We start from the raw sequence: 71,059 nt of genomic DNA, 5'->3' as shown, positions 1-71,059 counted from the left end.
TTGAACGATGTCAAGGGCTTTCCTTTGTGTATTGAAGTCACTGTGCTGCTCTGTCCCCCCTTCTGTTCAGTTGTGTCACGTTAATGACGCTCCATGTTCCCACGTTATGCCAAGCGCGTCTCCAGGGTGAGTCCACCCGTTCTGACTAGGCAACTCTCTGGTTTTTGTCATGATTTTGACTCCCAAGTTTTTGCTTCTTGTTCTTAGGAGTAACTTGGAATCTGTTTCTGACCTTCATGAATGTTACATGGGTAAGTGCTGAGCTTTGTTGTGTTTTTTAAAAGGAACCTTGGACTTTGTTCCCTAAGACGGTTAAAGACCTGTCTTTTCCAAGTTTGCTTCTCACACATCAGGGCCTGGCTGGGCCTCCTGCCTCCTTGCCATGGCTCGGTCCTCCTGCATTTTCTCCTGGACGACCTGGTGTTGGGTGAGGACTGTCCACTTGGCTGCTGGAGTCCAGTTTCCCAGCCTGCGGCTTCCCCCTGGGCAGTGAGCGTCCAGCCCTGGGAGTGCTTTCCTGGCAGAGTGCCCAGGCACCCACGAGTTCTCTGCTGTGGTGCTCAGCTTCGGCAGTCCTCTCAACACGCAGTCTGGGAACGTCCTCAGCCGAGGCACTGCTGGAATCGCCCTGCTGGACCCCCTCCTCGCAGTCCTGCGCTGCCCATCATCTGATACCAGAAAGCGGGTGTTTTGTGGATTTTTCTCATTTCTAGTTTTACAGAGAAGAGGCTCCATCCTGGGTCTTTTACTCTTAGCCTTCCCAGGATCTTGCTCTAAACACAGGCCCGAGCACACAGTTTCCCTCCTCTACGCCCCGCCAAACTCCAGGATCTACTGCTGGACCTGAAGACCTCTCCCCGCTCCAGAGCAGATTCTCCCTTCTTTAGCACCCTGGAGCCCGGGCATCTCACTCACTGCACGGCTCATCCTGAACGGCAGCCCTGACTTGACTGCCACCCCTCTCCAGCCACAGCAGGTGGATGTGGGCTGAGGACAGGCTGGCCAGTTAGCTCCCCGGGCTCAGCACTTCACCTGCAGAGGGTGCTCAGTGCTTGCCGCACGCACATGAACCATTACATCGACTAACAAACCACCGCCTTTGTCCTATGTTAGGTGGCATCTGGGGGCCTGTGTGTGCTGGGGACTGTCGAAAGTTGTTTTTCATGTGTAATCTCCTTAACAGCCAAATGTTCTAATGAGGCAGACACCATTACTTTACTGACAAGGTCGGGACTTGGTGGGGTCTTCACACTCCATGGGGAACAGGCTTCTGTTTGAGGCACCCACAAAGCTGCACGCCGTGGCTTACTGCCCAGGGTTCAAGGCCCTCCCCACTCCCCAGACTCAAAACTGTGCAATGAAATCTCACTTTTGTAGTTTTCTGTTAGTTCTGGTGTCAGAGGACCCACTGGTCCCAGGAGTTCTCACGGAGGACACGGATGAAGCTGCCAGAATCCCAAAGAGCCATGGCCAGGCAGCGTATCCACTTGGCTGCTCCGGGGTGAGCGTGGGCCTGGCCCCACCCTGTGCTCTCCTTAGAGCAATTATCCGGCTAATGGTTTTGATTTGGACTTGGCCGAGGTAATCGCTGCAGCTGGGGAGTGCCAGAGCCTGGACAGATGGCCGGCCAGAAGGATCCGGAAGGCCTGGGGTCCGGCTGACGGCCTCGGGAAGGGGCTGAGCTCTGTCAGCTGTGCTGCTCTGGAGGAGACGTCCTCCCGAATGCCCTCCTTCCCCTCTCTCCTCTCTGCCCGCGTCAGCACCGTCAGACGGGAGCACCGTCAGAAGGGAGCACCGTCCTGGGGTTCGCACACCTGGAGAGGAGGCTCGTGACTGTTATCTGAGGCCACCTCGCCAGTCGGGTTCCCCAGAGATGTGCAGATATGCAAAGCCATGTAAGTGACAGTGGCTTGACTGTCACCACCACGTGACATGTTGCTAATGTGCTAAGAACAGGCTGCTTCAGTCAGAAAGGGCAGGGGGCGGCTGAGGCGGCAACTGCCTCACTGGGTCCCCACACCCACTGGGAGCTCCCGAGAACACTGGAGCCTGGCCTCTCCCTGGAGCGGACGAGCCTGGGCTGAATGACCCTCACCTGGCTCTGCGGCCAGCCAGGTGAACACTGCTGCAGAGGACGGCCAGACAGTGCGTCAGAAGCAGGGCACCCGTGGGCTGGCACCATTCCTGAAGCCCCAGAAGACACAGGTGGCCCCACCACCCTGTCTCACCCTCCAGTCTCATGCACAAGACCCGGCCCGGATCCTGGGGGTGCTTCTGCCACCTTGACCAGGGCCTGTGTCCAGCAGCAGCAGAGGCTGATCTGCTGAAAGTGCCCTTGGACTCCCTGTCTGCACTGCTGTGGGTGGCCCCAGCCTGTGATTGCTGTGGATGGCCCTGGCTTGTGGTCTGTTGTGGGTGGCCCTGGCCCGCAGCCTGCTGAGGGTGGCCCTGGCCCGCGGCCTGCTGTGGGTGGCCATAGCACACGACCTGATGTGGTGGCCCTGGCTTGTGGCCTGTTCTCGTCTCAGGCCTTTTGTACCTCGGCCCCGACTTGACATGCCTGCGGGGACCTGGGCCATCTGTGTTTCCCACAGAACATGCTGGTGACCGGATGGTCCATGGTGCCATGCCAAGTTCAGCTGAAAGAGCTGTCAGTGCCAAGTGGGCTGGCAGCCCTGGGCGAGGTGGCACTGTGCCTGGGGGGCCCTGGAGGCCCAGGGTCCACCTCAGCTCTGTCCCAGGCTCTGTGGCCTCATGCCCAGATGGCCTCCAGCACGAGGGGCAGAGTCTGGCGTCCCCCAGGAGGAGGAGGCACAGTGCCTGGGGCTGCGTCCTGCCCCTGGCGTGCTCCCCGAATCCCCTTCCAGAGGTGACAGAGGGCTGCCAGCTGTGATGGGGCCTGGGGCGGCACCAGGTCCACACTGAGGTGCTCATAGTTTGCGGCCTGGGCCGGGTGACCTGAGGGCCTGTGAGGGGGCAGGGGCGTGGGTGGAGGGTGTCCTGGGAAGCCTCCCCAGGGTCCTGCCACCGAGGCACCAGCTGCAGTGGAACTCGCCATTAGCAAGGGTCTGCCTGACTTGCACTCGGGAGTCGGCCAGCGAGACCCGGGCCCCCGCCTCGAGCCCCCACCTGACTGTGCTCGTCTCTAGCTCCTGTGCGCTGGCCGACTGCTGCCGCCCGCCTCAGGCCGTGGCTCCTCAGTGTCCCTCTGCCTGGGACACGTTCTTCTGGATGGCACTTGGGGCTGCCCCTCAGAGAGGCCTGGAGAGCAGGGCCAGGGCTCCTCGCCTGCTTCTGTCGCTCTGTGCCACTGGCCTCCTGGCACACGTGTCCCCCGGGGTCCCACCCTGGCGATGGCACCATGAGAGACTCAGCACACCCCAGAGGGACAGGCGCAGCGGGGTCTTGAGGTGCAGGGTGGAGACGTGGCACGGAGGTTTCCACGCTCTGCTGTAGAACCACGTGGACGCCTCCTGGGGCACTATCCTGAGGTCCCAGCTTGGAGACTCTATGCAGTGCCTGTCTATGGGAGGGACCATCTTGGGATGTCCTCTTTGGAGGACGCTGGGGTCCCAGGGAGAGGGGAGTGCATGGTTGGGATCAAGGAGGCTGGGGTTGTTCTGGCCGAGGCTGGGCACGGTGCACAGCCCGGGCCTGGGGGTGTGGAGGAGGGGTTCCTGGGGCCCGAGGTTGGAGGGGTCAGAGGGAGGGTCGGAGGGAAGCACAGCTATTTGCCTTCTCTACCCAGAGCCCTCTTAGAAGTCAGGCCATAACAAAATGCCCGAGCACCCGGTACTTTATGGAGTGGAGAGGTTTACTTGCCTCACGATTCTGGTGGCTCAAGGGAACGAACAATCTGGACCAGCTTGCTGACGGTGACAGTGGCCTCTGAGTCCCAACATGGCAGAGAAGGAGACCAAGAGCCAGCCGTTTGGAGAAGGGGCTAGGGGTGTGGCCAGGCCTCAGTGACAACAGCCCCTCTGCCAAGAACCCACTGGAGGCCTGAGAGGACCCTCCTGTCCCTCCCAGGACCACCTCCAATGACCTTCCCACTCCCCCTGGATCCCACTTCTTCAAGGTCACGCCACCTCAGCTTCACCACACTGGGGACCAGGCTGCCAGCACATGAAACCCTGAGGACACACGCTTGTCCCCAGCACAGCAGAGGGGGAGCCGGAGTCCCCGGGGGGGTTTGCAGAGCAGGCACGGGGACTCTGGGGTTTCTCGTGGAGAACTGCATCCTGTGGGGCGACCAGGGATGGGGGCTTCCCAGTGCGGGGCCGAGACAGGGCCCTGGAGACTGCCTCCCATGAGGCTCGCCACCCCCAGGTGAAGTTCTAGCCCTGGTCACTGGGGGCCTGCGATGCCCATTTAGACTGAACATCTGGAGGAGACGCTGCTGCCCAGGCCGTGCGGTGTCTCCTGGGGACCAGTTGGTGGCAGACCTTCCTAAACTCCAGCCTTGGCGGCCAGACCGACTGCCCGTGTCTGCTGACCCTGCCTCTCCAGCTGTGCAGCTGAGGACAGCGACTGAGTGTGTTGAACCTTGGTGTCCCCTCCCAGAGTTGACATCGGAGTCGGTGACACTGTGATCTGCGTGCACAGCACAGTTAGTGTACTTCTCACCATCATCACTGAGACAGTGTCCATCAGTTCTCGTGGCCAGTGTCAGTGGAGACCACAGTGAGAGGTGACGTTGTGGCCTGGAGCTGGGTCAAGGTCCTTTCCAGAGACAAGCTTGCCGCACAACAGCTCGGCCTGGGGAGAGCGAGGGCTGGTTAGCACCTGAACGGGCTCCCGGCCCTGGAAAGGGACACGTTTGTTTTACAAAGCATCAGTCCCGCGCCCCTTGGAGCCCCAGGGCATCTTGCTGCTTCGCTGTGGCCTTCCCGGGGGACCCTCTGCCCCAGCCGTACCTGCCTGCACCTCGCTGAGCTCTCCCAGACCCACAGCCACCTCCTCTCCACCCTGGCCGTCTGCCCTGTCCGCGTCTCCTCTGGCCAACAGGACGTCTGATGGGCGCTGGTCCCCTGCAGGGCGTCCTCCCCTCTGTCTGTGTTGGTGTATCGCAGCCGTGATATAGTTAGACGTCTCGGGCCCCACCATGTCCGTGGGCTGTCCCTTCCCTTTCTCTCTGTGAGTTGCTCAGCAGCAATTTGGGAGTTTGGCTCCTTCCTCTTCTGCGACAGAGGAGCCATCGGCAGACAGACCGAGTCTCCACCTGCGGTGCTTCTGGGGCAGCACCAGCTGCCGTGGCCCAGGAGGAAGGTCAGAGCCTTTGACCCCAGGGGACAGTGTGGGAGAGGGTGACCTGGTAATTGGGGGACCGGGCTTCGGGCGCCGACATCTGGGCTGATGTGCTCCACTGTGCGTCTGTGTGCTGAAGGGGTCGGCTCCAGTGTCCCTGATTGTCCTTCATTTAACCCACTTGCTGAATTTAAATTTCCATAACTCTATTGGCTGCCTCTTGAGACAGTGCTTTATTTACTTCTACTTATTATTTCTGCAGTCCTGGGACTGGACCCCCAGCACGTCTACCACTGAGCCACGTCTTCAGCCTCCTTATTATTTAATTTTGAAACAGGGTCTCAGTAAGATGCTGAGGTGGCCTCCGGCTTGCCATCCTCCTGGCTCCGTCTCCTGGATTGTGGGCTGACAGGAGTGGGTGACCAGCCACGTGCCCCCTGCTCTGGACACCCCTGGGTCCTTACTGCTGTCGCTGGGTGTCCCCCAGGGCACGCCGATAACCACAAGGGCCACCCCTGCCTCCACTCTGCCCTCTGGACAAGGCTTATCCCCAGGGGACTCCAGGGGCCTACTGGCCTCTGTTCCTTGATATTGTAGGGATACAGCCTGTGTCCCTCTAGAGGGCAGGACTCTGGGTGCTCTCAGGACACCCCTGTTGGTCACCTCCGGCCGACGGGCCCTTCCTGGGTTTCGTGGTCACTCCTGCTCTGTTTTTGGACTCTTCCTCATGGTGGCTGTCCCGTGTCCATTCTGTGACTGTGCACCCCGAGCTCCTCTTCAGGAGGTGCGTGGAGCACAGCTGGCCCCATGGCTGCCTCTGCTGGGCTGGGTGACCTCAGGCACAACACTTGCCGCCCCTGTGCCCAGTGACTCACCTGGATCAGGAACGATGGTGGCTGCTCACTATGGCTATGTTGTCACCGTGTTCGGGAGGCTCCCGCAGTGACCCGTGACAGCCCAGATCTCTGTTCACTGTCCTGGGTTGGGTCTGGACTGTCCCTCAAAGGCTCGTGTCCTGGACTTGGTCCCCAGGGCAGCAGTGCCCCAAGGCCAGCTTTGGGGAGGTGGCTGGGTCGTGAGCTCTGCCCATTTCTCTATTTACCCGTTACAGCTGAATGGCGGGAGGTTGGTGGCGGAGACTGGCAGGTGGACAGGAGGGGGCCCTTGGGGACCAGCCCTGTCCCTGGCCATCTGCCTCCTGGCCCATGGGTGAGCTGCCCTGTCCCCAGGCCTTCTCTGCACGATGCCCCCTCACCCGAGCCCTCGTGGTGCTGGCTGGCCCTGGACGCAACCCTCAACCACGAGCCAGAGCCGAGTTTTCCTCCTCTAGGTCATTTTCCCTGGGCATTTGCCATGGTCACCTCCTACTTCTGGCTTCCCTGAGGGACCCTGTGTGGCCCTGAGGGGACGTCCCAGGGCGGTGGAACCTCTGTCCCTCAGGTCCACCTCTCTGTGCTGCTCTCAGCTAGAAAGTCTCTGGCCTGGGAGTGACGGGTGACTTGGCCGGCGTGTTGCCACTAAGGGAGACCGTGGTCAGGAGTCTGCAGAGGCACTGTCCCTGCTGGGATGGGGTGACTGCTGGCCCTTGTCAGCCTGTGTCCAGCACTGAGAGCAGACACCTTTCTACTCTTCGTGCATTTCCTGGTCCTGGGTGTCCTGTTACGGCAGCACAAAGGCTGAGCCCACAGACTCGGGCAGACCCTCCCCACAGGCCAAGAGGGGCACAGTCAGTGTCCAAGACTCAGCCCCCTTCCCTCTGGTGTCCACTGTGAAAACCACGCAGAGGGTGCCACTTGGACACCCAGGTCATCCGCTGGACAGAGCAACATGGCCATCAAAGTTCCATAGGAATGAAAACAGCTCATGCTCACGATGACACCTCGCCCTTAGCAGAGTGGCATCTTCTGGCACAAGCTCAGACGCTAGGAGTGGCCCACAGAGAGCCCAGGGCCGCTGCACTTCAATGTGAGCTCTCTGTGCGCCACTGCAGGGCTTCGCTGGACCCAAGCCATCAAGCTGGGAAGCTGGGAAGGATTAAAAACGGAACAGTTTTCGCATAATTAGACAGTCAAGGGGACACGCTTCAAAATAAGACATCGGAAACGCTGGTCGTGGGCAGCTGGAAATAGAGCGACCCACCCAGCAATTAGTGGTGAAGTTGTCCAGCTCACTGCCCAGCCTGGGGACAGTTAAATGACCTCTTCCTTTCCATTGGCCTGCGGCCCAGCTGCCCAGGGCTGGGATCTCCATGAGAAGAGTCCTGCAGGTCTCTTAGTGCTGTCCAGGGCATGACTCCCACGGGTGTCCAGGGGTCACACCTGGTGATCCTAATGCCTCTCGCCCTCTGCCTCTGGGCTCCTTGTGGGGGAGTCGGGGGCAGCTCTGCAGCTGTGGGGCAAGGAGCGAGTCCCTCAGGACTTACCTCACCTCTTGGCCTGGCCCCGGGACCCATGTTCCCCAGCTGCCCTGGTTCTTATGGGAGCTGCTTCTCCCTGCTGGACGCTCATCATGTGGGCAGGGAGGAGTTGAGGGGACTGCTTGGGTGACTCTCCACTCTGCCTCTTGGAGCCTGTGTTCTCAACTGTAACCTGAAGGACATGTAGCCCACAGTGTCCAGCAGCCAGGGGCCAGCAGGGGGCAGGGGCCAGGCCCGGAAGGGCGAGGAGCTGGAGTTCCTGCACCCTGGACAGAAGGCGTCCTGACAGGGCAGAGCGGTCAGGAGAGATGCACCCAGGCAGGGAGCGAGGGTCACAGAGGCCCTGACTCTGCCTTGGCTGCCTGCCCTGGCCTCCTGGCACCTCTAACCCACCGAGCCCAGCTGGAGGGGGCCAGCCCGTGGGGCACACAAAGGGGAAGATACATCTGTGGGCAGCTGTCAGATAACCAGCTGCACTGGTGGGATGGCTGTGTGACGCTGGGGGAGGGGCCCCAGACGGAGGAGCTCAGGGGAGGGCGCAGCACCAGTCTTTGTCCACTTAGGAACGGCACCTTCCTGCCTCCGCTGCGAAGGTGGAAGAGATGCGTTCTTGCACACTCCCTGGGACTCAGTGGCAGGGAGGCGGGGCCCAGTGGTGCCCGTGGCTGGGCAGGTGGAGGGCAGAAGCCCCATCCCTGGCACACTCCTACTTCACGACCCCAGAGGTGGACGCCACTCTTCATTTCTAACTGAAAGTCAGCAGCATATTTCAGTTAACCCTGGGGCACTGACCAGGCCAGGCTGGCTCTGTAACTGGACCCCAGGGTTTCCAGTGTGTTTTCACTCCACCCCAAAATGACCCCTGGGGACCTTGGGTGGGACATCGGGTGTGAGTCAGGTGTGGTCTTCTGGGTCAGGTATGAGCAGCAGGGGCTTCAGTGAAGGGGAGGGTGCTGACCAGCCTCCAAGAAGCGAGGTTCCATCTCTTTGCAAGCAGGGGCCAGACTGTCCCTAGACCTTGGACCAGGAGCCCTGCCAGACGGCCACAGATCAAGTACCAGGTCACTAATGGTGAGCTAATGTCTCCGTTCATCAGGCACATTTGGCACCTTGCACGCTGCTGGGGACCATGGGAGACTTTGAACCTCAGCTGCAGTGCGTGAGGGTCCTCCTTCCTGGAGCCGAGGCATGGGGACATGGCAAGTGCCCAGTGGGCAGAGCCCAGGCCTTAGGATTCTCAGCACAGGGTTAGGACCTAGTGGTCAGGCAGAGAGGTGCAGGGCAGGCATGCAGGGGGGCTGGGCTCTGGAGGGTGAGGGGCTCCTACAGGGTGACCAGGCAAACAGAGCTTCTTCAGAAGGCACGGGCAACGACCCAGCACCTCCTGTGGAGTGGCCCCATGCCTGGCCCTGTGGTGCTCGGGGACCGAGGCGGTGTGCAGAGTCGGCCCTGGGGTCCCATTCATGCTGCAAGGTGCTGTCCTCACCCTGGACCCCTGGCCCGCAGCTCCCCAGGCTCAGGCCTGAGTTTATTTTATATCCTTCTCTTTTCCTCAAGAGCAAAATTCAAAACCTAAATTAATGCAGCAAGATTCCATTACAGAAGCTTTGAAGCAGTAATTCTTCCAAATGTCCTGCTGAGAAGAGCTAGAGGAGGCTGTGTGGCCCACCGCGGGGCTAGATTACCTGGTTGATCTCGAGAGGGAAAGGGGGGTGCCCCACCTCTGCCTGGGCTCCGCCCCTCTGCCTGGGCTCTGCCCCTCCGCCCGCCTTTCACTCATCTATGAAGCCGGGTTCACAAGGTGCCAGCTGACATGCTGAGATCTGGCTTCCCATTTTAGTTCCCCTCCCTTGACTTGGGGCGGGGGAGAGGCCAGGAGGAAGACAGCCAGAGGCAGAGACAAGGGAGTAAATGGACAGGAGCCAGGACAGCAGCCCGGCCCAGCCTCCTCGCCCACCAGCAGGGCTTTCCGTGGATGAGCCCGGCCTCGCCTGCTCTGGGCCCTGGGATCTGGGTTGTCTGCTCAGTCGTGGCTGCTCCGGCTCCGGCAGGCATTTCCTTGGATTTAAAGTGCTTGTCCGGGAGAAGCGCAGCGCTGTCCATTACTCCTCCATATTGACGGTGTGGAAACTGGCTGTGGGTCCGGCCGCCTGGCGGCTGCTTCAGTGTTTCAATCGAGCAGCTCAAGAGCTGGGCTGTTAAGGTAGCAGAGTCTCTGGGGCCTTGCATAATCCAGTTGTTTCCATTACTGAGACACAATCCAAATGAACTGAACCATAAACGTCCCTGTAGTGGGCAGCTGGGGAACGGATGCGTGAGAATCTATCAAGAGTTTTATTTTCCATGGAAATGCAACGTGGTAAATGGAAAGCTCTCCATCCATGGAGGGCAGCCCACAGAATAAGGGGTGGGGGCCCATCAGGGACCCTGCCAGCCCTGCAGGGAAAGGAAAGAGGCGTTTTAGGAGGGCAATATGGGTCATGTGACAAACAAACCAGGCTGCCTGTGACCCACATGAGCTCCTGCAGGTGTTCAAGGGTGCACTTAATTCTAAGATGTGAGTCACCTAGGCCCCCTTTTTAGGGAAAGTTACAGAAATCCTAACCCAGCATCATCTGGCTTAAGGAACATTAGCAGTTCCTTACCCGGCAGAGTAGGAGAGCCTAGGCCAGGGCCAGCTTCAGGTACAGGTTGATCAGGGCTCAGGAACATAGGCAGTTCTGTGCACTTGCAAGATGACTGCCTTATCCCTGGGGCTGAATCTTTCCTCTTTTATATCCCCAAGAACAAAACAAAGCCGTTTCTTCCAGCAGCTCCTGCAGAAGCAGAAGAGGCATTTTCTTCCCCAAAGTCCTCTTTCATCAGTCAGGGATCATGTGAGACTCTCTGAACCAGTCACTGCTGTAGCCGTGGGACGGGATACAGGGCTGGCTGACCGTGGCCGCGGTGGAGTCTCTGGGTTTGAGAGGGGCCAGATCCCTTGGCAGAGAGTGGAGGGGTTTCTCCTCCAGAGACAATCAGCCCAGCTGGGGAGGGGGGAGTGGACACTCCTGTCCACTCAGCTGTCCCCTCTGCTCTGCAGGTGGCCAAGCTGCTTCCCAGAGGAGACCTGGACTTTCCTCCACATCCCTCCGGCCCTGCAGGGCCTGTTTCCAGGTTGGCCCGACCACAGCCACGTGGCGCAGCAATGTCCCGCGAGGAGATGGGTCCTGCTGTCTTCTGCCCGAGGTGAGGCCGTGGGCAGGGCATGGATGAAGTCCTGAGGCCACCTGGGGGGCTCAGGAGCTGTGGCAACCCGACGTGGCCCATGGACACTGGCGAATCCCCCTGTGAGGACCCACATCCCCAGTCCTCGCCCAGGGCCAGAGCCGCCCGTGGAGGGAAATGTGGTTGGCAGCGGGACTTTCAGTGAGGGGCAGAGATGAGCGCCATCGTGAGGTGGCCTGCATGAGCCTGCTCCTCTTGGGAGCCTCAGAGTGGGGGCCTGTCCCTTGCCACTTAGGCAGCTGAGAGGACCCCTCCAGCCCCAGAGCGAGGTCTGCGGGAGCTCCTGGGCTCCTCTCTGGCTCCGTCTAAGGTCACTGTCGGGTGGTGAGGGACCCAGTTGGCCTTGTGCTAGGCCGGCCCTGTGCTGCCAGCGTGTCTCCAACTCCGGGTTTCCCTCTGCTCTGTGGACTATTAAAAATCATCTTGTTTCATTTCCAAATATTTAGATCACCCTAGATTTCTTAATGAATCTGTGTTTAACACAAATCTTTGGTGCTCAGAGAAGAATCCTTTAAGACTTCGGTCTTTATGATTCATGGCGATTTGTTTTCTGTCCTTGTATAAAGTCCATCTCGGGACCTTCCTAGAGCGGGTGGGTGCTTTGCAGCGACTGGACGCAGTGTTTATGCCTGGGAGCTCCGTCGAGGGCTTGTCTGTCTTTTCTGTCCGTTACATCACCCTGTCAGCTGCTGAGGAAGGGCCTTATAACAGCCTGTTATTACTGTAGACTCCTCTCTTCTTCCCTGTGATTTCGTTAATTGGTGCCTGGTGAATCTTGGTGTTGGATGAATGAATATTTATGATTATAATGGCTCCTCAACGGTCAGTCTGTTGGTCATTCTGAAGTGTCCCTCTATCTTGGCAACATTCTTTATCTCGAAGTTCATCGTATGTGATGTCACACAGCCACTCCGGCTTGTGCGCCACACTCAGCGCACAGTGACGTGCCTCTAGTGTTGGTTGGAACTTCCCTTGGGGAGTGTGTGTGTGTGTGCGCGCGTGCATATGTACACACACATACACGCGTAATGCTTATATTTCTGACAACATATTGAGTCTCTTTTACCCATTCTGAAATTCTGGCTTATAAAGAGAGTAATTAATTTATGAACATGTCATGTAATTATTGATGTCATTGAATTTAGGTTTTCCGGTAATTTGTCTGTTCACGTTGGTCGCAGGCTGTCTGTGTCTCTGTCCACCTCCCTGCTCCCCTGGGAGGTTTCGATCATCCGTTAGTCTTTTGAAGATGCCTTTCCACTGTTGAGTGGCCTCCATAGTTTCTGGGGAAATCTGCAGTAATCTAAATGATTTTTCTTACCCGTGTGACTGTATTTCTTTCTTTTCACTCATTGCTTTTAAGACTTTCAGGTCAGCTCTGTTATTCAGCAGGTTGATCACTGTAGGACTGGACGTGGTTTTCTTTGTATCTCTGCTCTTTGTGGTGGCCGACATTCTTGAGGTTGTACGTTTCTCTCTCCAAGTTGGAGAGCTACTGGTCTTATTCCTCCAATGCTTTTCCTGCTCCTTCTCTTTCCGGTCTCCAGTTACTCATATCTTACAGCCACTTCCTGTGGCGCTATTCATTTTGTTTGCGATATTTTTTTCTCTATTCTTTAGCGGGGGTAATTTCTATTGACCTTTTTTCAAGTTAATTGACTTTTAAACTGTTTTTCTGAGTGCATTAGAGTCATTCGTATTCCGGGGTTCACGTTGACATATTCATTCTTGCATGTAATGTAATTGCTCTCCTTCAGTCTCCAGACTTCACTTTTCCTCCCCGCCCTCTCCTCCTCTCCCTCCCCGCCCCTCCCCTCCCCTTCTGGTTTTCAGGAACATTTATTTATTTTTGTTATTTATGTGGTACTAGGAATTGAACCCAGAGGCACTCTTCCACTGAGCCACACCCCTATCTCTTTTAATTTTTTATTTTGAGAGAGGGTCTCACTAAGTTTCTTAGGGCCTCACTAAGTTGCTGAGTTTGGCTCTCCGTCGGCCAGAGGGCTCTGCACACACCCGGGCCTGAGAGGCCCGAGTGGCCAGGTCACCTCAGACAGGCTGGTCTTAAGGAGGCTGAGGTTTCAGGGAACGCATCGGACGTGCCCCCGCTGCCTGTTATTGGGATTGGGTATCTGGAAGTGACCGGCCCTGCCCACGTCCTCCCTCCCCAGGAGGCTGGAGTGGGATTGGAGGAGGTGGAGGTGCTGGGGAGGAAGGAGACAGCACAGCGTCTGTCCAGGTCCTGATGCTCCGGCATCATCATCAAATGTGATTTCCAAGTGCCACCTTGTTGCTGTGGGTGCAAATGAGAGTCTTGGAATCTATGGGAAAGTCGTGTACTGTGCCAGGCTCCTGACTCAGGGCTTCTCCCGCCCCTTTGCAGAGGGGCCAGCCTGGCACAGCACCTGGAGGGCCGGACCTTGGCTCAGACCTTCAGGGCTGGGCAGCCCGGGCTGTCTTCACCTGGGAAGCCAGGTCAGCCTTTGTGTGGATGTAGGTGGGGCCCAGGGGGAGGGGAGGAGGGTCTGGGCTCAGCACCAAGACCCCAGCCCTGGGGGCCCAGATTGGCCCCCCAGCCCACTCCGGCCCTCGGCAGGATCAGAAGTTGTCACTTACCGGGGAGATCTCTAGGAGAGGGGGCTGCTCAGCTTCAGGGCTGAGCTACTCCAGTGCCCACATTGCCCCGGATCCTGTGCCTGGCAGGGAGTCACCCAGGCTGACGGCTTTGTTTTCTGCATCAGCAAAGCTCCCTGAGGGCACCTTCACTCCTCCATCTCCACCAAGACCAGCAAGAGTCTTTAACAGACCAGTGAGCACGCTCCTGGAGTGGAGCACCCCTCCTGCCTCCAGACAGCCATGCTTCCCCTGTGTGCACGTGTGTGCGAGTGTGTGTGAGTGTGCATGTGAGTGTGAGTGTGCATCTGAGTATGTGAGTGGTATGTGTGTGAGTGTGCATGTGTGTCAGTATGTGAGTGGCATGTGAGTGTGCATGTGAGTGTGAGTGTGCATCTGAGTATGTGAGTGGTATGTGTGTGAGTGTGCATGTGTGTCAGTATGTGAGTGGCATGTGAGTGTGCATGTGTAAGTGTATGTGAGTGCATGAGTGTGCATCTGTCTGAGAGTATGTGACTGGCATGTGTGTGGGTGTGAGTGTGCATGTGTCTGAGTGTGCATGTGTGTGAGTATGTGAGTGGCATGTGTGTGTTAGTGTGTGAGTGTGCCTGTGAATGAGTGTGCATGTGCATTTTTGTGTGTGAATATGCCTGTGTGTGAGTGTGCATGAGTATGAGTGTACATGTGTGTATGAGTGTGCATTTGTGTGAGTGCATTTTTGTGTGTATGTGTGTATGAGTGTGCATGTGAGTGTGCCTGTGTGCATGTCTGTGGGATTCTGTGCTCCTCCTTGCTGTTGTCATTAAACAATGCACGTGCTCAGCGGTCATGGGCAGGACAGGGCTGGTGTCTGCCTGGTGGACGGCCTGGGAAGAAGGAGGGTCAGCCACAGATCGGCTACTCCCAGGGGGAAGTGCTGCTGGCCTGGCAGAGGGAAAAGCAGCCGGTGGAGGTCAGGAGAGCTCTGCACCAGGCCAGCCTTGGGGCTGTGGGCCAGCAGGGAGGCTGCCGAGCTTCCGAGCACCCGGGCTCCTTGGAGGATGATGAATGAGTGAGTAAACGCAGGAAGGGGGTTTGGCAGGGTGTCGTCCTGTCTGCTTACCCCACAGGTCCTGGTCCCGGGATGGGCACGGGGAGCACTTGGCAAATGCTGATTCGATGCAGGGGTGCGTGTGGGTGCTGCCTTGCTGTTCCAGAGGCTACGCACAGGCCTTGGGCTGCAGCTTTGGCTTCTCTGTAGGCAGCTGGCTCCTGTTGCCCCCATCTGGAGCTTAAGGACCCTGCCTGGGCTGAAACTGGAAGTAGATTTTCACAGGTCCTACTGTGCACACCTGTCTGTATTCCACTTCATTCTCACAGACTTGCTGGGTAATTGAGCCAGTCTAAAGGACTCACAATGAATAACATAGGGTGGCAGAAATGCAGACGTTTATCTTCCAAAGTGTGAATACTTGGGAAGGTTTAGAATCTCCAGGAGGGATTGGGGGTTTGGGAAGATTTCAGGGCAAGTTTGGTGGCCACAAGTCACAAGCAGAGAGACCTGGCTTAGGTCTGTCCTCTGCAACAGTCCTCGTGGTCCCCAGTCTCCAACCTCTGCTCCCCGTAACGGTCTTTCAGCATCCCAGTCTCCAAACTCTGCTTTCTGTATCAGTCCTTTTGAACCTCAGTCTCAAAACTCTGCTCTCTGTATCTATCATTCTGCACTTCATCTCCAAACTGTGCTCTCTGTAATATTCCTTCTGTACCCCAGTCTCCAACCTCTGCTCTATGTAACAGTTTTTCTATACCACTGTCTCCAAATTCTGGTCTCTGTAACGGTCCTTCTGCACCCCAATTTCCAATCTCTGCTTTCTGTAACAGTTCTTCTGCACCTCAGTCTCCAAACTCTGCTCTCTGTAACAGTCCTTCTAAACCTCAGTCTCCAACCTCTGCTCTCTGTAACAGTCCTACTGAACCTCAGTCTGACACCTCTGCTCTCTTCACGATCCTTATGCACCCCAGTCTACAAACACTGCTCTTTGTAACAGTCCACCTTCACCTCAGTCTCTAACCTCTGCTCTCTGTAAGATCCTTCAGCAACCCAGTCTCCAAACTCTGCTCTCTATAACTGTCCTTCTGCACCCCAGTCTCCAACCTTTCCTCTCTGTAACAGGCCTTCTGCACGCCAGTCTCTAAACTCTTCTCTCTGTACCAGGCCTTCTGCACCCCAGTCTCCAACCTCTGTTCTCTGCAATGATCCTACTGCACCTCAGTCTCAAACCTCTAATCTCTGCAACTGTCCTTCTGCACCTCAGTCTCTAAATTCTGCTCTCTGTAAGATCCTTCTGCACCCCTGTATCCAACCTCTGCTCTCTGTAACAGAACTTCTGAATCTGAGCCTCCAACCTCTGCTCTCTGTAACAGTCCTTCTGCAACCCAGTCTCCAACCTCTGCTCTCTACAACAGTCCTTCTGCACCCAAGTTACCAAAATCTGCTCTCTGCAGCAGTCCTTCTGTGCCCCAGTCTCCAACATCTGCTTTCTAAAACAGTCCTTCAGCACCTCAGTCTCCCAACTCTGCTCTCTGTAAGATTCTTCTGCAACCCAGTCTTTAAACTCTGCACTCTGTAACAGTCCTTCTGCACTTTAGTCTCCAACCTCTGCTCTCTGTAACAGACATTCTGCAACCCAGTCTTTAACCTCTTCTCTCTGCAACAATTCTTCTCTACCCCAGTCTCCAACATCTGATCTCTGCAACACTTTTTTTGAACCCCAGTCTCCAAACTCTGCTCTCTGTAAGATCCATCTGAACGCCAGTCTCCAAACTCTACTTTCAGTAACAGTCCTTCTGCACCCCAGTCTCCAAACTCTGCTCTCTGTAACAGTCATTCTGCACCTCAGTCTCCAACCTCTGCTCTGTGTAACAGTCCTTCTGCACCACAGGTTCTAAAATCTGCTCTCTTGAACGATCCTTCTGGAACCCAGTCTCTAATGTCTGCTCTTTGCAACAGTCCTTCTGCACAACAGTCTCAAACCTCTTCTCTCTGTAAGATCTTTCTGCACTCCAGTTTCCAAACTCTGCTCTCTGTAACATCACTTCTCCTCCCCAGTCTCCAACCTCTGTCCTCTGCAACAGTTTTTATGCTCCCCAGCATCCGAGATCTGCTCTCTGTAACAGTCCTTCTGTACCGCAGTCTCCAACCTCTGCTCTTTGTAACGATCCTTCTACACCCCAGTCTCCATCTCTGCTTTCTGTATCAGTCTGTCTGACCCCAGTCTCCAACCTCTGTTCTCTGTATCTATCCTTCTGCACCTTAGTCTCCAACCTTTGCTCTATGTAAGAGTGCTTCTGCACCCCAGTCTCCAACCTCTGCTCTGGGTAACAGACCTATACCGCAGTCTCCAAACTCTGCTCTCTTTAATGGTCCTTCTGCAGACCAATTTCGAAACTCTGCTTTCTGTAACAGTCCTTCTGCACCTGAGTCTCCAAACTCTCCTCTCTGTAACAGTCCTTCTACACCTCAATCCCCAAACTCTGCTCTCTGTAACAGTCCACCTGCACCTCAGTCTCCAACCTCTGCTCTCTGTAAGATCCTTCAGCAACCCAGTCTCCAAACACTGCTCTGTATAACAGTCCTTCTGCACCCCAGTCTCCAAACTCTTCTTTCTGTAACTGGCCTTCTGCACGCCAGTCTCCAAACTCTGCTCTCTGCAACGATACTTCTGCACCCCAGTCTCTAAACTCTGCTCTCTGCAATGATCCTACTGCACCCCAGTCTCCAATCTCTGATCTCTACAATAGTCCTTCTGCACCTCAGTCTCCAAATTCTGATCTCTGTAAGATCTTTCTGCACCCCTTTCTGGTAGCTCTGCTCTATTTAACAGGACTTCTGCACCTCAGTCTTCAATCTCTGCTCTTTGCAACATTCCTTCTGCACCACAGTCTCCAAACTCTGCTCTCTGTAAGATTCTTCTGCACCTCAGTCTCCAACCTGTTCTCCAGTTTCCAAATTCTTCTCTCTGTAACATTCCTTCTTTATGCCAGTATTTAACCTCTGCATTCTGCAAGTGTTCTGCGGCACCCCAGTCTCCAAACTCTGTCCTCTGCAACAGTCCTTCTGCTGCCCAGTCTCCAACATCTGCTCTCTGTAACGGTCCTTCTTAACCGCAGTCTCAAAACTGTGCTCTCTGTATCTATCCTTCTGCACCTCAGTCTCCAACCTGTTCTCTCTGTAACATTCCTTCTGAACCCCAGTCTCCAAACTCTGCTCTCTGTAACAGTTTTTCTATACCGCAGTCACCAAACTCTGGTCTCTGTAACGGTCCTTCTGCACCCCAATTTCCAACCTCTGCTTTCTGTAACAGTCCTTCTGCACCTCAGTATCCAAACTCTGCTCTTGGTAACAGTCCTTCTACACCTCAGTCTCCAACCTCTGCTCTCTGTAACAGTCCTTCTGCACTGCAGTCTGACACCTCTGCTCTCTTCACGATCCTTCTGCACCCCAGTCTCCAAACACTGCTCTCTGTAACAGTCCACCTGAACCTCAGTCTTCAACCTCTCCTCTCGGTAACAGGCCTTATGCCAGCCAGTCTCCAAACTCTTCTCTCTGTAGCAGGCCTTCTGCACCCCAGTCTCCAAAATCTGCTCTCTGTAAGATGTTTCTGCACCCCTGTATCCAACCTCTGCTCTCTGTAACAGTCCTTCTGCACCTCAGTCTCTTACCTCTGCTCTCTCTAACAGTCCTTCTGCACCTCAGTCTCCCAACTCTGCTCTCTGTAAGATCCTTTTGCAACCAAGTCTTTAAACTCTGCATTCTGTAAAAGTCCTTCTGCACAACAGTCTCCAACCTCTTCTCTCTGCAACGATTCTTCTCCACCCCAGTCTCCAACATCTGCTCTCTGCAACAGTCCTGCCGCACAACAGTCTCCAAACTCTTCTCTCTGTAACAGTCCTTCTTTACCCCAGTCTCCAAACTCTTCTCTCTGCAACGATCCTTCTGCACCACAGTCTCCAAACTCTGCTCTCTGTAAGATCCTTCAGCAACCCAGTCTCCTAACTCTGCTCTCTGTAACATTCCTTCTCCAACCCAGTCTCCAACCTCTGTCCTCTGCACAGTCCTTCTGCTCCCCAGTCTTGAACATCTGCTCTCTGTCACAGTCCCTCTGTACCACAGTCTCCAACCTCTGCTATTCGTAACTGTCCTTCTACCACCCAGTCTCCAACCTCTGCTTTCTGTATCAGTCTGTCTGAACCCCAGTCTCTAACGTCTGTTTTCTGTATCTATCCTTTTGCACCTCAGTCTCCAACCTGTGCTCTATGTAAGAGTCCTTCTGCACCCCAGTCTCCAACATCTGTTCTGGATAACAGTCCTATACCACAGTCTCCAACATCTGCTCTCTGTAACGGTCCTTCTGCATCCCAATTTCAAAACTCTGCTTCATGTAACAGTCCTTCTGCACCTGAGTCTCCAAACTCTTCTCTCTGTAACAGTCCTTCTACACCCCAGTCTCCAAACTCTGCTTTCTGTATAATTCTTTCTGAACGCCAGTCTCCAAACTCTGTTCTCTGTATCTATCCTTCTGCACCTCAGTCTCCAACCTGTTCTCTATGCAACAGTCCTTCTATACTGCAGTCTTCAAACTCTGCTCTCTGTAAAGGTCTTTCTTCAAAGCAGACTCCAAACTCTGCTTTCTGTATCAATCGTTCTGCACCTTTGTCTCCAAATTCTGCTCTCTATAAGAGTCTTTCTGCACCTCAGTATACAACCTCTGCTCTCTGCAACAGTCCTTAAGCACCCCAGTCTCCAAACTCTGCTCTCTGCAACAGTCCTTCTGCACCCCAGTCTCCATCATCTTCTCTCTGCAACAGTACTTCTGCACCCCAGTCTGCAAACTCTGCTCTCTGTAACAATCCTTCTTCCCCTCAGTCTCCAACCTCTGCTCTATGTAACAAGAATTTTGCATGTCAGTCTCCAACCTTTGCTCTTCGCAACAGTCTTTCTGCACTCCAGTCTCCAAACTCTTCTCTCTGCAACAGTCCTTCTGCACCCCAGACTCCAACCTCTGCTCTCTGCAAAAGTCCTTCTCCATCCTAGTCTCCAACCTCTGCTCTCGTCAACAGTCCTTCTGCACCAAAGTATCCAACCTCTGCTCTCTGTAAGATCCTTCTGCACTCCAGTATCCAAACTCTGCTCTCTGTAATATTCCTACTCCACCTTATTCTTTAAACTCTGCTTTCAGCAAATGTCCTGCAACACCCCAGTCTCCAACCTCTGTCCTCTGCAACAGTCCTTCAGCTCCCGAGTCTCCAACCTCTGCTCCCTGCAACAGTCCTTCTGCACCCAGTCTCCAAACTCTGCTCTCTATAACAATCCTTCTGCACTTCAGTCTCCAAACTCTGTTCTCTGCAACTGTCCTTCTGCACCTCAGTCTCCAACCTCCACTCTCTGTAACAGTCCGTATGCACTTCACTCTCCAACCTCTGTTCTCTGCAACAGTCTTTCTGCACCCCAGTCTCCAACCTCTGCTCTCTGTAACAGTCCTTATGTACCGCAGTCTCCAACCTCTGTTCTCGGTTACGGTCTTTCTGCACCCCAGTCTCCAAACTCTGCTTTCTGTATCTGTCCTTCTGAAGCCCAGTCTCATACCTCTGCTCTCTGTATCTATCTTTCTGCACCTCAGTCTCCAACCTCTGCTATCTGATAAAGTTTTTCTAATCTGCAGTCTCCAAACTCTGGTCTTTCTTACGGTCCTTTTGCACCTTAATTTCCAACCACTTCTTTCTGTAACACTCCTTCTTCACCTCAGTCTCCAAACTCTGCTCTCTGTAACAGTCCTTCTATACCTCAGTCTCCAAACTCTGCTCTCTATACCAGTCTTTCTACACCTCAGGCTCCAACCTCTGCTCTCTGTAACAGATCATCTGCACCTCAGTCTGACACCTCTGCTCTCTGAACGATCCTTCTGCACCCCAGTTTCCAACCACTGCTCTCTGTAACAGTCCACCTGCACCTAAGTCTCAAACCTCTGCCTCTGTAAGATTCTTCAGGAACTCAGTATCCAAACTCTGCTCTCTATAACAGTCCTTCTGCACCCCAGACTCCAACCTCTCCTCTCTGTAACAGGCCTTCTGCACGAGAGTCTCAAAAGTCTGCTCCCTGTAGCAGGCCTTCTGAACCCCAGTCTCCAACCTCTGCTCTCTGCAATGATCCTACTGCACCCCAGGCTCCAACCACTGATTACTGCAATAGTCCTTCTGCGACTCAGTCTCCAAATTCTGCTCTCTGTAAAATCCTTCTGCACCCCTGTCTCCAAGCTCGGCTTATTTCAACGATCCTTCTGCACCCCAGTTTCCAACCTCTGCTCTATATAACAGGATTTTGCACCTCAGCCTCCAACCTCTGCTCTCTGCAACAGTCCTTCTCCACCCCAGTCTCCAACTTCTGCTCTCTCTAAGAGTCCTTCTGCACCTCAGTCTTTAACTTCTTCTCTCTGCAACATTCCTTCTGCAGCCCAGTCTCCATCCTCTGCTCTCTGCAACAGTCCTTCTGCACCCCGGCCTCCAAACTCTGCTCTCTATAACAATCCTTTTGCAGCTCAGTCTCCAAAGTCTGTTCTCTGCAACGGTCCTTCTGCACCTCAGTCTCCAACCTCTACTCTCTGTAATAGTCATTCTGCACTTCACTCTCCAACCTCTGCTCTCTTTAGGATTTTTCTACAATTCAGTCTCAAAACTCTGCTCTCTGTATCTATCCTTCTGCACCTCAGTCTCCAACCTCTGCTCTCTGTAACAGTCCATTTGCACCTCAGTCTGAAACCTCTGCTCTCTGCACGATACTTCTGCACCCCAGTCTCCAAGCACTGCTCTCTGTAACAGTCCACGTGTACCACAGTCTCCAACCTCTGCTCTCTGTAAGATGTTTCAGGAACTCAGTCTCGAAACTATGCTCTCTATAATAGTCCTTCTGCACCCCAGTCTCCAACCTCTCCTCTCTGTAACAGGCCTTCTGCACGCCAGTCTCCAAACTCTCCTCTCTGTAGCAGGCCTTCTGCACCCCAGTCTCCAACCTCTGCTCTCTGCAATGATCCTACTGCACCCCAGTCTCCAACCTCTGATATTTGCAACAGTCCTTTTGCACCTCTGTCTCCAACTTCTGCTCTCTGTAAGATCCTTCTGCACCCCTGTCTCCAAGCTCTGCTTATTGCAACGATCCTTCTGCACCCCAGTCTGCAACCTCTCCTCTCTGTATCAGGCCTTCTGCACGCCAGTCTCCAAATTCTCCTCTCTGTAGCAGGCCTTCTGCACCCCAGTCTTCAACCCCTGCTCTCTGCAACAATCCTTCTGCACCCCAGTCTCCAACTTCTGCTCTCTCTAAAAGTCCTTCTGGAACTCAGTCTCCAACATCTACTCTCTGCAACATTCCTTCTTCACCCCAGTCTCCAACCTCTGCTCTCTGCAACAGTCCTTCTGCACCTCAGTCTCCAACCTCTACTCTCTGTAACAGTCCTTCTGCACTTCACTCTCCAACCTCTGGTCTCCGTAAGATCCTTCTAAAACCAAGTCTCAAAACTCTGCTCTCTGTATCTATTATTCTGCACCTCAGTCTCCAAGCTCTGCTCTCTGTTACAGTTTTTCTATACCGCAGTCTCCAAACTCTGGTCTCTGTTACGGTCCTTCTGCACCCCAATTTCTAACCACTTCTTTCTGTAACAGTCCTTCTGCACCTCAGTCTCCAAACTCTGCTCTCTGTAACAGTCCTTCTGCACCTCAGTCTGACACCTCTGCTCTCTGCACGATTCTTCTGCACCCCAGTCTCCAAACACTGTTCTCTATAACAGTCCTTCTGAACACCAGTCTCAAAACTCTGCTCTCTGTGTCTATCCTTCTGCACCTCAGTCGCCAACCTGTGCTCTCTGTAAAATTCCTTCAACACCCCAGTCTCCAACCTCTGCTCTCTGTAACAGTTTTTCTATACCTCAGTCTCCAAACTCTTGTCTCTGTAACGGTCCTTCTGCACCCCAATTTCTAACCTCTGCTTTCTGTAACAGTCCTTCTGCACATCAGTCTCCAAATTCTGCTCTACCTAACAGTACTTCTTCACCTCAGTCTCCAACCTCTGCTCTCTGTAACAGTCCTTCTGCACCTCATTCTGACACCTTTTCTCTCTGCATGGTCTTTCTGCACCTCAGTCTCCAACCACTTCTCTCTGTAACAGTCCACCTGCACCTATGTCTCCAACCTCTTCTCTCCATAAGATCCTTCAGCAACCCAGTCTCAAAACTCTGCTCTCTATAACAGTCCTTCTGCACCCCAGTCTCCAACCTCTCCTCTCTGTAATAGGCCTTCTGGACGCCAGTCTCCCAACTCTGCTCTCTGTAGCAGGCCTTCTGCACCCCAGTCGCCGTAATGTGCTCTCTGCAACGATCCTTCTGCACCCCAGTCTCCAACCTCTGATCTCTGCAACAGTCCATCTGCACCTCAGTCTCCAAATTCTGCTCTCTGTAAGATGCTTCTGCACACCTGTATCTAACCTCTGCTCTCTGTAACAGTGTTTCTGCACCCGAGTCTCCAACCTCTGCTCTCTGAAACAGGACTTTTCCACCCTAGTCTAAAACCTCTGCTCTCTACAACAGTCCTTCTGCACACTAGTTACCAACATCTGCTCTCTGCAACAGTCCTTCTGCACCTCAGTCTGAAAACTCTGCTCTCTGCAACGACCCTTCTGCACCCAAGTCTCCTACCTCGGCTCTCTGTAACAGTCCTTCTGCACCTCAGTCTCCCAACTCTGCTCTCTGTAAGATCCTTCTGCAACCCAGTCTTAAAACTCTGCACTTTGTACCTGTCCTTCTGCACAACAGTCTCCTACTTCTGCTCTCTGTAACAGGACTTCTGAAACCCAGTCTCCAAACTCTGCTCTTTGTAACAGGCTTTCGGCACCCAAGTATCCAACCTCTTCTCTCTGCAACGATTCTACTCCACCCCAGTCTCCAACATCAGCTGTCTGCAACAGTCGTTTTGAACCCTAGTCTTCAAACTATGCTCTCTGTAACAGTCCTTCTACACCCAAATCTCCAAACTCTGCTTTCTGTAACAGTCTTTCTGCACCTCAGTCTCCATCCTCTGCTTTCTGCAACAGTCCTTCTGCACAGCAGTCTCCAAACTCTTCTCTCTATAACAATTTTTTTGCACCTCAGTCTCCAAACTCTTTTCTCTGCAACGATCCTTCTGGACCCCAGTTTCCAACCTCTGCTCTCAGTAACAGTCCTTCTGCACCACAGTCTCCAACCTCTGCTCTCTATAAGATCCTTCTGCACTCTAGTTTCCAAACTCTGCTCTCTATAACATTCCTTCTCCACCCCAGTCTCGAACCTCAGCTTTCTGCACCAGTCCTTCTGCTCCCCAGTCTCCGAGATCTGTTCTCTGTAACAGTCCTTCTGTTTCACAGTCTCCAACCTCTGCTCTCTGTAACCGTCTTTCTACACCCCAATTTCCAACCTCTGCTTTCTGTAACAGTCCTTCTGCATCCCAGTTTCCAAACTCTGCTTCCTGTAACAGTCCTTCTGCACCTGAGTCTCCAATCTCTGTTCTCTGTAACAGTTTTTCAACACCCCAGTCTCCAACTTCTGCTCTCTGCAACAGTCTTTCTGCACCCCAGTCTCCAACATATGCTCTCTGCAACAGTCCTTCTGTACCTCAGTCTGAAAACTCTGCTGTCTGGAACGAACCTTCTGCACCCCAGTCTCCTACCTCTGCTCTCTTTAAGAGTCCATCTACACCTCAGTCTCCAACCTCTGCTCTCTTTAACAGTCCTTCTGCACCTCAGTCTCAAAATTCTGCTCTCTGTAAGATCCTTCTGAACCACTGTCTTTAACCTCTGCTCTCTGTAATAGTCTTTTTGCACCCCAGTCTCCAACCTCTGCTCTCTGCAACAATTATTCTGCACCCCAGTCTCCAAACTCTGCTCTCTGCAACAGTTCTTCGGCACCCAGTTACCAACATCAGCTCTCTTTTACAGTCTTTCTGCACCCCAGTCTCCAACCTCTGCTCTCTCTAACAGTCCTCCTGTACTGCAGAATCCAACCTCTGCTCTCTGTATCGGTCTTTCTGCACCCCAGACTCCAATCTCTGCTTTCTGTATCAGTCCTTCTGCACCCCAGTCTCCAACCTCTGCTCTCTGTAACAGTCCTTCTGCACCCTAGTCTCAAAAATCCGCTATCTGCAACACTCCTTCTGCACCCCAGTCTCCAACCTCTGCTCTCTGTAACAATCCTTCTGCACCCCACTCTCCAACCTCTGCTCTATGTAACAGGACTTCTGCACCTCAGTCTCCAATCTCTGCTTTCTTCAAAAGTCCTTCTGCACCCCAGTCTCCAAACACTGCTCTCTGCAACAGTCCTTCTATGATTCAGTTTTCAAAATCTGCTCTCTGTAACGGTCTGTCTGCACCCCAGTCTCCAACCTCTGCTCTCTGCAACAGTCCTTCTGCACCCCAGTCTCCAAACTCTGCTCTCTGTAACAATCTTTCTGCACCTCAGTCTCCAACCTCTGATCTATGTAACAAGACTTCTGCACCTCAGTCTGACACGTCTCCTCTCTGCACGGTCCTTCTGCACCTCAGTCTCCAACCACTGCTCTCTGTAACAGTCCACCTGCACCTCAGTCTCCAACCTCTTCTCTTCGTAAGATCCTTCAGCAACCCAGTCTCCAAATTCTACTCTCTATAACAGTCTTTCTGCACACCAGTCTCCAAACTCTTCTCTCTGTAACAGGCCTTCTGCACTCCAGTGTCCAAACTCTGCTCTCTTTAGCAGACCTTCTGCACCCCAGTCTCCAAAATCTGCTCTCTACAACAATCCATCTGCACCTCAGTCTCCAAATTCTGCTCTCTGTAAGATGCTTCTGCACCCCTATCCAACCTCTGCTCTCTGAAACAGTCCTTCTGCACCCCAGTCTCCAACATCTGCTGTCTGCAACAGTTCTTCTGCACACTGGTTACAAACATCTGCTCTCTGCAAGATTCCTTCTGTACCCCAGTCTCCAACATCTGCTGTCTGCAACAGTTCTTCTGCACCTCAGTCTGAATACTCTGCTCTCTGCAACGACCCTTCTGCACCCCAGTCTCTTACCTCGGCTCTCTGTAACAGTCCTTCTGCACCTCAGTCTCCCAACTCTGCTCTTTGTAAGATTCTTCTTCAACCCAGTCTTTAAACTCTGCACTTTTTATCTGTCCCTCTGCATAACAGTCTCCGAATTCTGCTCTCTGTAACAGGACTTGTGCAACCCAGTCTCCAACTTCTGCTCTCTGTAACAGGACTTCTGCACCCCAGTCTCCAACCTCTTCTATCTGCAATGATTCTTCTCCACCCCAGTCTCCAACATATTCTCTCTGCAACACTTTTTTTAAACCCCAGTCTCCAATCTCTGCTCTCTGTAAGATACAACTGAACCCCAGTCTCCAACCTATGCTCTCTGTAACAGTCCTTCTGCACCCATGTCTCCGAACTCTGTTCTCTGTAACAGTCCTTCTGCACCTCAGTCTCCAACCTCTGCTCTATGTAACAGTCCTTCTGCACCCCAGTCTCTAAAGTCTGCTCTCTGCAAAAGTCCTTCTGCACCCCAGTCTTCAACATCTGCTCTCTGCAACAGTCCTTCTGCACCCCAGTCTCCAAACTCTCCTCTCTCCAACGATCCTTCTGGACCCCAGTCTCCAAACTCTTCTCTCTGCAACAGTCCTTCTGCACCACAGTCTCCAACATCTGCTCTCTGTATGATCCTTCTGCACTCCAGTTTCCAAACTCTGCTCTCTGTAATATTCCTTCTCCACCCAGTCTCCAACCTCTGTCTTCGTCAACAGTCCTTCTGCTCCCCAGTCTCCGAGATCAGCTCTCTGTAACAGTCCTTCTGTACCGCAGTCTCCAACCTCTATTCTTTGTTACAGTCCTTCTACACCCCAGTCTCCAACTTCTGCTTTCTGTATCAGTCTGCCTGAACCCCAGTTTCCAAAATCTGTTCTTTGTATCTATTCTTCTGCACCTCAGTCTCTAACCTATGCTCTATGTAAGAGTCCTTCTGCACCCCAGTCTCCAACTTCTGCTCTCAATAACAGTCCTATACCGCAGTCTCCAACCTCTGTTCTCTATAACAGTCTTTCTGAACCTCAGTCTGAAACCTCTGCTCTGTGCACAATTCTTTTGCACCCAGTCTTCAACCACTGCTCTCTGTAACAGTCAAGCTACACCTCAGTCTCCAACCTCTGCTCTCTGTAAGATCCTTCAGCCACCCAGTCTCAAAACACTGCTCTCTATAACAGTCCTTCTGCAGCCCAGTCTCCAAACTCTCCTCTCAGTAACAGGCCTTCTGCATGCCAGTCTTAAAAATGTACTCTATGCAAAGATCATTTTGCACCCCTGTCTCCAACCTGTGCTCTCTGCAATGATCCTACTGCACCCCAGTTTCCAACCTCTCATCTCTGAAACAGTCTTTCTGCACCTCAGTCTCCAACCTCTGTTCTCTGTAAGATCCTTCAGCAACCCAGTGTCCAAACTCTGCTCTTTGTAACAGGCCTTCTGCACGCCAGTCTCCAAACTCTGCTCTCTGTAGCAGGCATTCTGCATCCCAGTCTCCAACCGGTGCTCTCTGCAAAGATCCTTCTGCACCCCAGTCTCCAACCTCTGCTCTCTGAAATGATCCTACTGCACCCCAGTCTCCGACCTCTGATCTCTGCAACAGTTCTTCTGCACCTCAGTCCCCAAACTCTGCTCTCTGTAAGATCCTTCTGCACCCCTGTTTTAAAACTCTTCTCTCTGTAACAGTTCTTCTGCACCCGAGTCTCCAAATTCTGCTCTCTGTAACAGGACTTCCGCACCTCATTCTGCAACCTGTGCTCTCTGCAACGGTCCTTCTGCATCCCAGTCTCCAAACTCTGCTCTCTACAACAGTCCTTCTACACCCTAGTTACGAACATCTGCTCTCTGCAACAGACCTTCTGCACCCCAGTCTCCAACATCTGCTCTCTTCAACAGATCTTCTGCACCTCAGTCTGAAAACTCTGCCCTCTGCAACGAACCTTCTGCACCCCAGTCTCCTACCTCTACTCTCTGTAACAGTCCTTCTGCACCTCAGTCTCTCAACTCTGCTCTCTATATGATCCTTCTCCAACACAGTCTTTAAACTCTGCACTCTGTAACAGTGCTATCTGTAACAGGACTTTTGCAACCAAGTCTCCACACTCTGCTCTCTGTAATAGGCCTTCTGCACCCCAGTCTCCAACCTCTTCTCTCTGCAACGATTCTTCTCCACCCAAGTCTCCAAATCTGCTATCGGCAACTTTCCTTTTGCACCCAAGTCTAAAAACTCTGCTCTCTGTAAGATCAATCTGAACCCTAGTCTCCAAACTCTACTCTCTGAAACAGTCCTTCTGTACTCCAGTCTCCAAACGCTGCTCTCTGTAACAGTCCTTCCGCACGTCAGTCTCCATCCTCTGCTCTCTGTAACAGTCCTTCTGCACCCCAGTCTCTAAAATCTGCTCTCTGCAATAGTCCTTCTCCACCCCAGTCTCCAACATCTGCTCTCTGCAACAGTCCTTCTGCACCCCAGTCTCCAAACTCTTCTCTCAGCAACGAACCTTCTGGACCCCAGTCTCCAAACTCTGCTCTCTGCAACAGTCCTTGTGCACCACAGTCTCCAACATCTGTTCTCTGTAAGATACTTCTGCACTCCAGTTTCCAAACTCTGCTATCTGTAACATTTCTTCTCCACCCCAGTCTCCAACCTCTGTCCTCTGCAACATTCCTTCTGCTCCCCTGTCTCCGAGATCTGCTCTCTGTAACAGACCTTATGTACTGCAGTTTCCAACCTCTGCTCTCTGTAATGGTCCTTCAACAACCCAGTCTCCAACCTCTGCTTTTTTGAATCAGTCCTTCTGAACCCAGTCTCCAACCTCTTCTCTTTGTATCTGTCCTTCTGCACCTCAGTCTCCAAACTGTGCTTTCTGTAACAGTCCTTCTTCACCCCAGTCTCCAAACTCTGCTCTCTGTAACAGTCCTTCCATACCGCAGTCTCCAACCTCTGCTCTCTGTAAGGATCTTTCTGCACCCCAATTTCCAACCTCTGCTTTCTGTAACAGTCCTACTGCACGTCAGTCTCCAATATCTGCTCTCTGTAAGTTTCTTCAGCAAACCAGTCTCAAAACTCTGCTCTATGTAACAGTCCTTCTGCACCCCAGTCTCCAACGTCTCCTCTCTGTAACAGGCCTTCTGCACTCCAGTCACGAAACTTTGCTCTCTGCAATGATCCTACTGCACCCCAGTCTCCAACCTCTAATCTCTGCAAAAGTCCTTCTGCACCTCAGTCTCCAAATTCTGCTCTCTGTAACATCCTTCTGCACTGCTGTCTCCAACCTCTGCTCTGAGTAACAGTCCTTCTGCACCCCAGTCTCCAACCTCTGCTCTCTGCAAGAGTCATTCTGCACCCCAGTCTTCAAACTCTGTTCTCTTCAACATTTCTTCTGCACCCTAGTGACCAACATCTGCTCTCTGCTACAGTACTTCTGCACCCCAGTCTTCAACCTCTGCTCACTGTAACAGTCCTCCTGTACTGCAGTATCCAACTTCTGCTCTCTGTAACAGTCTTTCTGCACCCCAGACTCCAATATCTGCTTTCTGTATCAGTCCCTCTGTACCCCTGTCTCCAAACTCTGCTCTCTGTAAGAGTCCTTCTGTATCTCAGTCTCCAACCTCTGATCTCTGCAGAGTCCTTCTGCAACTCAGTCTCCAAATTCTGCTCTCTGTAAGATCCTTCTGCAACCCTGTATTTAACCTCTGCTCTCCTAACCTGTCCTTCTGCACCCGAGTCTCCAAACTCTGCTCTCTGTAACAGGACTGCCGCACCTCAGTCTCCAACCTCTTCTCCCTGCAACAGTCCTTCTGCACCCAAGTCTCCAACCTCTGCTTTCTACAACAGTTCTTCTGGACCCTAGTTACCAACATCTGCTCTCTGCAACAGTCCTTCTGCACTTTAGTCTCCAACATCTGCTCTCTGCCACAGTCATTCTGCACCTCAGTCTGAAAACTTTGCTCTCTGCAACGACCCTTCTGCAACCCAGTCTCCTACCTCTGCTCTCTGTAACAGTCCTTCTGCACCTCAGTCTCCCAACTCTGCCCTCTGTTTCATCTTTCTGCAACCCAGTCTTTAAACTCCACACTCTTTAACAGTCTTTCTACACAACAGTCTCCAACCTCTGCTCTATTTAATGGAACTTCTGCCATCCAGTCTCCAAACTCTGCTCTGTGTAACAGGCCTTCTGCACCCCAGTCTTCGACCTTTTCTCTCTGCAACGAATCTTCTCCACCTCAGTCTCCAACTTCTGCTCTCTGCAACAGTCCTTTTGCACCCCAGTCTCTAAACTCTGCTCTCTGTAAGATCCATCTGAACCCCAGTCTCCAACCTCTGCTCTCTGTAACAGTCCTTCTGCACCCCAGTCTCCAAACTCTGCTCTCTGTAAGAGTCCTTCTGCACCCCAGTCTCCAAACTCTGCTATCTGTAACAGTCCTTCTGCACCTAATTTTCCAACCTCTTCTCTCTGCAACAGTCTTTCTTCTCCCCAGTCTCTGAGATCTGCTCTCTGTAACAGTCCTTCTGTACCGCAGTGTCCAACCAGTGCTCTCAGTTTCGGTTCTTCTAAACCCCAGTCTCCAAACTCTGCTTTCTTTATCAGCCTGTCTGAACCCCGGTATCCAACCTCTGTTCTCTGTATCCATTTTTCTGCTCCTCAGTCTCCAACTTGTGCTCTCTGTAAGAGTTCTTCTGCATCCCAGTCGCCAACCTCTGCTCTCGGTAACACTCCTAAACCGCAGTCTCCAAACTCTGCACTCATTAACGGTACTTTTGCACCCCAGTTTCCAACCTCTGCTTCCTGTAACAGTCCTTCTGCACCTCAGTCTCCAAACTATGCTCTCTGCAACAGTCCTTCTACACCCCACTCTCCAACATCTGGCCTCTGCAACAGTTCTTATGCATTACAGTCTGAAAACTCTGCTGTCTGCAACGAATCTCCTGCACCCCAGTCTCCTACCTCAGGTGTCTGTTACAATCCTTCTGCACCTCAGTCTCCAACCTCTGCTCTCTGCAACAGTCCTTCTACATCGCAGTCTAAAACCTCTTCTCTCTGCAAGGGTATTTCTGCACCTCAGTCTCCAACTTCTACTCTCTATAACAGTGCTTCTTCACCTCAGTCTCCAATCTCTGCTCTCTGTAAGATCCTTCTGCAACCCAGTCTCCAAACTCTTCTCTCTGTAGCAGTCGTTAATAACCCCAGTCTCCAAACTCTGCTCTCTACAATGATCCTTCTGAACCCCAGTCTCTGAACTCTGTTCACTGCAACAGTCCTTGTGCAACCAAGTCTACAACATCTGCTCTCTGCAAAATTTCTTCTGTACCTCAGTCTGAAAACTCTGCTGTCTGTCACAGGCCTTTTGCACTCCAGTCTTCAACCTCTGCTCTCTGTATCAGTCCATCTGCACCCCAGTCTCTAACATCTGCTCTCTGCAACGATCCTTCTGCACCCCAGTCTCCAACCTCTGTTCGCTGCAACAGTCCGTGTGCAACCCAGTCTACAAATTCTGCTCTCTGCAACAGTTCTTCTGTACCTCAGTCTGAAAACTCTGCTGTCTGCAACGATTTTTCTGCACCCAAGTCTCAAACCTCTGCTCTCTGTAACAGTCTTTTTGCCCCTAGTCCCCGAACTCTGCTTTCAGCAGCAGTCTTTCTGCACCCCAGTCTCCAACATCTGCTCTCTGCAACATTTCTTCTTCTCCCCAGTATCAAACCTGTTCTCTCTGTAAAAGTCCGTCTGCACCCCAGTCTCCAACCACTGCTCTTTGTAACGATCCTTCTGCACCTCAGTCTCGAACCTCCACTCTCTGTAAAAGTCCTTCTGCACCTCAGTCTCCAAACGCTTTACTCTGTAAGATCCTTCTAAAACCCACTCTCTAACGTCTGCTCTCTGTAACAGTCCTTCTGCACCCCAGTCTCCAACATCTGCTTTCTCTATCAGTCATTCTGCATCTCAGTCTCCAACCTCTGCTTTCTGCAACAGTCCTTCTGCACCCAAGTCTCCAACCTCTGCTCTCTGCAAGACTCCTTCTGCACCCCAGGCTCCAAACTCTGCTCTCTGTAAAGATCCTTCTGCACACCAGTCTCGAACCTCTGCTCTCCACAACGATCCTTCTGCACCTCAGTCTCCAACCTCTGCTCTCTGCAAAGATCCTTTGGCACCCCAGTCTCAAAACTCTGCTCACTGCAACAGTCCTTGTGAACCCCAGTCTCCAAAATCTGCTCTCTGCAACAGTTCTTCTGTACCTCAGTCTGAAAACTCTGCTCTCTGCAATAGTCCATCTTCACCCCAATCTCCAACCTCCACTCTCTGCAACAGCTCTTCTGTACCTCAGTCTCCAATCTTTGCTCTATGCAACAGTCCATCTGCACCCAAGGATCCAACATCTGCTCTGTGAAACAGTCCTTAGACACCCCAGGCTCAAACCTCTGCTCTCTGCAAAAGTCCTTCTACACCCAAGTCTCCATACTCTGCTCGCCCAAAAGAATCTTCTGCACCCCGGTCTCCAACGTCTGCTCTCTGCAACAGTCCTTCTACACCCCAGTCTTCAACCTCTGCTCTCTGCAACAGTCCTTCTATACCCCAGTCTCCAACTCTGCTCGACCCAACAATCCTTCTGGACCTCAGTCTCCAACCTCTGTTCTGTACATCAGTTCTTCTGCATGCCAGTCTCCAATCTTTTCTCTCTGTTCCAGTTTTTCTGTACCACAGTCTCAAAACTCTGTTCTCCGTAAGGGTCCTTATGCACCCCAGCATCCAACCTCTGCTTTCTGTATCAGTCATTTTGCACCACAGTCTTCAAACTATGCCCTCTGTAAGAGTCCTTCTGCAACTCAGTCTGCAACCTCTGCTCTCTGTAACAGTCCTTCTGCACCCCAGTCTCCAATTTCTGTTCTCTGCAACAGTCCTTTTGCACCCCAGTCTCCAAACTCTGCTCTCCGTAACAGTCCTTCTGTATCGCAGTCTCCAACCTCTCCTCTCTGTAATGGTCCTTCGGCACCCCAGTCTCCAAACCCTGCTTACTGTATCAGTCTATCTGCACCACATTCTCCAACCTCTGATCTGTGTAACAGTCCTTCTGCACCTAAGTCTCCAACCTCTGCTCTATGCAACAGTCTTTCTGAAACCCAGTCTCCAACCTCTGCTGTCTGCAACAATCATTCTGCACCCCAGTCTCCAACATCTGTTTTCTGTATCAGTCCTGCACCACAGTCTCCAAAATCTGCTCTCTGTAACAGTCTTTCTGCACCTCAGTCTCCAAACTCTGCTCTCTGCAACAGTCCTTCTGCACCCCAGTCTCCAACCTCTTCTCTCTACAGTAATTTTTCTGCACCCCAGTCTCCAATGTCTGCTCTCTGCTACAGTCCTTCTGCATTCCAGACTCCAACCTCTTCTAACTGCAAAGAACCTTTGGCACCCCAGTCTCAAAACTCTGCTCGCTGCAACAGTCCTTGTGATCCCCAGTCTCCAGCATCTTCTCTCTGCAACAGTTCTTTTGTACCTCAGTCTGAAAACTCTGCTCTCTGCAACAATCCTTCTTCACCCAGTCTTCAAACTTTACTCTCTCTAACAGACCTTCTGTACATCAGTCTCCAACCTCTGCTTTCTGTAAGACCCTTTTAAACAGTCCACAAACTCTGCTCACTGAAACACATTCTGCACCCCAGTCTCCAACCTCTGCTCTCTGTAACAGGCCTTCTGCACCCCAGTCTCAAACCAATGCTCTCTGTAAGAGGAATTCTTCACCCCAGTCTCCAACAGCTACTCTCTGCAACAGTCCTTCTGCACCCCAGTCTCCAAACTCTGTTCTCTGCAACAGTCCTTCTGCATCCCAGTGTCCAACCTCTGCTCTCTATAGCAGTCCTTCTGTACCAGGTCTCCAACCTCTGGTCTCTTTATCCATCCTTCTGCACCCCAGTCTCCAACATCTGCTTTCCTTATAACTCCTTCTGCACCCCAGTTTCCAATATCTGCTCTCTTTAACAGTCTTTCTGTACCTCACTCTCCAACCTCTGCTTTCTGCAAAAGTCCTCCTGCATCCCAGTCTCCAACCTCTGCTCTCTGCAACATTACTTCTGCACCCCAGTCTCCTAACTGTGCTCTCTCTAAAAGTCTTTCTGCACCCCAATCTAAAAACATCTCCTTTCTGTAACGATGTTTTTGCACCCCAGTCTGTAACCCCTGCTCTCTGCAATGATCTTTCTGCACCTCAGTCTCCAACTTCTGCTGTCTGCAACGATTCTTCGTCATCCCAGTGTCAAACATCTGCACTCTGTAACAGTCCTTCTACACCCCAGTCTCCAACATCTGCTCTCTGTAACAATACTTATGCACCTCAGTGTCCAAACTCTGCTCTCTGCAATGGTCCTTTTGCACCTCAGTCTCCAACTTCTACTCTCTGTAACAGTGCTTCTACACCTAAGTCTCCATTCTCTGCTCTCTGTAAGATCCTTCTGCAACCCAGTCTCCAAACTCTGCTTTCTGTAACAGTCCTTCATCACCCCAATCTCCAAATTCTGCTCTCTGTCACAGGCCTTTTGCACTCCAGTCTCCAACCTCTGCTCTCTGTATCAGTCCATCTGCACCCCAGTCTCTAACGTCTGCTCTCTGCAACGATCCTTCTGCACCCCAGTCTCCTACCTCTGCTCGCTGCAACAGTCCGTGTGCAACCCAGTCTACAACATCTGCTCTCTGCAACAGTTTTTCTGTACCTCAGTCTGAAAACTCTGCTGTCTACAACGATTTGTCTGCACCCCAGTCTCCAATCTCTGCTCTCTGTAACAGGCCTTCTGCACCCCAGTCTCAAACCAATGCTCTCTGTAAGAGGAATTCTTCACCCCAGTCTCCAACAGCGACTCTCTGCAATGATGCTTGTGCACCCCAGTCTCCAACCTCTGCTCTCTGCAACGATCCTTCTGCACCCCAGTCTCCTACCTCTGCTCGCTGCAACAGTCCGTGTGCAACCCAGTCTACAACATCTGCTCTCTGCAACAGTTTTTCTGTACCTCAGTCTGAAAACTCTGCTGTCTACAACGATTTGTCTGCACCCCAGTCTCCAATCTCTGCTCGCTGTAACAGGCCTTCTGCACCCCATTCTCAAACCAATGCTCTCTGTAAGAGGAATTCTTCACCCCAGTCTCCAACAGCGACTCTCTGCAATGATGCTTGTGCACCCCAGTCTCCAACCTCTGCTCTCTGCAACAGTCCTTCTGCACCCCAGTCTCTAACATCTGCTATCTGCAACAGTCATTCTCCACCCAAGTCTCCAAACTCTGCTCTCTGTAAGGGTACTTCTGAACCCGAATCTCCAACCTCTGCTTTCTGTATCAGTCCTTCTCCAACCCAGTCTTTAAACTCTGCTCTGTGTATCTGTCCTTCTGCACCTTAGTCTCCATCGTCTGCTCTCTGCTACAGTCCTTCTGGAACCCAGTCTCCATCATCTACTCTCTTTAACATTCCTTCTACACCCCAGTATCCAACCTCTGCTCTCTGTAACAGTCCTTCTGTACTGGAGACTCCAACCTCTGCTCTCTGTAATAGTCCTCCTGTACCCCAGGCTTCAACCTCTGCTTTCTATATCATTTCTTCTGCACCCCTGTCTCAATCCTCTGCTCTCTATAAAAGTCCTCCTGCACCTCAGTCTCCAACCTCTGCTCTCTGCAACAGTTCCTTCTGCACCCAAATTTCCAACTTCTGATTTATGCAAAAGTACTTCTGCACCCCAGTATCCAACCTCTGCTCTCTGTAACAATCCTTCTGCACCCCAGTCTCCAAATTCTGCTCTCTGCAGCAGTCCTTCTTCATCACAGTCTCCAACCTCTGCTCGCTGTAATATGCTTCTGTACCCCAGTTTTTAAACTCTACTCTCTGTTACAATTCTTCTGCACCTCAGTCTCCAACCTCTGCTCTCTGCAATGGTCCTTCTGCAACCCTGTCTTAAACCTCTGTTTTGCAACAGTCCTTCCGCTCCCCATTATCAAATATCTGCTCTCTGTAAAAGTACATTTGTACCCCAGTCTCCAATCTCTACTCTTTGTAACGGTCCTTCTGCACCCCAGTCTCCACCCTCTGCTTTCTGTATCAGTCCTGCACCACAGTCTCCAACCTCTGCTCCCTGTAACAGTACTTCTGCACCTCAGTCTCTATACTCTTCTTTCTGCAACAATCCTTCTGCACCCCAGTCTCAGGCCTCTGCTCTCTGTAAGAATGTTCTGCACCCTAGTCTCCAACCTCTGCTATTTTCAAAGGTCCTTCAGCACCTCAGTCGCCAAACTCTGTTCCCTGCAACAGTCCATCTGAACCCCAGTCTCCAAACTCTTCTCTCTGTAACAGTTCTTCTGCACCGCAGTCTTCAACCTCTGCTCTCTATAATGGTCCTTCAGCACTCCAGTCTCAAAACTCTGCTTTCTGTATCAGTCCTTCTGCACCTCAGTCTTCAACCTATGCTATCTGCAATTGTCCTTCTGCACCTCAGTCTTCAAACTCAACACTCTGTTACAGTCCTTCTGCATCTCAGTCTCCAAACTCTACTCTCTGTAAGATCCTTTTGCAAACCAATCTCCAATCTCTGCTCTGTGTAATAGTCCTTCTGCACCCCTTCTCCAAACTCTGCTCTTTTTAACAGGCTTTCTGCACCCAGTCTCCAACATCTACTCTCTGGAACAGTCCATCTGCACAAAAGTATCCAAACTCTGCTCTCTGCAACAGTCATTATGCACCCCAGTCTCCAACATCTGCTCTCTACATTAGTCTTTCTGCACCTCAGTCTGAATACTATGCTCTCTGCCACGATCCTTCTGCACTCCAGTCTCCAATTTCTGTTCTCTGCAACAGTCCTTCTGCACCCCAGTCTCCAAACTCTGCTCTCTGTAACATTCCTTCTGCACCTCAGTCTCCAAACTCTGTTCTCTGCAATGGTCCTTCTGCACCTCAGTCTCCAACCTCTATTCTCTGTAACAGTCCTTCTGCACTTCACTCTCCAACCTCTGCTCTCTGTAGAATTTTTCTAAAACCCAGTCTCAAACCTCTGCTCTCTGTATATATTATTCTGCACCTCAGTCTCCAACCTCTGCTCTCCGTAACAGTCCTTCTGTACCGCAGTCTCCAACCTCTCCTCTCTGTAATGGTCCTACTGCACCCCAGTCTCCAAACCCTGCTTACTGTATCAGTCTTTCTGCACCACAGTCTCCAAACTCTGCTCTCTGTAACAGTCCTTCTGCACCTAACTCTCCAACCTCTGCTCTATGCAACAGTCTTTCTGCAACCCAGTCTCCAACTTCTGCTGTCTGCAACAATCATTCTACACCCCAGTCTCCAACATCTGTTTTCTGTATCAGTCTTGCACCACAGTCTCCAAAATCTGCTCTCTGTAACAGTCCTTCTGCACCTCAGTCTCCAACCTCTGCTCTCTGAAAAAGTACTTATGCACCCCAGTCTCCAACCTCTGCTCTCTGCAGTAATCCTTCTGCAACCCAGTCTCCAACCTCTGCTGTCTGCAACAATCATTCTACACCCCAGTCTCCAACATCTGTTTTCTGTATCAGTCCTGCACCACAGTCTCCAAAATCTGCTCTCTGTAACAGTCCTTCTGCACCTCAGTCTCCAACCTCTGCTTTCTGCCACAGTCCTTCTGCATTCCAGACTCCAACCTCTTCTCACTGCAAAGATCCTTTGGCACCCCAGTCTCAAAACTCTGCTCGCTGCAACAGTCCTTGAGAACCCCAGTCTCCAAAATTTTCTCTCTGCAACAGTTCTTCTGTACCTCAGTCTGAAAACTCTGCTCTCTGCAACAATCCTTCTGCACCCAGTCTTCAAACTCTACTCTCTGTAACAGTCCTTCTGTACATCAGTCTCCAACCTCTGCTTTCTGTAAGACGCTTTTAAACTTAGTCCACAAACTCTGCTCACTGAAACACATTCTGCACCCCAGTCTCCAATCTCTGCTCTCTGTAACAGGCCTTCTGCACCCCAGTCTCAAACCACTGCTCTCTGTAAGAGGAATTCTTCACCCCAGTCTTCAACAGCTACTCTGTGCAACGATGCTTTTGCACCCAAGTCTCCAACCTCTACTCTCTCCAACAGTCCTTCTGCACCCCAGTCTCCAACATCTGTTCTCTGCAACAGTCCTTCTGCATCCCAGTGTCAAACCTCTGCTCTCTATAGCAGACCTTCTGTACCGGGTCTCCGACCTCTGCTCTCTTTATCCGTCCTTCTGCACCCCAGTCTCCAACATCTGCTTTCTCTATAAGTCCTTCTGCACCTCAGTCTCCAATATCTGCTCTCTTTAACAGTCTTTCTGCACCTCAGTCTCCAACCTCTGCTTTCTGCAAATGTCCTCCTGCATCCCAGTCTCCAACCTCTGCTCTCTGCAACATTCCTTCTGCACCTCAGTCTCCTACCTATGCTCTCTGTAAAAGTCCTTCTGCACCCCAATCTAAAAACCTCTGCTTTTTGTAACGATGCTTTTGCACCCCAGTCTCTAACCTCTGCTTTCTGCAACGATCTTTCTGCACCTAAGTCTCCAACTTCTGCTGTCTGCAACGATCCTTCGTCATCCCAGTCTCAAACATCTGCACTCTGTAACAGTCCTTCTACACCTCAGTCTCCAACCTCTGCTCTCTGCAACAGTCTTTTTGCACCCAAATCTCCAAATTGTGCTCTCTTAAACAGTCCTTCTATACCCCAGTCTCCAACCTCTTCTCTGCTCTCTTAAACAGTCCTACTGCACCCCACTCTCTAACCTCTGCTCTCTGTAACAGTCCTTCTGCACCTCAGTCTCCAAACTCTGCTCTCTGAAAGAAACTTCTACAACCCAGTCTCCAACCTCTGCTCTCTGCAACAGTCCTTCTGCACCCCAGTCTCCAACCTCTGCTCTCTGCAATAATCCTTCTGCACCCCAGTCTCCAACGTCTGCTCTCTGCCACAGTCCTTCTGCATCCCAGACTCCAACCTCTTCTCACTGTAAGATCGTTCTGCACCCCAGTCTCCAACCTCTGCTCTCTTTGAAGTTATTTCTGCACCCGAGTCTCCAACCTCTGTTCTATGCATCAGTCCTTCTGTGCCACAGTCTCCAACATCTACTCTCTGCAACAGTTCTTCTCCACACCAGTCTCCAACCTCTGTTCTCTGTAACAGTCTTTCTGTACTGCAGTCTCCAACCACTGCTCTCTGAAAGGGTCCTTCTGCACCCGAGTCTCCAAACACTTTTCTGTGTAACTGTCCTTCTGCAACTTAGTCTCCAACCTCTGCTCTCAGTTACAGTACTTCTGCACCCCAATCTCCTACCTCTACTCTCTGCAACAGTCCTTCTACACGCCAGTCTAAAACCTCTGCTCTCTGCAATAGTCCTTCTGCACCCCAGTCTCCAACCTCTGCTCTCTGTATCAATCCTTCTGCACCTCAGTCTCCAAGCTCTGCTCTTGATAACGATCCTTCTGCACCTCAGTCTCCAAACACTACTCTTTGTAACAGTGCTTGTGCACCTCAGTCTCCAACCTCTGCTCTTTGTACCAGGCTTTCTTCACCCCAGTATCCAACATCTGCTCTCTGTATCTGTTCTTCTGCACCCCAGTCTTCAACCTTTCCTCTCTGCAACAATCCTTCTGCATCCTGTCTCCAACCTCTGCTCGCTGCAACAGTCCTTCTGCACCCCAGTCTCCAAACTCTGTTCTTTGCAGCAGTCGTTCTGCATCCCAGTGTCCAACCTCTGCTCTCTATACCAGTCCTTCTGTACCGGAGTCTCCAACCTCTGCTCTCTTTATCCGTCCTTCTGCACCCCAGTCTCCAACATCTGCTTTCTCTATAAGTTCTTCTGCACCCCAGTCTCCAATATCTGCTCTCTTTAACAGTCTTTCTGCACCTCAGTCTCCAACCTCTGCTTTCTGCAAAAGTCCTCCTGCACCCCAATCTTCAACCTCTGCTCTCTGCAACATTCCTTCTGCACCCCAGTCTCCTACCTGTGCTCTGTATAAAAGTCTTTCTGCACCCCAATCTCAAACTTCTGCTCTCTGTAACGATGATTCTGCACCCCAGTCTCTAAACTTTGCTCTCTGCAACGATCTTTCTGCACCTCAGTCTCCAACTTCTGCTCTCTGCAACGATCCTTCTGCATTTCAGTCTCAAACATCTGCACTCTGTAACAGTCCTTCTACACCTCAGTCTCCAACCTCTGCTCTCTGCAACAGTCTTTTTGCACCACAATCTCCAACATGTGCTCTCTTCAAAAGTCCTTCTATACACCAGTCTCCAACCTCTGCTCTGCTCTCTTGAACAGTCCTTCTGCACCCCACTCTCCAACCTCTGCTCTCTGTAACAGTCCTTCTGCACCTCAGTCTCCAAACCCTGCTCTCTGAAAAAAACTTCTACAACCCAGTCTCCAAACTCTGCTCTCTTTAACAGTCCTTCTGCACCCCATTCATCAACCTCTGTTCTCAGCAACGGTCCTTATGCACCCCAGTCTCCAAACTCTGGTCTCCGCAAAAGTCCTTCTGTACCCCAGTCCCCAACCTAAGCTCTCTGAAAGATCCTTCTGCACCCAAGTCTCCAAACTCTTCTCTCTGTAACAGTCATTCTGCACCCCAGTCTCCAACCTATACTCTCTGTAACAATCCTTCTGCATATTAGTCTTTAACCTCTGCTCTCAGCAACGGTCCTTTTGCACCCCAGTCTTCATACTCTGCTCTCTATAACAGTCCTTCTGTACTGCATTCTTCAACCTCTGCTCTGTGTAAGGGTACTTCTACACCCGAGTCTCCAACCTCTGCTTTCTGTATCAGTTCTTCTGCACCCCAGTCTCCAACCTGTGCTCTGTGTAACTGTCCCTCTGCACCTTAGTCTCCAACCTCTGCTCTCTGCTACAGTCCTTCTAGACATCAGTCTCCAAACTCTGCTCTCTGTAACAATCCTTCTGCACCTCAGTCTCGAACTTTTGCTCTCTGCAACGGTCCTTCTGCACCTGAGTCTCTAACTTCTGCTCTGTATTAGTCCTGTACGACTGTCTCCCACATATTCTCTCTGTAACAGTCTTTCTTCACCTCAGTCTTCAACCTCTGCTCTGTGTAACAGTCCTGCTGCACCCCAGTGTCCAACATATGCTCTCTGCAACGATCCTTCTGCATCCCAGTCTCCAAAATCTGCGCTATGTAACAGTCCTTCTGAACCTAAGACTCCAAACTCTGCTCTACATAAGATCCTTCTGCAACCCAGTCTCCAAACTCTGAACTCTGTAACAGCCCTTCTGCACCCCAGTCTCCAATCTGTGCTCTCTGTAACAGGCCTTCTGCACCCCAGTCTCCAAACTCTGCTCTCTGTATCAGTCCTTCTGCACGCCAGTCGCAAACATCTGCTCTTTGTAACAGTCCTTCTGCATCTCAGTCTCCTACATCTGCTCTCTGCAACAGTCCGTCAGCACCCCAGATTTCAACTTCTGGTTTCTGCAACAGTCCTTCTACACCCAAGTCTCCAACCTCTGGTGTGTGCAACAGTCTTTCTGCACCCCAGTCTCCAAACTCTGCTCTCTGCAACAATCCTTCTGTGCCTCAGTCTCCAACCTCTACTCTTTGTAACAGTCCTACTGCACATCATTCTTCAACATCTGCTCTTTGTAAGTTCCTTCTCCAACCCAGTCACAAAACACTGCCCTCTGTAACAGTCCTTCTGCACGCCTTCTCCCAACTCTCCTCTCTGTAACAGGCCTTCTGCACCCCAGTCTCCAAAGTCTGTTCTCTATAACAATCTTTCTGCACCCCAGACTCCAACCTCTGTGCTCTGTAACAGTCCTCTGTACCTCGGTCTACAATCTCTGCTCTCTGTAAGATCCTTCTGCAATCTTGTCTAAAAACTCTGCTCTCTGTAACAGTCCTTCTGCACCTCATTCTTAAAACTCTGTTCTTTCAACACTAATTCTGCACCCAAGGCGCCAACCCCTACTCTCTGTAACAGTCCTTCTCCACCTCAGTCTTCAAACTCTTCTCTATGAAAGAGTGCTTCTGCACCCCAGTGTTCAACATCTACTCTCTGCAACAGTCCTTCTGCACCCCAGTGTCCATACTGTGCTCTCTGCAATGATCCTTCTGCACCCCAGTCTCCAACCTCTGCTGTCAGAAAGATCCTTCTGACCCCAGTTTCCAAACTCTGCTCTCTGTAATATTCCTTCTCCACGCCAGTCTCAAACCTCTGCTTTCTGCAACGGTCCTGCTGCACCCCAGTCTCCAACCTCTGTACTCTGAAATACTCCTTCTTCTCCCCAGTCTCCAAACTCTGCTCTTTGTAACAGTTTTTCTGTACTGCAGTTTCCAATCTCTGCTCTCTGTAAAGGTCCTTTTTCACGCCAGTTTCCAAACTCTGTTTTCTTTCTCCGTCCTTCTGCACCTCAGTCTCAAACCTCTGCTCTCTCCAAAGTCCTTCTGCACCCCATTCTACAACTTCTGCTCTCTGAAACAGTCCTTCTGAACAACAGTATCTAACATCTGCTCTCTGAAAAAGTCCTTGTGTACCCTAGTCTCCAACCTCTGCTCTCTGGAACAGTCCTTCTGTACTGCAGTCTCCAACTTCTGCTCTCTGCAACGAACCTTCTGCACCCCAGTCTCCAAAGTCTGCTCTCTACAAAAGTCCTTCTGCACCTCAGTCTGAAAATTTTTCTCTCTGCAACAATCCTTCTGCACCCAAGACTTCAACATCTGCTCTCTGTAACAGACTTTCTGCACCTCAGTCTCCAAACTCTGCTCCATATAAGATCCTTCTGCAACACAGTCTCCAAAATTTGGTCCATGTAACAGTCCTTCTGCACCTCAGTCTCCAACCTCTGCTCTCTGTAACACTTGAACTATACCTCATTCTGAAACCTCTTCTCTCTGCAGGATCTTTCTGAACCCCAGTCTCCAACCACTGCTCTCTGTAACAGTCCTCCTTTACCTCAGTCTCCAAACTCTGCTCTCTGTAAGATTCTTTTGCCACCCAGTCTCCTAACTCTGCTCTCTATAACAGTCCTTCTGCATGCCAGTCTTCTACCTCTGCTCTCTTTAACAGGCCTTCTGAACCCCAGTCTCCAAACTCTGCTCTCTGTAACAGGCCTTCTGCATCCCAGTCTCCAAAAACTTCTCTCTGCAACGATCATTCTACACCTCAGTCTCCAACATCTGCTCCCTGTAAGATCCTTCTGCAACCCAGTCTCCCAACTCTGCCCTCTCTAACAGTCCTTCTGCACACCTTCTCCCAACTCTCCTCTCTGGAACAGGCCTTTTGCACCCCAGTCTCCAAAGTCTGTTCTCTATAAGAAGTCTTCTACACCCCAGTATCAAACCTCTTCTCTCTGCAACAGTCCTTCTGCACCCCAGTCTCCAACCTGTGGTCTCTTCAACAGACCTTCTGCACTTCAGTCTTAAAACGGTGTTCTCTGCTACAATCCTTTTGTACCTCAGTCTCCAACCTCTACTCTCTGTAACAGTCCTTCTGCACCTGGGTCCCCAACATCTGCTCTCTGTTAGATCCTTCTTAAACCCAGTCTCCAAACTCTGTGATCTGTAACAGTAATTCTAGAGCCCTTCTCCACACTCTGCTCTCCGTTACAGGCCTTCTGAACCCCAGTTTCCAACCTCTGCTCTCTGTAACAGTCTTTCTGCACCCCAGTCTCCAACCTCTGCTCTCTGCAACGATCCTTCTGCACACCAGTCTCCAACGTCTCCTCTCCACAACAGTCATTCTTCACCTCAGTCTCAAAATTCTGCTCTCTGCAACAGTTCTTCTACACCCCAGTCTTCAACCTCTGCTCTGTGTAATAGTCCTTCTGCACCCCAGTCTCCAACCTCTGCTCTCTGTAACAATCTTTCTGCACCCCAGTCTCCAACCTCTGTTCTCTGTAACAGTCCTTCTGCACCATATTCTCCAACCACTGCTCTCTGTTACAGTCTTTCTATACCGCAGTCTCAAACCTCTGCTCTCTGTAAGGGTCCCTCTACCCCAATTTCCAACCTCTGCTTTCTGTAACAGTCATTCTGCACCTATGTCACCAAACTCTGCTCTCTGACACAGTCCTGATGCACCTCAGTCTCCAACCTCTGCTCTCTGTAACAGTCTTTCTGCACCCCAGTCTCCAAACTCTGCTCTCTGCAATGATCCTTCTGCACCCCAGTCTCCAACGTCTCCTCTCCACAACAGTCCTTCTTCACCTCAGTCTCCAAATTCTGCTCTCTGCAACAGTTCTTCTACACCCCAGTCTTCAACCTCTGCTCTGTGTAACAGTCCTTCTGCACCCCAGTCTCCAACCTCTGCTCTGTGTAACAATCTTTCTGCACCATATTCTCCAACCTCTGCTCTCTGTTACAGTCTTTCTATACCACAGTCTCCAACCTCTGCTCTCTGTAAGGGTGCCTCTACCCCAATTTCCAACCTCTGCTTTCTGTAACAGTCCTTCTGCACCTAAGTCACCAAACTCTGCTCTCTGAAACAGTCCTGATGCACCTCAGTCTCCAACCTCTGATCTCTGTTACAGTCCTTCTGCACCTTAGTCTGAAACCTCTGCTCTCTGCACAATCCCTCTGCACCCCAGTCTCCAATCACTGCTCTCTGTAATGTTCATCCTGCCCCACAGTCCCCAACCACTGCTCTCTGTAAGATCCTTCTGCAACCCAGCCTCAAAACTCTGCTCTCCATAACAGTCCTTCTGCAACCCAGTCTCCATCCTCTGCTCTCTGTTGTAGGCCTTATGCACCCCAGTCTCCAAACTCTGCTCTCTTAAACAGTCCTTCTGCACGCCAGTCTGCAACCTCTGCTCTCTGAAACGGTCCTTCTGCACCCCAGTCTCACACCTCTGCTTTCTGTATCATAATTCTTCACCCGAGTCTCCAACGTCTGCTCTGTGTAACAGTCCTTCTGCATCTCAGTTTCCAACCTCTGCTCTCTGCAAAAGTCCTTCTGCACCCCAGTCTCCAACCTCTGCTCTCTGCCCAATTCCTATTGCACACAGTCTCCAACCTGTGCTCTCTGTAACAGTCCTTCTTCACCGCAGTCTCCCACCTCTTCTCTCTGTAAGGATCCATCTGCAGCCCAGTCTCCACGTCTGCTGTCTTCAATGATTCTTCAGCAACTCAGTATCCAACTTCTGCTCTCTTCATCGATCCTTCTGCACCCCAGTCTCCAACCTCTACTCTCTGTAACTATTTTTCTGCACCTCCTTCTCCAACCTCTGCTCTCTGCAACCGTCGTTCTGCACCCCTGTCTCCAACCTCTGCTCTCTGCAACGATCCTTATGCACCCCAGTCTCCAACATCTGCTCTCTGTAACGGTCCTTCTGCACACCAGTCTCAAACCTCTGCTTTCTGTGTAAATCCTTCTGAACCAGGGTTTCCAACCTCTGCTCTCTGTAACAGTCCTTCTGCACCTCTTTCTCCAACCTCTGAACTCTGCAACCTTACTTGTGCACCCCATTCTCTAACCTCTGCTCTCTGTAACAGTCCTTTTGCACCCCATTCTCTAACCTCTGGTCTCTGCAATAGTCCTTCTGTAACACAGTCTCCAAACTCTGCTCTCAGTAACGGTCCTTCTGCACCCCAGTCTCAACCTCTGCTTTCTGTATCAGTAATTCTGCACCCCAGTCTCCAAATTTTGCTCTCTGTAACATTCTTTCTGCACCTCAGTCTCCAACGTCTTTTCTCTGCTCTCTTAAAAAGTCCTACTGCACCCCATTCTCTAACCTCTGCTCTCTGTAACAGTCCTTCTGCACCCCATTCTCTAACCTCTGGTCTCTGCAACAGTCCTTCTGTAACACAGTCTCCAACCTCAGCTCTCAGTAACAGTCCTTCTGAACCCCAGTCTCAACCTCTGCTTTCTGTATTAGTAATTCTGCATCCCAATCTTCAAACTCTGCTCTCTGTAACAGTCTTCTTCCACCTCTGTCTCCAACCTCTGCTCTCTGTAAGATCCTTCTGCAACCCTGTCTCCAAACTCTGCTCTTTGTATCAGTCCTTCTGCACACCAGTCTCAAACCTCTGCTCTGTGCAACAGTTCGTCTGAACCGCAGTCTCCAACATCTGCTCTATGAAAGATCCTTCTGCATCCCAGTCTCCAAACTCTGATCTCCATAACAGTCCTTCTTCACCCAAGTCTCCAACCTTTGCTCTCTGTAACAATCCTTCTGCACCTCAGTCTCCAACATCTGCTCTCTGGAATGGTTATTCTAAACCCCATTCTCCAACCTCTGTTGTCTACTAGAGTACTTCAGCATGTCAGTCTCCAACCTCTGCTCCCTGCAAAAATCCTTCTGCACTCCAGTCTCCAACCATTGCTCTCGGTAACATTTCTTCTGCACCTCAGTCTCCAAACTCTGTTCTATGTAAGTTCCTTCTGCCACCCAGTCTCCAAACTCTGCTCTCTATAACAGTCCTTCTGCACCTTAGTCTCCAACCTATGCTCTGTGCACCAGTTCGTCTGCACCCCACTCTCCAGGCTCTGCTCTCTGTAAGATCATTCTGCACACCAATCTCTAAACTCTGATCTCTGTAACAGTCCTTCTTCACCCCAGGCTCCAACCTCTGCTCCCTGTAAGATCATTCTGCACACCAATCTCTAAACTCTGATCTCTGTAACAGTCCTTCTTCACCCCAGGCTCCAACCTCTGCTCCCTGCAACAATCCTTCTGCGTCCCAGTCTCCAACTTCTGCTCTCTGAAACAGTTCTTCTTCACCACAGTCTTTAACATCTACTCTCTGAAACAGTTCTCCTGCATCCCATTCTCCAACCTCTGCTCTCTGCAACAGTCCTTCTGTACCCTGGTCTCCAACCTCTGCTCTCTGTAACAGTCCTTCTGTACTGCAGTCTCCAACTTCTGTTCTCTGTAAGGTTCATTCTAGACCCAATCTCCAACCTCTGCTTTCTGTATCAGTCCTTCTGCAGACCAGTCTCCAAACTCTGCTCTCTGTAACAGTCCTTCTACACTCCAGTCTTCAATCTCTGCTCTGTGTAACAGTCCTTCTGTACCCAGTTTCCAATCGCTGCTCTCTGCTACGATCCTTCTGCATCCCAGTCTCCAACATATGCTTTCTGCAACCGTCCTTCTGCACCCAAGTCTCGGACCTCTGCTCTCTGAAAGGAGTCTTCTGAACACCAGTCTCCATCCTCTGCTCTCTGCAATAATCCTACTGCACCCCAGTCGCCACCCTCTGCTCTCTGTAACAATACTTCTGCACTGCAGTCTCCAAACTCTGCTCTACATAATATTCTTCTGCAACCCAGTCTCCAAACTCTGCTCTCTGTAACAGCCCTTCTGTATGCAGTCTCCAACCTCTGTTCTCTTTAACAGGCCTTCTGAACCCCAGTCTCCAAACTCTTCTCTGTATCAGTCCTTCTGCACCCCAGTCTCCAAACTCTGCTCTCTGTAACAGTCTTTCTGCATCTCAGTCTCCTACCTCTACTCTCTGCAACAGTACTTCTGCACACCAGTCTCCAACATCTGCACTCTGAAACAGCTCTTCTCCACTCCAGTCTTTAAGCTTTGCTCTCTCTAACAGTCCTCCTGTATTGCAGTCTCCAAATTCTGCTCTCTGTAATGGTCCTTCTGCACCTCAGTCTCCAACCTCTGCTTTCTGTATCAGTCCTTCTGCACCCCAGTAACCAACCTCTGCTATCTGAAACAGTCCTTCTGCACCTCAGTCTCCAAATTCTATTCTCTGCAAAAGTTTTTCTGCACCCAAGTCTCTAACACCTTCTCGCTGCAACAGTCCTTCTTCACCCCAGTTTCCAACCTCTGCTATCTGCAACAGTCCTTCTGCATCCCAGTCTTCAATATCTGCTCTCTGTAACAGTCCTTCTGCACCCAAGTCTCCAACTTTTGCTCTCTGCAACAGTCCTTCTACACCCCAGTCTTCAACCTCTGCTCTGTTTAACAGTCCTTCTGCACCCCGGTCTCCAACCTCTGCTCTCTGTAACAGTCCTTCTGCACCATATTCTCCAAACTCTGCTCTCTGTTACAGTCTTTGTATACCGCAGTCTCTAACCTCTGCTCTCTGTAACAGTCCCTCTGCACCCCAATTTCCAACCTCTGCTTTCTGTAACAGTCCTTCTGCACCTCAGTCACCAAACTCTGCTCTCTGTAACTGTCCTTCTGCACCTCAGTCTCCAACGTCTGCTCTCTGTAACAGTATTTCTGCACCTTAGTCTGAAACCTCTGCTCTCTGCATGATCCTTCTGCACTCCAGTCTTCAACCACTTCTCTCTGTAACAGTCGTCCTGCACCTCAGTCCCAAACCCCTGCTTTCTAAAATCCTTCTGCAACCCAGCCTCAAAACTCTGCTCTCTATACCAGTCCTTCTGCAACCCAGCCTCAAAACTCTGCTCTCTATAACTGTCCTTCTGCAACCCAGTCTCCAACCTCTGCTCTCTGTAGCAGGCCTTCTGCACCCCAGTCTCCAAACTCTGCTCTCTGAAACAGTCCTTGTGCACGCCAGTCTCCAACCTCTGCTCTCCGTAATGGTCCTTCTGCACCCCAGTCTCCCACCTCAGCTTTCTGTATCATAATTCTTCACCCCAGTCTCCAACGTCTTCTCTGTGTAACAGTCCTTCTGTATCTCAGTCTCCAACCTCATCTCTCTGCAACAGTACTTCTGCACCCCAGGATCCAACATTTGTTCTCTGCAAGATTTCTTCTACACCCAGGTCTCCAAACTGTGCTCTCTGTAACTGTCCTTCTGCACCTCAGTCTGAAAACGCTGCTCTCTGCATCAATTCTTCTTTACCCCAGTCTGCAACCTCTGCTCTTGTAACACTTCTTCTGCACCTCTGTCTCCAAATGGCTCTCTGTAAGATCCTTCTGCAACCCTGTCTCGAAACTGTGCTTTCTGTAACAGTCCTTCTACAACCCAGTCTCCAACCTCTGCTCTCTGCAACAGTCCTACTGCACCCCAGTCTCCAACCTCTACTCTTTTTATGATCCTTCTGCACCACAGTCTCCAACCTCTGCTCTCTGTAACAGTTCTTTTGTACCCCAGTCTCCAAACTCTGCTCTCTGCTACAGTCCTTCTGCACCCAGGTCTCCAACCTCTACGCTCTGTAAGATCCATCTGCACCTCAGTCTCCAAACTCTGCTCTCTGTAACAGTCTTTCTGCACCCCAGTATCCAACCTCTGCTCTGTGCAACAGTCCTACTGCAACCCAGTCTGCAACCTCTACTCTCTGTAAGATTCTTCTGCACAGCAGTCTCCAACAGTCTGCAACAGTCGTTCTGCACCCCGGTATCCAACCTGTGCTCTCTGTAAGTCTTTCTGTACTACAGTCTCCAAACTCTACTGTCTGTAATGGTCCTTCTGCAGTTCAGTCTCCAACCTCTACTTTGTTTATCAGTCCTTCTGCACCCAAGTCTCCAACCTCTGCTCTCTGTATCAGTCCTTCTGCACCTATATCTCCAACCTCTACTCTCTTTAAAAGTCATTCTGCACCCCTGTCTCCAACCTCTGCTCTCTGCAACATTTCTTCTACACTCAGATCTCCAAACTGTGCTATCTGTAACTGTCATTCTGCACCCCAGTCTACAACCTCTGCTCTCTGTAACGATCCATCTGCCCCTGAGTCTCCAACCTCTGCTCTCTGAAAGGATCCTTCTTCACCTCAGTTTCCAACCTCTGCTCTCTGCAGCGATCCTTCTGCACCCCAGTCTCCAACCTGTTGTCTCAGTAACTGTCCTTCTGACCCCAGTCTCCAACCTCTGCTCTCTGTAACGATCCTTATGCACCCTATTCTCCAACCTCTGCTCTCTGCAATAATCCTTCTGACCCTCAGTTTCCAACCTCTGCTATCTGCAATGATCCTTCTGTACCCCAGTCTCCAACATCTGCTCTCTGTAACAGGCCTTATGCAACCCAGTCTCAAAACTCTGCTCTCTGTAACAGTTCTTCTGCACCCCAGTCTCGAACCTCTGCTCTCTGTAACAGTCCTTCTGCACCCGAGTCTCCAAACTCTGCTCTCTGTAAAAATCCTTCTGCACCCCAGTCTCCACCCTCTGCTCTCTGTTCAGTTCTTCTGCACCACAATCTCAAACCTCTGCTCTCTGTAACAAAACTTCTGCAACCCAGTCTCAAACATCTGCTCTCTGCAATGATCCTTCTTCTACCCATTCTCCAAACTCTGCTCTCTGTAACAGTCCTTTTGTATCACAGTCTCCAACCTTTTCTCTTTGTAATGGTCCTTCTGCTCACCAATTGCCAACCTCTGGTTTCTGTAACAGTCGTTCTACACCTCAGTCTCCAAACTCTGCTCTCTGTAGGAGTCCTTCTGCGCCTCATTCTGCATTCTCTGCTCACTGCAACGATTCTTCTGCACCCCAGTCTTCAAACTGTGCTATGTGTAACAGTCCTTCTGCACCCCAGTCTCCAACCTCTGCCCTCTGTAACAGGCCTTCTGCACCCCAGTCTCTTTACTCTACTCTCTGTAACAGGCCTTCTGCATCCCTGTCTCCCACCTCTTCTCTCTACAACGATCCTTCTGCACCTCAGTCTCCAAACTATGCTCTCTGCAACAGTCCTTTTACACTCCAGTCTCCAAATTGTGCTCTTTGTAAGGTCCTTCTGCATGCCAGTCTCCAATCTCTGCTCTCTGTAACAGACCTTCTGCACCCCAGTATCCAATCTCTGATTTCTGTATCAGTCCTTCTGCACCTCAGTCACCAAACTCTGCTCTCTGCAACAGTCCTTCTGCACCCCATTCTCCAAACTCTGCTCTCTACAAGGATCGTTCTGGACCCCAGTCTCCAACGTCTGTTTTCTACAACAGTACTTCTGCACCAGAGTCTCCAAAATCTGCTCTCTGTAAGATTTTTCTGGTCTCCAGTTTCCAAAATCTGCTCTCTCTAACATTCCTTCTCCACTGCAGTCTCCAACCTCTGCTTTCTGCAAGGGTCCTGCAGCACCCCAGTCTCCAACATCTGTCCTCTGTAACACTCCTTCTGCTTCCCAGTCTCCAACATCTGCTCTCTGTAACACTCTTTATGTACCGCAGTCTCCAAACTCTGTTCTCTGTAACGGTCTTTCTGCAACCCAGTCTCCAACCTCTGCTCTCTGCACGATCCTTCTGCACCCCAGTCTTCAACCAATACTCTCAGCAACAGTCCTTCTGCACCCAAGTCTCCAACCTCTGCTCTCTGAAATGATCCTACTGCATCCCAGTCTCCAACCTCTGATCTCTGCAACAGTCCTTCTGCAACTCAGTCTCCAGCTTCTGCTCTCTGTAAGATTCTTCTGCACCCCTGTATCCAACCTCTGCTCTCTGTAACAGTCCTTCTGCACCAGAGTCCTTAACCTCTGCTCTCTGTAGGAGGACTTCCGCACCTTATTCTCCAAACTCTGCTCTCTGCAACAGTCCTTCTGCACCCCAGTCTCCAACCTCTGCTATCTACAACAGTCCTTCTGCACCCTAGTTACCAACATCTGCTCTCTGCAACAGACCTTCTGCACCCCAGTCTTCAACATCTGCTCTCTGCAACAGTCATTCTGCACCTCAGTCTGAAAACTCTGCTCTCTGCAATGACCCTTCTGCACCCAAGTCTCCTACCTCTGCTCTCTGTAACAGTTCTTCTGCACCGCAGTATCCCAACTAAACTCCCTTTAACATCCTTCTGCAACCCAGTCTCCAACCTCTGCTCTCTGTAACAGGCCTTCTGCACCCCAGTCTCCAACCTCTTCTCTCTGCAATGATTTTTCTCCACCCCAGTCTCCAACATCTCCTCTCTGCAACAGTCCTTTTGCACCCCAGTCTCCAAACTCTGCTATCTGTAAGATCCATCTGAACCCCAGTCTTTAACCTCTGCTCTCTGTAACAGTCCTCCTGCACCCTAGTCTCAAAACTCTGCTCTCTGTAACACTCCTTCTACACCTCAGTCTCCAACCTCTGCTCTCTGCAACAGTCCATCTCCACCCCAGTCTCCAAACTCTGCTCTCTGTAACAGTCCATCTGCACCCCAGTCTCCAAACTCTGCTATCTGCAATGCTCCTTCTGGACCCCAGTCTCCAACGTCTGCTCTCTTCAACATTCCTTCTGCACCACAGTCTCAAACCTCTGCTCTTTATAAGATTCTTGTGCACTCCAGATTTCATACTCTGCACTCTGTAACATTCCTTCTCCACCCCAGTCTCCAAACTCTGTCCTCTGCAACAGTTTTTCTGCTCCCCAGTCTCCGACATCTGGTCTTTCTGTACCGCAGTCTCCAACCTGTGCTCCTTGTAATGGTCCTTCTACACCCCAGTCTCCAACCTCTGCTTTCTGTATCAGTCTGTCTGAACCGCAGTCTCCAACCACTGTTCTCTGTATCTATCCTTCTGCACCTCAGTCTCAAAACTCTGTTCTCTGCAATGGTCCTTCTGCACCTCAGTCTTCAACCTCTACTCTCTGTAAAAGTCCTTCTGCACTTCAGTCTCCAACCTCTGCTCTCTGTAGCATACTTTTAAAACCCAGTCTCCAAACTCTACTCTCTGTACCAATCCTTCTGCACACCAGTCTCCAACCTCTGCTCTCTGCAATGATCCTTCTGAACTTCCGTTTGCAACCTCTGCTCTCTGCAACGATCCTTCTGCACCCCAGTTTCCAAACTCTGCTCTCTGTAACAGTCCTTCTACACCTCTGTCTCCAACATCTCCTCTCCGTACCAATCCTTCTGCACCTCAGTCTCCAACCTCTGCTGTCTTTAACAGTTTTTCTGCACCTCAGTCTTCAACCGATGCTCTCTGAAACAGGCTTTCTGCACCCCAGTCTCCAACCTTTGCTCTCTGTAACAGTTCTTCTGCACCCCAATCTCGAACCTCTGCTCTCTGTAACAGTCCTTCTGCAACCCAGTCTCCAACCTCTTCTCTCTGCAATGATCCTTCTGCACCTCAGTCTCCAACCTCTGCTCTCTGCAACAGTCCTTCTGCACCCCAGTATCCAACCTCTGCTCTCTGTAAAAGTCTTTTGCACCTCAGTCTTTACACTTTGCTCTCTGTAATGGTCCTTCTGAACCCCATTCTCCAACCTCTGCTCTCTGTAACAGGCCTTCTGCAACCCAGTCTCCAAACTCTGCTCTGTAACAGAACTTCTGCACCCAGGTCTCCAACCACTTCTCTATGCAACGATCCTTCTGCAACCCAGTCTCCAAACTCTGCTCTGTAACAGAACTTCTGCACCCAGGTCTCCAACCACTTCTCTATGCAACGATCCTTCTGCACCTCAGTCTCCAACCTCTGTTCTCTGCAACAGTTCTTCTGCACCCCAGGCTTCAAACTCTGCTCTCTGTAATAGTCCTTCTGTACCGCAGTCTCCAACCTCTGCTCTCTGTAACGGTCATTCTGCACCCCAGTTTCCAAATGCTTCTTTGTGTATCAGTTATTCATCACCACAGTCTCCAACCAGTGCTCTCTGTATAAGTCCTTCTGCACCTCAGTCTCCAACGTCTGCTTTTTGCAACAGTCCTTCTGCACCCCAGTCTCCAACATCTGCTCTCTGCAACGATCCTTGTGCACACGAAACTCCAACCTCTGCTCTCTGCAATGATCCTACTGCACGCCAGTCTCCAACCTCTGATCTCTGCAACACTCCTTCTGCATCTCAATCTCCAATTTCTTCTCTGTAAGATCATTCTGCACCCCTGTCTTAAAGGTCTGCTTTTTGCAACGATCCTCGTGCACCCCAGTCTTTAATTTCTGCTGTATGTAACTGGACTTCTGCACCTCAGTCTCCAACATCTACTCTCTGCAACAGTCCTTCTGCACCCCCGTCTCCAAACTCTGCTCTCTGCAACAGTCCTTCTGTACTGCAGTCTCTAACCTCTGCTCTCTGTAACGTTCTTTCTGCACCCCAGAATCCAATCTCTGCTTTCTGCATCAGTCCTTCTGCACCCCAGTCTCCAACATCTGCTCTCTCTAAGAGTCCTTCTGCACCTCAGTCTCCAACCTCTGCTCTCGGCAACAGTCCTTCTGCACCCCAGTCTCCAACCTCTGCTGTCTGCAACAGTCCTTCTGCATCCCAGTCTCCCACCTCTGCTCTATGCAACAAACCTTCTGCACCCATTCTCCAAACTCTTCTCTCTGTAACAATTCTTCTGCACCTCAGTCTCCAAACTCTCTTCTCTGAAGGGTCCTACTGCACCTCAGTGTCCAACCGCTACTCTCTGTAACAGTCCTTCTGCACTTCAGTCTCCAAACTCTGCTCTTTGTAGGATCCTTCTAAAACCCAGTCTCCAAATTCTGCTCTCTGTAACAGTCTTTCTTCACACGAGTGTCCAACCTCTGCTCTCTGCAACAGTCCTTCTGCACCCCAGTCTCCAAAATCTGCTCTCTGCAACAGTCCTTCTGCACCTCAGTCTAAAAACTCTGCTGTCTGCACCGAACCTTCTGCACCCCGTCTCCTACCTCTGCTGTCTGTAACATCCTTCTGCACCTCATTCTCCCAATTCTGCTCTCTGTAAGATTCTTCTGCAACCCAGTCTTTAAACTCTGCACTCTGTAACCGTCCTTCTGCACAACAGTCTCCAACCTCTGCTCTGTGTAACAGTCCTTCTGTACTGCAGTCTCCAACCTCTGCTCTTTGTATCGGGCCTTCTGCACCCCAGTCTCCAACCTCTGCTCTCTGCAATGATCCTACTGCACCCCAGTCTCCAACCTCTGATTTCTGCAACAGTTTTTCTGCACCTCAGCCTGAAAATTCTTCTCTCTGCACGATCCTTCTGCACCCCAGTCTCCAACCACTGCTCTTGGTAACAGTCCCCCTGCACCACAGTCTCCAACCTCTGCTCTCTGTAAGATCCTTCATCAACCCAGTCTCCAACCAGTGCTCTCTGTAACAGACCATCTCACCCAAGTCTCCAAGTTCTTCTCTCTGCAACGATTCTTCTCCACACCAGTCTCAAACCTCTGCTCTCTGCAACAGTCTTTTTGCACCACAGTCGACAACCTCTGCTTTCTGCAACAGTCCTTCTGCACCCCATTCTCCAACCTCTGCTCTCTGTAACCTTCCTTCTGCAAACCAGTCTCCAACCTCTGTTTTCTGTAACCGTCCTTCTGCACCCAATTCTCCAACATCTGCTCTCACCAACAGTCTTTCTAACTCTAGTCTCCAAATTCTGCTCTGTGCAACGATCCTTCTGGAACCCAGGCTCCAACGTGTGCTCTCTGCAACAGTCCTTCTGCACCACAGTTTCCAAACTCTGCTCTCTGTAAGATCTTTCTGCACGCCAGTGTCCAAAATCTGCTGTCTCTCTAACATTCTTTCTCCACCGCAGTCTGTTACCTCTGCTTTCTTCGAAGGTCCTGCTGCACCCCAGTCTCCAACCTCTGTCCTTTGTAACAGTCCTTCTACTCCCCAGTCTCCAACATCTGCTCTCTGTAACAGTCCTTCTGTACCGAAGTCTCCTACCTCTGCTCTCTGTAACGGTCCTTCTGCAGCCCAGTCTTTAACCTCTCCTTTTTATATCAGTCCTTCTGAACCCCAGTCTCCAACCTGTGCTTTCAGTAACAGTCTTTCTGCACCCCAGTCTCAAACCTCTGCTCTCTGCAACAGTCCTTCTGCACCACAGTCTCCATCTCTGCTCTCTGTAAGATTCTTAATCACTCCAGTTTCCAAACTCTACACTCTTTAACATTCTTCCTCAAACCCAGTCTTTAACCTCTGCTTTCTGCAAGTGTCCTGCGGCACCCCGGTCTCCAAACTCTGTCCTGTGCAACAGTCTTTCTTCTCCCCAGTCTCCAACATATGCTCTCTGAAACAGGCCTTCTGAAACGCAGTCTCCACCCTCTGCTCTCCATTACAGTCCTTCTGCAACCCAGTCTCCAAACTCTGCTTTCTGTATCAGTCCTTCTGAAGCCCAGTCTCAAACCTCTGTTCTCTGTATATATACTTCTACACCTCAGTCTCAAACCTGTTCTCTCTGTAACATTTCTTCTGCACCCCAGTCTCCAACCTCTGCTCTCTGTAACAGTTTTTCTATACCGCAGTCTCCAAATCCTGGTCTCTGAAACGGTCCTTCTGCACCCCAATTTCCAACCTCTGCTTACAGTAACAGTCCTTCTGCACCTCAGTCTACAAACTCTGCTCTCTGTAACAGTTTTTCTACACCTCAGTCTCCAACTTCTGATCTCTGTAAGATCATTCAGCAACCCAGTCTCCAACCATTACTCTCTGTAACAGTCCACCTGCACCTCAGTTTCCAACCTCTGCTCTCTGTAAGATCTTTCAGCAACCCAGTTTCTAAACTCTGCTCTCTCTAACAGTCCTTCTGCACCCCAGTCTCCAACCTCTCCTCTCTGTTACAGGCATTCTTCACGCCAGTCTCCAAACTCTGCTCTCTGTAGCAGGCTTTCTGCACCCCAGTCTCCAACCTCTGCTCTCTGCAACGATCCTTCTGCACCCCAGTCTCCAACCTCTGCTCTCTGCAATGATCCTACTGCACGCCAGTCTCCAACCTCTGATCTCTGCAACACTATTTCTGCACCTCAGTCTCCAAATTCTTCTCTCTGTAAGATCCTTCTGTACCCCTGTCTCCAAGCTCTGCTCTTTGCAACGATCTTTCTGCACCTCAGTCTCCAACTTCTGCTCTATGTAAAAGGACTTATGAAACTCAGTCTCCAACATCTACTCTCTGCAACAGTCCTTCTGCACCCCAGTCTCCAAAGTCTGCTCTCTGCAACAGTCCTTCTGTACTGCAGTCTCTAACCTCTGCTCTCTGTAACGGTCTTTCTGTATCCCATAATCCAATCTCTGCTCTCTGCATCAGTCCTTTTGCACCTCAGTCTCAAACCTCTGCTTTCGGCAACAGTCCTTCTGCTCCACAGTCTCCAACTGCTTCTCTCTGTAACAGTCCTTCTGCACCTCAGTCTCATACCTCTACTTTCTACAACAATCCTTCTGCACTCCAGTCTCCAACATCTTCTCTCTGCAACAGTCCTTCTGCACCCCAGTCTCCAACATCTGCTCTCTGCAATAGTCTTTCTGCTCTCTGTAACAGGCCTTCGGAAACCCAGTCTCAAACCTCTTCTCTCTGCAATGATTCTTCTCCACAACAGTCTCAAACCTCTTCTCTCGGCAAAAGTCCTTCTGCATCCTTGTCTCCAACCTCTGCTCTCTGTAAGATCCTTATGCACTCCAGTCTCCAACCTCTCCTCTCTGTAACAATCCTTCTGCACCCCAGTCTTCAACATCTGCTCTCTGCAACAGTTCTGCTGCACCGCAGTCTGAAAACTATGCTCTCTGCAACGACCTTTCTGCACCCCAGTCTCCTACCTCTGCTCTCTTAAACAGTTCTTCTGCACCTCTGTCTCCCAACTCTGCTCTTTTCAGATCCTTCTGCAACCCAGTCTTTAAACTCTGCACTCTGTAACAGTCCTGCTGTACAAAAGTCTCCAAACTCAGGTCTCTGTAACAGTCCTTCTTCACCTCAGTCTCAAACCTCTACTCTCTATAACAGTCTTTCTGCACCTCAGTCTTGAACCTCTACTCTCTGTAACAGTTTTTCTGCACCTCTTTCTGCAACCTCTTCTCTGTGTAGGAACCTTCTCAAACCTAGTCTACAAACTCTGCTCTCTGTAACAGTCCTTCTGCACACCAGTCTCCAAACTCTGATCTCTGCAATGATCCTTCTTCACACCAGTCTCCAACCTCTGCTCTCTGAAACAGTACTTCTGAACCCCAGTCTCCAATATTTGCTCTCTGCAACAGTCCTTCTGCAACTCAGTCTGAAAACTCTGCTCTCTGCAACGATCATTCTGCACCTCAGTCTCCTGCCTCTGCTCTCTGTAAGACCCTTCTGCATCCCAGTCTCCAAACTCTGCTCTCTGTAACAGTCCTTCTGAAAAACAGTTTCCAACCTCGGCTCTCTGTAAGAGGAATTCTGCAACCCAGTCTCAAAACTCTGCTCTCTGTAACAGGCCTTCTGAAACCCAGTCTCAAACCTCTTCTCTCTGCAATGATTCTTCTCCACAACAGTCTCAAACCTCTTCTCTCGGCAAAAGTCCTTCTGCATCCTTGTCTCCAACCTCTGCTCTCTGTAAGATCCTTATGCACTCAAGTCTCCAACCTCTCCTCTCTGTAACAATCCTTCTGCACCCCCAGTCTTCAACATCTGCTCTCTGCAACAGTTCTGCTGCACCGCAGTCTGAAAACTATGCTCTCTGCAACGACCTTTCTGCACCCCAGTCTCCTACCTCTGCTCTCTTAAACAATCCTTCTGCACCTCTGTCTCCCAACTCTGCTCTTTTCAGATCCTTCTGCAACCCAGTCTTTAAACTCTGCACTCTGTAACAGTCCTGCTGCACAAAAGTCTCCAACCTCAGCTCTCTGTAACAGTCCTCCTGCACCTCAGTCTTCAAACTCTGATCTCTGTAACAGTCCTTCTTCACCTCAGTCTCAAACCTCTACTCTCTATAACAGTCTTTCTGTACCTCAGGCTGAAACCTCTGCTCTCTGCATGATCCTTCTACACCCAGTCTCCAACAACTGCTCTCGGTAAGAGTCCACCTACACCTCAGTAACCAAACTCTGCTCTTTGTAAGATCCTTCAGGAACGCAGTCTCCTAACACTGCTCTCTATAACAGTACTTCTGCACCCCACTCTCCAACCTCTCCTCTCTGTAACAGGCCTTCTGCACGACAGTCTCCAATCTCTGCTCTCTGCAACGATATTTCTGCACCCCAGTCTCCAACCACTTCTCTCTGCAATGATCCTACTGCACCCCAGTCTCAAACCTCTGATCTCTGCAACAGTACTTCTGCACCTCAGTCTCCAACTTCTGCTCTCTGTAAGATCCTTCTGCACCCGTGTCTCCAAGATCTGCTCATTGCAACGATCCTTCTGCACCCCAGTCTCCAACCGCTTCTCTATGTAAAAGAAATTCTGTACCTCAGTCTCCAATCTCTGTTCTCTGCAACAGTCCTTCTGCACTGCAGACTCCAATCTCTGATTTCTGTATCAGTCCTTCTGCACCTCAGTCACCAAACTCTGCTCTCTGCAACAGTCCTTCTGCACCCCATTCTCCAAACTCTGCTCTCTACAAGGATCGTTCTGGACCCCAGTCTCCAACGTCTGTTTTCTACAACAGTACTTCTGCACCAGAGTCTCCAAAATCTGCTCTCTGTAAGATTTTTCTGGTCTCCAGTTTCCAAAATCTGCTCTCTCTAACATTCCTTCTCCACTGCAGTCTCCAACCTCTGCTTTCTGCAAGGGTCCTGCAGCACCCCAGTCTCCAACATCTGTCCTCTGTAACACTCCTTCTGCTTCCCAGTCTCCAACATCTGCTCTCTGTAACACTCTTTATGTACCGCAGTCTCCAAACTCTGTTCTCTGTAACGGTCTTTCTGCAACCCAGTCTCCAACCTCTGCTCTCTGCACGATCCTTCTGCACCCCAGTCTTCAACCAATACTCTCAGCAACAGTCCTTCTGCACCCAAGTCTCCAACCTCTGCTCTCTGAAATGATCCTACTGCATCCCAGTCTCCAACCTCTGATCTCTGCAACAGTCCTTCTGCAACTCAGTCTCCAGCTTCTGCTCTCTGTAAGATTCTTCTGCACCCCTGTATCCAACCTCTGCTCTCTGTAACAGTCCTTCTGCACCAGAGTCCTTAACCTCTGCTCTCTGTAGGAGGACTTCCGCACCTTATTCTCCAAACTCTGCTCTCTGCAACAGTCCTTCTGCACCCCAGTCTCCAACCTCTGCTATCTACAACAGTCCTTCTGCACCCTAGTTACCAACATCTGCTCTCTGCAACAGACCTTCTGCACCCCAGTCTTCAACATCTGCTCTCTGCAACAGTCATTCTGCACCTCAGTCTGAAAACTCTGCTCTCTGCAATGACCCTTCTGCACCCAAGTCTCCTACCTCTGCTCTCTGTAACAGTCCTTCTGCACCGCAGTATCCCAACTAAACTCCCTTTAACATCCTTCTGCAACCCAGTCTCCAACCTCTGCTCTCTGTAACAGGCCTTCTGCACCCCAGTCTCCAACCTCTTCTCTCTGCAATGATTTTTCTCCACCCCAGTCTCCAACATCTCCTCTCTGCAACAGTCCTTTTGCACCCCAGTCTCCAAACTCTGCTATCTGTAAGATCCATCTGAACCCCAGTCTTTAACCTCTGCTCTCTGTAACAGTCCTCCTGCACCCTAGTCTCAAAACTCTGCTCTCTGTAACACTCCTTCTACACCTCAGTCTCCAACCTCTGCTCTCTGCAACAGTCCATCTCCACCCCAGTCTCCAAACTCTGCTCTCTGTAACAGTCCATCTGCACCCCAGTCTCCAAACTCTGCTATCTGCAATGCTCCTTCTGGACCCCAGTCTCCAACGTCTGCTCTCTTCAACATTCCTTCTGCACCACAGTCTCAAACCTCTGCTCTTTATAAGATTCTTGTGCACTCCAGATTTCATACTCTGCACTCTGTAACATTCCTTCTCCACCCCAGTCTCCAAACTCTGTCCTCTGCAACAGTTTTTCTGCTCCCCAGTCTCCGACATCTGGTCTTTCTGTACCGCAGTCTCCAACCTGTGCTCCTTGTAATGGTCCTTCTACACCCCAGTCTCCAACCTCTGCTTTCTGTATCAGTCTGTCTGAACCGCAGTCTCCAACCACTGTTCTCTGTATCTATCCTTCTGCACCTCAGTCTCAAAACTCTGTTCTCTGCAATGGTCCTTCTGCACCTCAGTCTTCAACCTCTACTCTCTGTAAAAGTCCTTCTGCACTTCAGTCTCCAACCTCTGCTCTCTGTAGCATACTTTTAAAACCCAGTCTCCAAACTCTACTCTCTGTACCAATCCTTCTGCACACCAGTCTCCAACCTCTGCTCTCTGAAATGATCCTTCTTAACCCCAGTCTCCAATGTCTGCTCTCTGCAACAGTCCTTCTGCACCCCAGTCTACAATATCTGCTCTCTGCAACAGACATTCTGAACTTCAGTGGGAAAACTCTGCTGTATGCAACGAACCTTCTGCACCTCAGTCTCCCAACTCTGCTCTCTGTAAGATTGTTCTTCAACCCAGTCTTTAAACTCTGCACTCGGTAATCATCTTTCTACACAACAGTCTCCAACCTCTGCTCTCTGCAACAGGACTTTTGCAACCCACTCTCCAACAACTGCTCTCTGTAACAGGCCTTCTGCACCCTAGTCTCATAACACTTCTCTCTGCAAGGATTCTTCTTCACACCAGTCTCCAATCTCTGCTCTCTGCAACAGTCCTCTTGCACCACAGTCTCCAAAATCTGCTCTCTGTAAGATCCATCTGAACCCCAGTCTCCAACCTCTGCTCTCTGTTATAGTCCTTCTGCACCCCAGTCTCCAACCTCTGCTCTCTGTAATAGTCTTTCTGCACCTCATTCTCTAACCTCTGCTCTCTGCAACAGTCTTTCTGAACCCCACTCTCCAACCTCTGCTCTCTGCAACAGTCCTTCTGCACCCCAGTCTCCAACATCTGCTCTCTGCAACAGTCTTTCTACACCCCAGTCTCTAACTCTGCTTTCTGCAACGATCTTTCTGAACCCCAGTCTCCAACGTCTGCTCTCTGCAAGAGTCCTTCTGGACCACAATCTCCAAGCTCTTCTCTCTGTAACAATCCTTCTGCACCCCTGTCTGCAACCTCTGCTCTCTGTAAGATCCTTCTGCAACCCAGTTTCAAACTCTGCTCTCTGTAACAGTCCTTCTGCCAACCGGTCTCCAACCTCTGCTCTCTGCAACGATCCTTTTTCACCAAAGCCTTCAACCTCTGCTCTCTGCAACAGTCCTTCTACACCCCAGTCTCCAATATCTGCTCTCTGCAACAGTCCTTTTTCACCTCACTCTGAATAGTCTGCTCACTGCAAGGACCCTTCTGCACCACAGTCTCCTATTTCTGCTCTTTGCAAAATCCTTCTACAACCCAGTCTTGAAACTCTGCACTCTGTAACAGTCCTTCTGCACAACAGTCTCCAAACTCTGATCTCTGTAACATGACTTCTGGCACCTAGTCTCCAAACTCTGCTCTCTGTAACAGGCCTTCTGCACCCCAGTCTCCAACCTCTTCTCTCTGCAACAATTCTTCTCCACCCCAGTCTCCAGAATCTGCTCTCTGCAACAGTCCTTTTGCACCCCAATCTCAAAACTCTGCTCTCTGTAAGATCCATCTGCACCCCAGGCTCCAAACTCTGCTCTCTGTAACAGTTCTCTGCACCCCAATCTCCAAACACTGCTCTCTGTAACAGTCCTTCTGCACCTCAGTCTCCAACCTCTGCTCTGTGTAATTCCTTCTGCACCCAAGTCTCTAAAATCTGCTCTCTGCCACATACCTTCTAGACCCCAGTCTCCAACATATGCTCTCTTGAACACTCCTTTTGCACCCCAGTCTCAAAACTGTGCTCTCTGCAACGATCCTTTTGGACCCCAGTTACCAAGGTCTGCTCTCTGCCACAGTCCTTCTGCAACACAGTCTCCAACCTCTTCTCTTTGTAAGATCCTTCTGCACTCTAGTTTCCAAACTCTGCTCTCTGCAACATTCCTTCTCCACCAGAGTCTCAAACATCTGTCTTCTGCAACAGTCCTTCTGCTTTTAAGTCTCTGAGATCTGCTCTCTGTAACAGTCCTTCTGTAACGCAGTCTCCAACCTCTTCTCTTTGTAACGGTCCATCTACAACCCAGTCTCCAACCTCTGCTTTCTGTATCAGTCTTTCGGAACCCCAGTCTCCAACCTATGTTCTCTGTATCAATCCTTCTGCACCTCAGTCTCCAACCTGTGCTCTATGTAAGAGTCCTTCTGCACCCCAGTCTCCAACCTCTTCTCTCGGTAACAGTCTTATACCGCAGTCTCCAAACTCTGCTCTCTGTAATGGTCCTTCTGCATCCCAATTTCCAAACTCTGCTTCCTATAACAGTCATTCTGCACCCCAGTCTCCAACCTCTACTCTCTGCAACAGTCCTTAGGCACTCCAGTCTCCAACCTCTGCTCTCTGCAACAGTCCTTCTGTACCCCAGTCTCCAAACTCTGCTCTCTGCAATGATACTTCCGGACCCTAGTCTCCAACCTCTACTCTCTGCAACAGTCCTTCTGCACCACAGTCTCCAAACTCTGCTCTCTGTAAGATCTTTCTGCACTCCAGTTTACAAAATCTGCTCTCTCAAACATTTCTTCTCCATTGCAGTCTCCAACCTCTGCTTTCTGCGAGGGTGGGGCACCCCAGTCTCCAACCTCTGTCCTCTGTAACAGTCCATCTGAACCCTAGTATCGAACCTCTGCTCACTGTAACAGTCTTTCTGCACCTCAGTCTCTAACCTATTCTCTCTGTAACATTCCATCTGCACCCCAGTCTCCAACCTCTACTTTCTGTAAGAATTTTTCTATACCACAGTATCCAAACTCTGGTCTCTGTAACGGTCCTTCTGCACCCCAATTTCGAACCTCTGCTTTCTGTAACAGTCCTTCTGCACCTCATACTCCAAACTCTGCTCTCTGTAACAGTCCTTCTTCACCTCAGTCTCCAACCTTTGCTCTCTGTAACAGTCCTTCTACACCTCAGTCTGACACCTCTGTTCTCTGCACGATTCTTCTGCACCCCAGTCTCCAACCACTGCTCTCTGTAACAGTCCACCTGAACGTCAGTCTCCAACCTCTGCTCTGTGTAAGATACTTCAGCAACCCAGTATCCAAACTCTGCTCTCTATAACAGTCTTTCTGCAACCCAGTCTCAAAACTCTCCTCTCTCTTACAGGCCTTCTGCACGCCAGTCTCCAAACTCTGTTCTCTGTAGCAGGCCTTCTGCACCACAGTCTTCAACCTCTGCTCTCTGCAACAATTCTTCAGCACACCAGTCTCCAAACTCTGCTCTCTGCAATGATCCTACTGCACGCTAGTCTCCAACCTCTGGTCTCTGCAGCTGTCCTTCTGCACCTCAGTGTCCAAATTCTGCTCTCTGTAAGATCCTTTTGCACCCCTGTATCAAACCTCTGCACTCTTTAATAGTCCTTCTGCACCTGAGTTTCCAAACTCTGCTCTCTGTAATATTCCTTCTCCACGCCAGTCTCCAACCTCTGCTTTCTGCAACAGTCCTGCTACACCTCAGTCCCCAACCTCTGTACTCTGCAACACTCTTTATGCTCCCCAGTCTCCAAACTCTGCTCTCTGTAAAGGTCCTTTTGTACGCCAGTCTCCAACCTCTGCTTTCATTGTCCGTCCATCTGAACCTCAGTCTCCAACCTCTACTCTCAGCAAAAGTCTTTCTGCAACGCATTCTCAAACTTCTGCTCTCTGCAAAGTCTTTCTGAACAACAGTATCCAACATCTGCTCTCTGAAAAAGTCCTTTTGTACCCTAGTCTCCACCCTCTGCTCTATGCAACAGTCCTTCTGTACTGCAGTCTCCAACTTTTGCTCTCTGCAACGAACCTTGTGCACCCCAGTCTCTAAGATCTGCTCTCTGCAAAAGTTTTTCTGCACCTCAGTCTGAAAATTTTGCTTTCTGCAACAATCCTAGTGCACCCCAGACTTCAACATCTGCTCTCTGTAACAGTCCTTATGCACCTCAGTCTCCAAACTCTGCTCTATGTAATATCCTTGTGCAACACAGTCTCCAAAATTTGCTCCCTGTAACAGTCCTTCTGCACCTCGGTCTCCAACCTCTGCTCTCTGTAACAGTCGATCTACACCTCAGTCTTAAACCTCTTCTCTTTACATGATCCATCTGAACGCCAGTCTCCAACCACTGCTCTCTGTAACAGTCCTCCTGCTCCTCAGTCTCCAAACTCTGCTCTCTGTAAGATCCCTCTGCCACCCAGTCTCCTAACTTTGCTCTCTATAACAGTCCTTCTGCACCCCAGTCTTAAACCTCTGCTCTATTTAACAGGCCTTCTGCACCCCAGTCTCCAAACTCTGCTCTCTGTAACAGGCCTTCTGCACCCCAGTCTCGAAACTTTTCTCTCTGCAACAATCATTCTACACCTTAGTCTCCAACATCTGCTCTCTGTAAGATCCTTCTGCAACCCAGTCTCCCAACTCTGCCCTCTCTAACAGTCTTTCTGCACCCCTTCTCCAAACTCTCCTCTCCGTAACAGTCCTGCTGCACCCCAGTCTCCAAAGTCTGTTCTCTGTAACAAGATTTCTGCACCCCAGTCTCCAAACACTGCTCTCTGCAACAGTCTTTCTGCGCCCCAGTCTCCAACCTGTAGTCTCTGAAACAGTGCTTCTGCACCTCAGTCTTAAAACACTTTTCTCTGCTACGATCATTTTGCACCTCAGTCTTCAACCTCTACTCTCTGTAACAGTCCTTCTGCACCTGGATCCCCAACATCTGCTCTCTGTTAGATTGTTCTTCAACCAAGTCTCCAAACTCCGTGATCTGTAACAGTCTTTATGGAGCCCTACTCCACACTCTGCTCTCTGTAACAAGCCTTCTGCACCCCAGTCTCTAACCTCTGCTCTCTGTAACAGTCTTTTTGCACCTCAGTCTCCAACCTCTCCTCTCTGAAACGATCCTTCTGCACCCCAGTCTCCAACGTCTCGTCTCCTCAACAGACCTTCTGCACCTCTGTCTCCAAATTCTGCTCTTGGCAACAGTCCTTCTTCACCCAAGTTTCCAGCCTCTGCTCTCTGCAACAGTCCTTCTACACTCCAGTCTTCAACCTCTGCTCTGTGTAACAGTCCTTCTGCACCCCAGTCTCCAAACTCTGCTCTCTGTAACAATCCTTCTGCACCCCAGTATCCAACCTCTGCTCTCTGTAACAGTCATTCTGCACCGTATTCTCAAACCTCTGCTCTCTGTTACAGTCTTTCTATACCGCAGTCTCCAACCTCTGCTCTCTGTAACGGTCCCTCTGTACCCCAATTTCCAACCTCTGCTTTCTCTAACAGTCTTTCTGCACCTCAGTAACCAAACTCTGCTCTCTCTAACAGTCCTGCTGCAATTCAGTCTCCAACCTCTTTTCTCTGTTACAATCCTTCTGCACCTCAGTCTGAATCCTCTGCTCTCTGCACGATCATTTAGCACCCCAGTCTCTAATCACTCCTCTCTGTAACATTCGTCCTGCACCACAGTCACCAACCAATGCTCTCTTTAAGATACTTCTTAAACCCAGCCTCAAAACTCTGCTCTCTATAACAGTCCTTCTGCAACCCAGTCTCCAACCTCTGCTCTCTGTAGCAGGCCTTATGCACCCCAGACTCCAAACTCTGCTCTCTGAAACAATCTTTCTGCATGCCAGTCTGCAACTTCTGTTCTCTGTAATGGTCCTTCTGCACCTCAGTCTCACACTTATGCTTTCTGTATCATAATTATTCACCCTAGTTTCCAACGTCTGCTCTGTGTAACAATCCTTCTGCATCTAAGTCTCCAACTTCTGCTCTCTGAAACCGTCCTTCTGCACCCCAGTCTCCAACCTTTTCTTTCTGCAACATTCTTTCTGCACCCCAGTCTCCAAACTCTTCTTTCTGAAACATTCCTTCTGCACCACAGTCTCCAACCTCTTCTCTCTGTAACGATCCTTCTGCAGCCCAGTCTCCACCTCTGCTCTCTGTAACGATCCTTCTGCACCCCAGTCTCCACCTCTGCTCTCTTCCACGATTCTTCTGAAACTCAGTCTCCAAATTTTGCTCTCTTCAACGATCCTACTGAACCCCGGACTCCACCTCTGCTTTCTGTAACTGTTTTTTTGCACCTCAGTCTCCAACCTCTGCTCTCTGCAACCGTCCTTCTGCACCCCTGTCTACAACCTCTGTTCTCTGCAACGATCCTTATACACCCCAGTCTCCAACATCTGCTCTCTGCAACAGTCCTTCTACTCCCCAGTCTTCAACGTCTCCTCTCCTTAACACTCCTTCTGCACCCCAGTCTCCAACCTCTGTTCTCTGTAAGGTCTTTCTGTACCCCAGTTTTCAAACTCTGCTCTCTGTAACATTCTTCTCCAACCCAGTCTACAACCTCTGCTTTCCTCAACGGTCCTGCTGCAACCCAGTCTACAACATCTGTTCCCTGCAACAGTCCTTCTACTTTCCAGTCTCAAACTTCTGCTTTCTGTAACAGTCCTTCTGTACCGCAGTCTCCAACCTCTGCTCTCTCTAACGGTCTTTCTGCACCCCAGTCTCAAACCTCTGCTTTCTGTATAAGTCCTTCTGAACCACGGATTCCAACCTCTGCTTTCTGTAACAGTCCTTCTGCACCTTTGTCTCAAATCTCTGAATTCTGCAACCTTACTTCTGCACCCCATTCTTTAACCTCTGCTCTCTGTAACAGTCCTTCTGCACACCATTCTCTAACCTCTTCTCTCTGCAAAAGTCCTTCGGTACCTCAGTCTGAAAAATCTGCTCTCTGCAACAATCCCTCTGCACCCCAGTCTCCAACCTCTGCTCTCTGTAACAGTCTTTCTGTACCTCTGTCTCCTACCTCTGCTCTCTTTAAGACCCTTCTGAAACCCAGTCTGAAAACTGTGCTCTCTGTAACAGTCTTTCTGCACCCCAGTCTCCAACCTCTGTTCTCTGTAACAGGCCTTCTGCATCCCAGTCTCCAACCTCTGCTCTATGTAAGAGGCCTTCTGAACCCCAGTCTCCAACCTCTACTCTCTGCAACGATCTTTCTGCACCCCAGTCTTCTACCTCTTCTCTCTAAAACAGTCCTTCTGCACTCCAGTCTCCTACCTCTGCTCTCTGTAAGATCCTTCTGCACACCAGTCTCCAACCCCTGCTCACTGTAACAGTCATTCTGGAACCTATCTCCAAACTCTGCTCTCTGCAACGGTCCTTCTGCACCCAAGTCTCCAAACTCTGTTTTCTGTAACAGTCCTTCTACACCCCAGTCTACAAATTCTGCTCTCTGTAACAGTCCTTCTGTACCAGAGTCTCCAACCTCTGCTCTCTGTAACGATCCTTCTGCCTCCCAGTCTCCAACATCGGCTTTTTTGGTCAGTCTTTCTGCAACCCAGTATCCAACCTCTGCTCTCTGTAACAGTCCTTCTGCACCTCAGTCTCCAACCTCTGCTTTCAGCAACAGTCCTTCTAAACCCCAGTCTCCAAACTCTGCTCTCTGCAACAGTCCTTCTACACTCCAGTCTCCAATCTCTGCTTTCTGCAACAGTCCTTCTGCACTCCAGTGTCCAAATTCTGCTCTCTGCAACAGTCCTTCTGCACCAGAGTCTCGAAACTCTGCTATCTGTAAGATCCTTCTGCACTCCAGTTTCCAAACTCTGCTCTCTGTAACATTCCTTCTCCACTCCAGTCTTTTACCTCTGCTTTCAGCAAGGGTCCTGCGGCACACCAGTCTCTAACTTCTGTTCTCTGCAACAGTACTTCTACTCCCGAGTTTCCAACATTTGCTCTCTGTAACAGTCCTTCTGTTCTGCAGTCTCCAACCTCTGCTCTCCGTAACGTGCCTTCTGAACCCAGTCTCCAAACTCTGCTTTCTATATCAGTCCTTCTGAACCTCAGTCTCTAACCTGTGCTCTCTGTAACATTCATTCTGCACCCCAGTCTCCAACCTCGGCTCTCTGTAACAGTTTTTCTATACCGCAATCTTCAAACTCTGGTCTCTGTAACAATCCTTCTGCACCCCAATTTCCAACCTCTTCTTTCTGTAACATCCAACTGCACCTCATTCTCCAAATTCTGCTCTCTGTAAGATCCTTCTGCAACCCTGTATTTAACCTCTGCTCTCTGCAACTGTCCTTTTGCACCGAAGTCTCCAAACTCTGCTCTCTGTAACACGACTACTGCACCTCAGTCTCCAACCTATAGTCTCTGCAAAAGTCCTTCTGCACCCCAGTCTCAAAACTCTGCTCTCTACAACAGTCATTCTGCACCTCAGTCTCCAACCTCTGCTCTCTGCAATGGTCATTATGCACCCCAGTCTCCAACATCTGTTTTCTGCAACAGTCCTTTTTCACCTCAGACTCCAACCTCCACTCTCTGAAACAGTCCTTCTGCTCTCCAGTCTCCAACATATGCTCTCTGTAACAGTTCTTCTCCACCCAAGTCTCCAAACTCTGTTCTCTGTAGCAGTCTTTCTGTACTGCTGTCTCCAACCTTTGCTCTCTGTAACTGTCATTGTGCACACCAGTCTCCATACTGTGCTTTTCGTATCAGTCCTTCTGCACCCCAGTCTCCAACCTCTGCTCTCTGTTACAGTCCTTCTACACCTCAGTCTCAAACCTCTGCTCTCTGCAACAGTCATTCTGCACCTCAGTCTCCAACCTCTGCTTTCTGTAACAGGCCTTCTTCACTCCATCTCCAACCTTTTCTCTCTGTAACGATTTTTCTCCACCCCGTCTCCAAACTCTGCTCTCTGTAACAGTCCTTCTGCACCCCAGTCTCCAAACACTGCTCTCTGTAAGGGTCCTTCTCCACCCCAGTCTCCAACCTCTGCTTTCCATATCAGTCCTTCTGCACCACAGTCTCCAACCTGTGCTCTCTGCAAAATTTTTTCTCTACCCCAGTCTCCAACCTGTGCTCTCTTTAACAGTCCTTCTGCACCCCAGTCTCCAACCTCTGCTCTCTGTAACAATCCTTCTGCAACACAGTCTCCACCTCTGCTCTCTCCAATGATCCTCCTGTACCTCACTCTCCAAACTCTGTGCTCTCTAACAGTCCTGCTGCACCTCAATCTCCAAACTCTGCGCTCAGTAATATCCTTGTAAAACCCAGTCTCCAAACTCTGATTTCTGGATCAGTCCTTCTGCACCCCAGTCTCCATCCTCTGCTCTCTGTAACAGTCTTTCTGTACCGCAGTCTTCAAACTCTGCATTTTGTCACCGTCCTTCTGCACCCCAGTCTTCAACCTGTTCTCTCTGCAATGATTCTTCTGCACCCCAGTCTCCAACGTCTTCTCTCTGCAACAATCCTCCTTCACCCCAGTCTCCAAACTCTGCTCTCTGTAAGATCCTTCTGCACCTCAGTTTCCAAACTCTGCTCTCTGTAACATTCCTTCTCCACCCCAGTCTCCCACCTCTGCTCTTTTCAATGGTCCTTCTGCACCCCAGTCTCCAAACTCTGTTCTCTGCGACAGTCCATCTGAACCCAAGTCTCCAACCTCTGTTATCTGCAACAGTCTTTCTGCACCCCATTCTCCAACCTCTGCTCTCTTCAACAGTCCTTCTGCACCACACTGTCCACCATCTGCTCTCTGCCACAGTCCTTCTGTACACTAGTCTATAATCTCTACTCTCTGTAACCGTCCTTATGTACTGCAGTCTCCAACCTCTGTTCTCTGTAATGGTCCTTATGCACCCCAGTTTCTAAAGTCTCCTTTCTGTATCAGTTTTTCCTCACTCCAGTCTCATAACTTTACTCTCTGAAACAGTCCTTCTGCACATCAGTCTCCAAACTCTGCTCTCTGCAACAGTCCTTCTTCATCCCAGTCCCCAACCTCTGCTCTCTGCAACAGTCCTTTTACACCCCAGTCTCCAACATCTGCTCTCTGCAACAGTCCTTCTACACCTCTGTCTCTAAACTCTACTGTCTGTAACTGTCCTTCTGCACCTCAGTCTCCAACCTCTGATCTCTGTAAAAGTCCTTATGCACTCCAGCCTCCAACATCTCCTAACAGCAACCGTCCTTCTGCAACCCAGTCTTTAACGTCTGCACTCTCAACAGTCCTTCTGCACCTCAGTCTGAAAACTCTGCTCTCTGCAAGTATCCTTCTGCACCCCAGTATCCAACCTCTGCTCTCTGTAACAGTCCTACTGCACCTCAGTCTCCAAACTCTGCTCTATATAAGATCCTTCTGAAACCCAGTATCCAAACTCTGCTCTCTGTAACAGTCCACCTGCTCCCCAGTCTCCAAACTCTGCTCTCTGTAACAGGCCTCCTGCACCCCAGTCAACAAACTCAGCTCTATGTAACAGGCCTTCAGCACCCTAGTATCCAACCTATTCTAACTGCAACGATCCTTCTACACCCCAGTCTCCAACATCTGAACTCTGCAACAGTTCTTCTGCACCCCAGTCTCCAACCTCTGCACTCTTGAAGATCCTTCTGCACCCCAGTATCCAACCTCTGCTCTCTGTAACAGTCCTACTGCACCTCAGTCTCCAAACTCTGCTCTATATAAGATCCTTCTGCAACCCAGTATCAAAAATCTGCTCTCTGTAACAGTCCACCTGCTCCCCAGTCTCCAAACTCTGCTCTCTGTAACAGGCCTCCTGCACCCCAGTCAACAAACTCAGCTCTATGTAAAAGGCCTTCAGCACCCTAGTATCCAACCTATTCTAACTGCAACGATCCTACTACACCCCAGTCTCCAACATCTGAACTCTGGAACAGTTTTTCTGCACCCCAGTCTCCAACCTCTGCTCTCTTGAAGATCCTTCTGCACCCAGTTTCCAACCTCTGCTCTCTGAAACAGTCCTTCTGTACCCCAGTCTCCAAAATTCGCTCTCTGTAATAATGCTTCTGCTCATCAGTCTCCAACCTCTGCTCTCTGCAACGGTCTTCTACACCTCAGTCTCAAACCTCTGTTGTCTGCAATAGTCCTTCTGCACCCCAGTGTGCAACCTCTGC

The sequence above is a fragment of the Ictidomys tridecemlineatus genome, chromosome 12, assembly GCF_052094955.1.
Source record: "Ictidomys tridecemlineatus isolate mIctTri1 chromosome 12, mIctTri1.hap1, whole genome shotgun sequence".
NCBI lineage: Eukaryota > Metazoa > Chordata > Mammalia > Rodentia > Sciuridae > Ictidomys > Ictidomys tridecemlineatus.
Note: the sequence above shows the minus strand (reverse complement) of the source record.